Source organism: Brienomyrus brachyistius, chromosome 10, assembly GCF_023856365.1.
Source record: "Brienomyrus brachyistius isolate T26 chromosome 10, BBRACH_0.4, whole genome shotgun sequence".
NCBI lineage: Eukaryota > Metazoa > Chordata > Actinopteri > Osteoglossiformes > Mormyridae > Brienomyrus > Brienomyrus brachyistius.
In genome coordinates, this window is record NC_064542.1 from 20,742,227 (window position 1) to 20,803,174 (window position 60,948).

Genomic DNA, 60,948 nt, shown 5'->3' on the forward strand with positions numbered 1-60,948 from the left:
ATTTATGGTGTAACAGGAAAAGAACTAAGCTACACAGGGCTTCGGCCCCCCTGGACTGGAGTTGGGCACCCCTGGTTTACAGTGTTCATTTTGAGTCTTTTTATAAATGACAACATCCGGAAAAAATTAAAACGAATTCTTCCTTTATTTATTTATGTATTTATGTATTTATTTTTTACTTTAGGATAAGCGGTTTGGAAAATGGATGGATTTTTTACTTTATTTCACTTTAATTCGCTTGCAGTAACCCATCTGCTTCTGGAAGCTACCTGAGGCTAATGCTGTGTGCACAGAAAACATGACGGGAAAAAGAAAGTCATTCTCTCTCAATGACAAATATAGACTCATCAAAGCTTTTGATAAACCGCCAAAAATAAGCCACTGAGATGCAGCAGCGAAACTACAATAAGCGCTTTGAGACAATATAACGTTCTGAAAATGCACTGTTTAAGTAAAATTGAATTGAATATTATGTACAGTACTGTACTGTATAATAGTATTTGATCACAGTTCAGTAATTCACTTTGCGCAGTACTGTAATTTGAAACCTCTGTACTGTATTCTGAAAGAGTAAAAAAAAAAATTCTTTAAATAGCAATGCCGTCCATTTTATTACCTTACATTCATCTAATAAATATACATGTGTCAATTAGATGGTAATCGGTCTGAGAAAAAGAAGAAAAAAAATCAGTTATAATAATCATCCGCTTATAATAATCAATTTCACCCAGACAGACTTGATCACTATAAGAGGATTCCACTGTAATTGGGAAGAAAGTTTTCTTTACCTGCTTTAAAATGAAATAATAATAATAATAATAATAAGTGTTGTAGGAGTCTAAATGTAGAAAAAAATAACTGAAACCACATACTAATCCCACTCTCTTATAATCTGCTCATTTAATAAAAAAATAACCTAACTAAAGCTACTCTGGGCTGGTGGCAAAGTTGTGTTTAGCAGAGCAATGAGCAGCCCTATCTGCTCTATCCTCGTAATTGGTCTTGGAGCATGAGACTCGCTGCCTTGTTTGTTTCATGGGGCTAGACGGCATAGCTCTGTTCCCTCTGTGCCTGTCACCAGCAGGTACTGGCCTGGTTGTTTGGGTGGCTTGGGATTCATGGTTCTTGTTGGTCGCCATCTTGTTTTGTGCTTCTGGTTGGCTAGTTTCTGGTTTGGGGAATCATGAACCCCAAGTGGCCTGCATAGTGCAGCTCATATGCTGTTGGTTTCCTGTTTTAGAGGTTTTTATGTGCCTTGGGTCTTGTGTATTTGCCCCTTTTTAGGTTCCCTGGATTAGGTTCCCTGGAGCCATGGCACTGAAGTGGACCTAAAGTGTAGCCTAAAGTGTGTAACATATTTTGGGGAACTTTTCAAAATTTCTTCCGGTATTCAGAGTCATATTTAATCCAGTAAAGACCTGCTGTAAGCTTGGCTTCTTAATGAGCCTTTTCACTGTCCCTCCCCTCCCATCACACTGGTCCTTTCCATGGAAAGTTGCGCAAAAAAAAACACTTGACTTTATTCCAAAGTTCTGTTCATGGTGACTTAAGTTAGATTTTTTTATCCTGTTTCTCCAATGGGTTGCAGAGCCATCTGAAAAATGAGCTATTGTGATAAACCTGGTTCAGTGTTAGCTTATCAAACCTGAAAAGAATTGCTGAAAAGAATGAATAGTATGTGTTATTGGTGCGATCTAAAGGGTTGCTAAAATGAAACTTCAATGTTGGGTTTGGATCTTTTTCCCGATAGACAATCAGTAGGTGTAGTTTGACCTGCAAACTTGTCCAGTTGAAGTCTGAACTTAATCCTGCAAGTTAATGAATCGTCAGTGGTGTTATTTTACATGACTCTTGCCCTAATATCCTCTTTTTTAGCTACCCCTATTACCGGCTGCTAATGTATACCTCACCTGCATTCTTAGCTTCCACCAAACCAGTTTGGTTTCACAGCTAAGATTAAGACATTTAGAAACAATCGGTGACGATCCTTTGTCGCTGTTGTATTCTTTGTGGCATAGTTGGAGATTTCTAACTTGATTAATTCCGTTGTTCATGTGCTATTTCATTTATACCACGTATACTGTAATGTATACTCATTCGTAAACTTAACTCTATCGCCGCATTAAAACTCGTATATGGTAAGCTGAAATACAGCCTTGCAGCATACCTTAAGTTCACTGCAACCATATGACAACCATATGACAACATGTCAACATACCAACATTTTTTAGTAACACATTACTTGATGGGACACAAATACAAACAGAAATTATGAGCAAATCAAGAAGAATTATAGCCTACTTAAGATGAAAAAAATGTCATTCATTGATGAACAAATACGAGATCAGCATTTCCATTTGTGTTGTTCATTACTTGTTCCTTCAGTAGATCCTTGGTTGTTCCTTCAGTAGTTCACAAAGGCTTAGAGAAATATAGTAACCAATATAGTATCTGCTTGGGATGACAGATGCGTTACAATTAATTAGCGATGAACAAAAATGGGACCGGATTTTTACATGTGTTATTCATGAATTGTTTCTATATTACTTCATTCAGTGGTTCCTTCACCGAGGTAAACATTTATAGAATTAACAAATATAGTAAATATAGCACTTGCCTTAGGTAAACGATACAGTTATGACCACAGTAATGAGTGGCTAAAATGTCTCTGAGACTAATGTAAACTCAGCTTGACTAGGGCAAGTTCAGCATCTTACAGATACACTTCAAAAAGAAAAGAACTTCCTTCCTCACATATTTCCAAAAGAATGCTTTTGTCACATTCTTCCAGCTCACTGAAAAACAAAACGTCACCATTTCATGTTGTGATTCTGTATGAATGTGCCTACATGTAACATACACAACACATTCTACCCTTTGAGATGAGTTGGTCCACGGAAATATTCTGGCCTCGCCTCTTCATCTGTCAGACCGTGTACATGTGTAAGGGCACATATTATGGCCTAAATAAACACAAAATACTGACATTGGTTCAAAGTGAATTTTATGACATCCGAATAGCTCACCTCAGGGACTCATGATGAACTTCATAATGAATTTTATCTCCAGGGAAGGTTGGGCATGTATTGTCCAGGACTAAGTTATATGGGGTACAAACTATTTACTCATCATCCTCAAGGTACACAGGCATCTGGTTTGTGCGTCCAGGACACCATCTCTTGAGCCACACAGATGAAATTTGTCTCCCAATGATGTCCTAAAGTTGTAGAATCTTATTAAATGATTGATAGCATAAGATAAGGAGGCCAAAAAAATCATTACAAATAAAAAATCATGACCAACAAAACTATTAGACAACATACATGAGGATGAGTCTCTGCTCCTCTATGGGTAAGCATGTGGTGAAGCAGCACTTCACTGTCATGTACCCGGGAAGCCCTGGCAAGTTTGGCCTCCCTGCTGCTCTTCGGCCAATATTCTACATCTGCTGTGTGTTTCACGACAATGAAAGCATACTTCATTGATTAATACTGTGGTGTCAGGCGGACTGAGGCATCGTGGGAGCAGAGAGAGACACGGAGTCTCTCTTGCCGTGGAGAACACGCTCTTTATTAGCAGTCCTGAAAAGGACTACATCAGGCATCTGAACCACTGACGAGCGGGGAGCCCTTGACGGCTGGTGAACGGCTTGAGTCCGCTGTGCTGCCCGCACTTCTCAGTCGTCAATGTTGTCTTCGCCGAGGTTTTGACGGGCAAGCAGGAGCGTCTTCAGGGCACGCCTCGCAGGTCCGGTGCATCCCGGATGGAGCGGGCAGGGCCTCTTTTTCCCCGGGATCCCCTGCTTGTCTGCTGGACCTTCTCATGCCTGGTGGGGTGCTTTTCTGCTGCCTCAAGGTCTACTAAGCTGGAGCAGCTGGCTGTCCTTCATGGACAACTTACTCTGCAAAGAGCAAGGTTCCCCACAGACCATTTCCCCACAGAGATCAGTAAAGTATCTATTATTACTAAACAATTCACCCCAAACTGTACTTACCATTCTACTTTCCTGTGCCATTGTCTTGCTCGACATCACAGAAATCACAATTAAACAAAGGATATGAATCTCTTCCGCTTATGAGTGTAGTACTGTTTTTCAGTCCACCAGCAGACTTCTGTTCTGTCAGTAGATGTGCCTCACAGTGAATCCAGAGGTCCATCATTTCCAGCCCCACAGTGAACTTCCTGTCTGTCTGTGAATCTGTAGCCAGACTCTACTGGGGCCTTTATCAGGGACCCCATAGGACACTAATTGAAAGGTTTGATTTTAACTGTGAATTCTGGGAGCCAGTTCAGCATGGGAGCCAGTTGACCAAAGCTGCCATGTTCTTTTCAATACCTTTTCAGGAAAGGTATTTAAAAAAATGTTAACCCTGTTTTTAATACACATTAAAAGTATTTCAATATAAAAAGTATTAATTATGTCATACTATATTTAGTTTTGAAAATATATTGATAGACCATGAAAATTCTATATACTTCCCAGCTCTGTACAACTATAAAAGTTCTCGATGGGTGGGTGGCAAAGCCACGGGCAAGCAGACAATCCATAGCCATGCCCCTAAAAAGGATCGGTTTATTTGTTTTATGATAAACGTCTTTATTAAAGAATTTAATTGGCCTCTGCCTGGTACTGTAACAGCGTTACATAGTAATATGTAGCCAAGTCAGGCAACATAAAGTTATATATGAACGTAGTGTCAACAACAGTACTGTTTGTATGAGTGCATGTTAGTGACTGAAATGGAATTTAAATTAATAAAAATGGTAATACTTAATGGAGCACAAATAACATAGCAATATGCTATTACTTATATATTAATTAACCACAAATTAAGTTACATACTGATCTCATTTTAATTCATTATTAATGAATCATGATGCATGTTTTATCTCAAGCAGTTACTATATTTCTTACTATCTGTTTATTCCATAAACCGCTGTGAATTGCTGAAGGAACTAATGGATGAACAAGTAATGAATAACGCAACTGTAATAGTGATCTCATGTTTGTCCATCATTAATGAATTGTGACTCGGTTCATCTTAAGTTGCGACTATATTTGTCCATGATTTGTTCGTAATTTGTATTTCGGTAGTAACTAAGTTATAATTAAGCATTTGTGCCCCATCAAGCCAAGTGTTACCATACAAATAAAATGATGGCTTAATGTAGAAGTAGGATATCGGGCAAAATGGGTTTGTGTGTGTATGTGTGTGTGTGTGTGTATGTGTGTGTGTGTTTGTGTGCGTGTGTCTTTAATGAGATCGCTTGCTGGCGGTGATTGCTGCAAAAGGTGGTGTCACAAAATATTAAACAAAGTGTACCATCTTTTTTTGTCAGTGGCATTTTCATTTGTTTAATTATATAAATAACTGAGTCAATAATGAAAAGCAAAGTCTGATTTCTGTTTAATATGGAATGAACAATAACGGATGCCATTAAACTTTCTTTCAGAAAGTTTTTCAGAGATAGTTGTGTTTTTTTTGTGTGTTTTGTGTAAGGGTACCAACAAATTTGTCCACGTGTGTGTGTGTGTGTGTGTATTGACCATGGTTTCCATGGTGACCATGCTGAGATTTCTTGGAGTACTTTTGCCCTTTGCCCCGAATAATTTCCAATGCTGGCCTGAAGTGTACCTAATGTACCTAATGTACCTAATGTACCTAAAGTGTAGCCTAAAGTATAGCATGTTTTGGGGGACTTGTGAGATCTGGGGTGAGCTTCCCAAAGACTTAACGCTACGTCCTTCGTAAGTTGCAATGTTAAAAGACAGAACTTACGAACGACGTAGCGTTAAAAAGGCTTCGGGAAATTCACCGCTGGTCACTACACGCTAGCCTTCCTGATGAGCCTTTTTACTTCATGACCTTATCATTTCTCTTATACGGAAAACAGAATCACGGAATCAAGGCATGAAAATTATATTTCTGTATAAATGCAAAATGGCATTGGAAATTCCAGCTATTGTGTTGACATTTTAAACCTATGAATTTTTTTTTTCACATTTTCTGTTGTTTACATGGTGTAAAACCCCCATGCAGTGGGCATTGCCAGAGGCTTTTTAATATAAGGGACTCTACCGCATCCAAATCTAGCCAAATGAGTGTACGCATGTTGCATAGTTACCATAAGGCTCGTTTCCACTGCAGGATCTCTGGGCACTTTTACAGGAACAGTGTTTTGCATCTGCATTGTGGTGCAGGAACCAGTGATGCGGAGGCCAATTTACGAGGGCTGACAAAATGGCGAAAAATGCCGGAAAGACGCTGCGTGGCAAGAGGGTTTCGGGGACGAGGTGAAGAATCCAGATCCAAGAAGAAGTTTTCATAAGGCTCCTTAAAAGCTAATTTCTTTGGTTTGGCAGCTTATAAAAGCTTAAAATCCAAAACAGATCAAAATAAATCTGAAAAAAATGGAATTTAAAAAAAAAAAACTGAATTTGAGAAAAAAAAAAAAATAGATGTCACTGTACCCTTCCGTCATTACATCACACCGGTCCTTTCCATGGGGAATCTCAAAAAACACCAGGCTTCATCCCAAAGTCTTCTTCATAGAGACCTAATGTTGATGTGTTTCCTACTTCTGCGTTGGAGCCATCTGAAAAGTTGACTGTTTTGGTAAACCTGGGACGATCCAAATTCAGCTTATCAAAAAGATAAGAAAAGAATGAATGGTATGTGTTGTTGGCGGGATCTAAAGGGTCGCTAATGAAGCTGAGATGTTGGGTTTGGATCTCCGCTTCTCTTCTCCAATAGACAATCAGTAGATGTGGCGTGGCCTGCACACTTCACCAATGGAATGTCTGAACTTAACCCTAAAAGTCACTAAATTACCAGTGGTGTTATTCTGCATGACTCTTCTCTTACCCTCCTCTTTTTCAGTTACCCCTATAATTGGCAGCTTGTATACACCTCGCCTGCATTCTTTGCTTCCACCAAACCAGTTCGCTTTGGCAGCCACGACCTCACCCTTAGAAACAGCCAGTGATTAACTTATGTCGCCATAGCATTGTTTGTGTTACAACTGGAGAGTTCTTGATCAGTTCAATTAGGCTGACTTTTGCACGCCTGCAAAGGCAGTGAACTCACAGGTTTTCACTAGCGGTATGTCACTGATATCGATCAAAAAAAGCCACTTTCAAACCTGGTCAAAGTGTCCTACAGTATATCCTTAATCTTTCGGAGTGGGCTTTCTGCATGGCCGTGTTCCCAATAAAAACACTACAGGGGGCAGTACACAGTGAGGGAAAGGTTCTACATCTCCTGGAAATGGGCTTAGCAAAAGCAACATCATAAGGTATTATTTCATTCCGCTCCAAATATCTGCAAATACATTTAGGATAATCCAGATAGAACGTGTCCTTATGAGACCTTCCTTACTGTCTTCTAAATCAGAAGTGTTTCTTTGTTCACCTGGATTAAAAGCATTTCTTTCTGACCCAAATCCCCCTGTGATCCCATCAGTTCTCATACAGAGATCAAAGGCTCCATTATGGATATGTGGATGAAGTGATGATCATCCAACCCAAATGTGTCACAGAGAACGAGTTTTTTGATAACATTTTCCCAGCTCTCAGTACAACTTAGTTTTTTTAATTTTAATAATACTTCTCATACCACTCTTATATTACCTTGAGGTGTGGTCAAAGTCTATAGTCTTTTGCATGTTGATGATACTGCTTTGTGTTCAGTGTCCTTATCTTCCTGCCCAATGATAAAACAATAAATGTCCATAGATAATTTTAAAGACACCTGAGAAGAGACAGAATGATAAGACAATGATGAAGTGAAGTTCTTCTACTAACTGCCAACCTTCTCTGTCAAATAAGCGAGTTGTTCCTCATAATACCTGGACACCCATTTTGTTTGTGAAGGACAGACATCAGACTATCACTCCAGTATGTGTCTTCTGCCAACATACACAGCTCTGAGCAGCACATTCTGTACCTGTTGCCATCCATTGGCACAAGGGAAGCTCCTCACGAGACACGGGAACTGTGGACTACTTGGATAAAGGATGCGTGAAGATGAGCAAGGTCTTCACAGTCTCCTTGTCTGCCCTTCCAGCTTCCATCTTCAAGAATGCAAGATTATGTGCCCATGCTTTACTCGCTCGGCAAACTCAGAACTACACAATGTTGACTAAAGCAAAAAATGTACATAATATTTGTTATTTTTGCGTCTTTTGTTACGACGGGGCATGTTGAAGGCGGGGAAAGGAGGGACAATCCGTGTAGTGGCTCTCAAGAAAACAGGGCCTATTAACATAAAAAAAAAAACCCAAACACAAAGCTGTAACCCCCGAGGGGTCAATACAAATCAGGAAAAACAAGAACTAACTAAAAGAAACCAATGAAGTAACATCAAAAGGGAACTGAACAAAACAGGCAACAAGAACAGGAAATAAGCACAGCTACTGACACACATAGTGACACCTACAGGGAACAACAAGGAACAGGTGGGTGGATCACAATTAAACAGCACTAGAGACTAGGGAACATTAACACTAAGGCTTAACTAACTTAAATCTTATGATTGGGACAATGTGACTTGGCCCATCTCTGGCACTTAACCATCTCTCTATTTGACTCTCCCTGCCGGCCCCTGGAGGATGGACTCCCCCTTTGAGTCTGGTCCCTCCCAAGGTTTCTTCCTTCTAGGGAGTTTTTCCTTGCCACTGTTGCCTATGGCTTACTCACTGGGGGCTTTGGGTGAGGATGCTGTAAAGCGCTTTGAGACGATGTAATGTCGTGATACTGCGCTATACAAAAATAGATTTGTTTGTTTGTTGTTAACTAAAACAAGGAAAACTCTGCCTCAAACCCAACAACAAAAATGGAAACCTAGTTAATGGCTAACCACTTATTCCATTAAGCCACACAGTGTCCAGGAGAACAGGGAAACAATGGGCGCTACCAACAAATGGGATGGGCCAGTGAGAACTGCTTGCCAAACAGGGAGAAAACACATGGGATGGGGCCAGATGGACACCGACCCTGACAGCCTCGATGTAATATTACCTGGACTATTAGCAGGTAAAAACCTGAGGGCATGAGATCACGTGCTTTTAGGAATTCATAAAACTTTCAGAAATGCCACGAGTCAAGCACATATTTCACTCAAGCGCGATGCCTGAAATGCCTGAACTATTTTACAAACAAGTTCTGTACAAATAACTTCGACTGAAAGTAATGTCATTGTCCTCATAAAAGAGCTGTATTTCAGCTGAAATGTCATTAAAAACTACCCGAACGATCATTTAGATCCAATAGACTGAAATATCACAGTGGCATTCAGAAGCTAAGCCTGGGAATTGACAGAGTTTTACACATTTCTTCACATTATACCTTTATTGTGTTTTACTTTCATAAGAAACTGGTGAATCTCGGTGTTTCCAAGGCCGTGTGTGTCGCTTTACTTTGAATTCATGTTCATTTTTACTTCCGTTCCAGGGTAGAGTTTCGTATCAGAGAGTTCAGAATGGACATCTGCTTTGTGTTAAGGACTTAGGACCTGCCATCCATTACGACTAATTCATGACAGCAGATTGTGTCATTCAAATGATTTTACTCTTGTGAGGGTAACAGAGGATGGTACAAAGTTTCCACAAAGGAGTGATTACAGTCTCATTCACCCGACACTGAGGTGTAACCCTCCGAATATCTGAGACGATGAGATGAAGAATAAGTTGTTCCACGCTCAGAATTGCATGGCCAAACAAACTTTGCCAACCCTTGACAAAAGATACATTTAGGGGGCAACTGACTGGGAATTTTTTCTGGATGTGGTCACTGGATTGTCTGGGCCCCTCCTGTGCTTAGTGCTTTGTCTCCATGCACCTCTGCTTGCAGGTCATCCATCAAAATCAAGTGTCAAATTTTACCTTCCACATACAAACAAAGGGATGCTTATATGCTGGTAGCCTTGACTTCAAAAGTCTGGTAACCTACAGAGGTAACAGTGAGAAGCAGGACTTCGGATCTGTCTCTGTAACACCAAAGAAATAGCAGTAGTGGAGGGCAAATGATCAGCGAAGGCTGTGATTATGTGAGGGAGGTAAAACTACGTAAGCTCTACAGTCACCAGGGCTTTCATGTCCACGCAGAAGAGAATCACTCCCTGTCTGACTTGTTCCGGGGGCTGTTTTGGGTGATTCCAGACTCTTTGTCAATTGAAGGCAGATGTGAGAACAAAATAAAAGGAAGAAGCACAGATTCCACAGATCTGCACAGCTGGCCTCTTTGGGGTTCTGAGAAGTCCTCCCAGGGAGTAGTTAATTGGTACCTTGCCAATGAAGTTCACCTACGTTTCGCCGAGTTGGTTTAGTCTCCCTGAAGCCATCCTGTAGTCAGACCTTTACTTTTGTCTTGGCAGGAAGTTGTCAAATCTGAAGACGAGGCAAACAATACCCAGGGCACACCTTCTCGATTGCTTTCCCATCTTTGAGGAAACCTCCAGACAGCAGAAATGATGATCTTGTTTTATGAGCAGCCTCAACGTCGAACGGGACAGTAAGGCGCTTGGATTTTTCACACCGATAGAGTTGCACGTGCAAATAAATGGCCTCTTTCAATGAATTCGGCAACAGCTGTTTACGTAGCCCAGCTGGAAAGCATCAGCGGCACTGCTGGTTCTTGGTGCCATGTTTCCTTTCTGGGATTATTAGCTCAGCTGTCCTCACACGGCTGTCTGCCCCTGCGGTCGCAGTCACCTGATGTCTCCTCAGTCATGCTATGCTCTCCCATATGTCAATTTATTCTCTTTTCCTGATTCTTATCCATTTTGGGATTATGAGAAGTAAACTGGATTCAAGATGCCACAGAAGGCTGAATATTTAACAGTCATTTCATTTTAAAACTATTATTTCCAATACTGCCATTATAATTATCTTCTTGACAGGTGAAATTTTTGGACACATGACTCGTTCCATCCATTAAACTCATTAAAACATACATATCGTTATGCACCCTGTCAGGTCCACGCCGATCTCAGGATTCTCAAGATATTTCACATTGCATGGCATACATTTTTTGTGAGCCAAAATAGTACATGGCTAACCCTGTAGTCACTGTACTTCTGCGTCACTGGTGACCAGTTAGATTTTACTACGATTCTGGGCAGTGTGCTTGACACTCCTAGAAATTCTTCTCCATAACTGTTTGTATTATCTCAGAGACCTCAGTAACCAGAAGGGGAATCACAGCATCCCCACCTTACCCTCACCACCTGCCGGTTGCTGGGTATAACCTAACCCTAACCCTAACCCTAACCTAACCTAACCCTAACCCCTCTTTCTCAGACACAGCTGAATAAGATGTGCCAGACAGATGGGTGTGTCCAAGTTGCATGCCACTTCTCCCTTATTCCCCGTCTGCAAGCCGTGCTGGCTGACCAGCTGCGGATAACCTCACTCTGGCAGCCAGGAGGACATCCGTTCTGGGGCAGTTTGGAGTTCCGCACAGCCAGCACGCAGTGTTTCTGCATAGGTTTGTTTTCAGAGGGGATTTCCGGTCCATATGAGAGTCCAGTGTTCAAACCCCTTTATGTTAACACAAAGGAAGACAGCTTTGTGAGCACGGAGCCTCTTGCCATCTACAGAACACCATTAGAAAGTTCTACAATTCTGAAAACTGAATTCTGACATAAAAAATGCCTGTTAGTCAAACCCTAATGTCAGAGCTTGCTGTGGGCTAGGCTTAGGCTTATGGACCTGGATGCTTACCCTGAGACAGTCTGCTTCAAATTCCCTGCAGTTTTATTCTCAGTATTAAAATATTTAGTTGTGCAAAGGAGTAAAAATATGTAAGCGGCGATTCATAAGCACCACTTCAGACAGTTTAGAGCATAAACATCTCAATTCCAGCAGTGTCCCCTCCCCCCTCGCCCCCAACTGTGTCTTGCCAGCTTTCTGTATATCACCCCCCAGAGAAGCCTTCTGCAGATAAAGAGAAAAGCACATTGGCTAAGATTTCCCCACTATGGTCAGCTGTCTCTCTGCACCACCTGAAAGCAAGGCATGGAAATCTGTCTCTTCTGTTACCAATTCTATTTATACAGGCTAGAGTGGCTGAATTAAATGAGAAGCTTTAGCTACAAAACCCCCATTGATGCAGCATGTCTCTAAGAGGTAACAGGGTATCAGCAGGCAGGCTGGTAGATGGTACCTTCATTCAGGTAGATGAAAATCAATCTCTCACATGAAACAACATCCATCCATCCATCTCCTACCGCTTTTCTGGGTCGGGTCACGGGGGCAGCAGTCTAAGCAGAGAAACCCAGACTCCCGGCCACTTCGTCCAGCTCCTCTGGGGGAATCCAGAGGTTTTCCCAGGCCAGCCGAGAGACATAGTCTCTCCAGCATGTCCTGGGTCTTCCCCAGTGAGACATGCCCGGAACACCTCACCAGGGAGGCGTCCAGGAGGCATCCTAAGCAGATGCCCGAGAAACCTCACCTGGCTCCTCTCAATGTGGAGCAACGGCTCTACTCTGAGTCCTTCCTGAATGACCGAGCTCCTCACCCTATCTTTAAGGGAGAGCCCAGCCACCCTGCGGAGGAAACTCATTTCGGCCGCTTGCACTCGCGATCTCGTTCTTTCGGTCACTACCCATAGCTCATGACCATAGGTGAGGGTAGATCGACTGGTAAATGGAGAGCTTTGCCTTTTGGCTCAGCTCCTTCTTCACCATGACAGACCGATGCAGCGCCGGCTTCACTGCTGACGCCGCACTGATCCGCCTGTCGATCTCCCGCTCCATCCTTCCTTCACTCGATGAATCAACAGATAGCGGAAAAAAAATTCAATATGCATGACAGCAGGTTATTACTCTGTTATTTAAGTTAATTCTGATTTCCTGACAGAATCATATAGAAAGCCCCACTGATCGGAAAAATTTTACGTGTAAATGCTGTGGGCATTTCACATCTGGATGACTTGTTTCAGCCATTTTGGGTGCAACTGGCAGTAATGTTGCAGATTTGCAAGTTGCAGCAATTGTAATAGATTGCATTTTTCACTTAAATAATAATTTCTGCCATTGGAGACTACGGCAGTCCATGGAGCCCCTTGTTGGAATGTGATGAAATTTTGCAAGTTGACAGAGAACACTCTAAAGTATCAAGGTGTCAGATTTTAGGCCAATAAATGCATCACTGTAGTACCACTGACTGGCCAAGTTGTATGTTTCTGATAAAAAAAAGTTATCCAATGGATTTTCCTAGGGCAAACAAAATGGCCATTGTCATCTAATGATATTCCATGGTGAAGCTGCCAAACAGGAAATGAGCCCATATCTCAGGAACGGATTTCTGCGTCTACACCAAATTTGGTGAGATGACTCACGATCCTGCCCCTGAGGAAGTCCAGCAACAATTGCCCCATTTCACCACTTTGCGGCTCTATAATAAGGAAAATGTGTTTTTAGTCATTACTCTTCATGTCTGTGGTATAAAACCTGATTGTTTATATGAGTCAGGCCTTTTGTGATCCTGACATAATACATTATCATAACTTTCCTGCCAGTGGAGTCTATGGCAGCCCATAGAACTCCTCGTGGATTTTGATTAAATTTGCACTTACCTGGTGCAAAGCATACAGTTGTCAAATTTTGTGTCAATCCATCCACCTCAGTAGAGATTAAGATTAATCAGATCAAGATTAATTTTTTGCTCATAACTTTTGAACCACTTGTCCTGGGGTTTGATCTTTTTTTCTTTCTGAATCCTTGGGTCATCGATCTGAGTGCCACCCACTGCCGTTAAAATCTGCCATACTGGGCTTTCAAATTTTCGAAAAACCTGCTTTTGTGAACTAGTCATTGATGATACAATCAGCTAGAGAACTGAGGGAATTGGGCCATATATCAGCAATGCTTGCTTGGAATCACGCCAAACTTCATAGCTAGCAAAAGTATCTATCTATCTATCTATCTATATCTATCTATCTATCTATCTATCTATCTATCTATCTATCTATCTATCTATCTATCTATCTATCTATCTATCTATCTATCTATCTATCTATCTATCTATCTATCTATCTATCTATCTATCTCCAAGTTTCATGAAATTTGGCCACAATGGGAATTACAGAAATAATGGTTTAGATCATTTTAGGACCAATGTAGATGCCTCAGCTTATTTTCTTGTGTTCCTCTCTGACAGCTCTATCGTTTTTCGGCCATCTTGGTAATATTTTTTTTCATTCTCTTCCTATGGCAGGCCATATAAGCCCTTTGTGTAATTCGACACCCTCATAGAGCACAGTCCAGGTAATCCAGGCACCGAATTTGGGATCGATTCATAAATCCCTGTAGGCCAATTTTCAGAGTACATTTTTGCTTTTAACGTTTCAGCCATTTGTCCTGCTCTGCTTTTGCTCCTCATTTTGCCTGAATCCCTGGCTCAGATTCTGAATGTTCCAAAACGAAAAAGGAAAAGGTTTTTCAAAAAACCTACTTTTGCATATTAGTTCCAGACCATTTGGAATAAGCTGTCAAGAGAGGCCTCGGACTTACACTAAGTCACTAAGAGTTGTGATGGGTCATCTGATACAGCTCCCGTTATCAAATGAAATTTGATGGCAAAAGATGCCTAAACAGGAAGTGAGTTGGTGCTTTGTTGGAGTGATGTCACACCAGGAACACGTTGCTACTAGGAATACGGGCTATGCAGCAAGTTTATTGAAATTTGGCCACTCAGCAGGCTACACTGTTTTAGAAAACAATTAAATTCTCATTAATCTCCAGAGGGGTCTCCTCTGCATATTGTTTATTTATTTATTTTTTGTTTTACCACAGCCCAAACAAATTCGAATAACGTCAACTAGACAGGCTGATATGCCCATATGTGTGAGGGTAGGAGCGGGTGTCAGTGTGTCTTTTTGCCCTGTGATGGACTGGTGCCTTGTTCAGTGGCTGCTTGGTGGCCCTGTCACCTCCACTGGCAGCCATTTTTTCTTTATTTATTTACATTCAGATAAGCCTTTACTGTGACGCCCGCTCCGTCCGCTCCTCGTGTGTGCCACGCCCCCTAATTACCCACGTGTGATTCCCTGATTGTGCCCAGTCGTGTCTTGTTTCCTGCTGCCTTGTTCTGTGTATTTAAGTCCCTGTTTTGCATTAACCCCTTGTCTGTCATTGATGTTTGTACGCGTGAGCTGTTTCCCGGTCCCCGTCTTCCTAATTAAACTCCCGTGTACCCTGCTTACGCCTGCTTACGCCTGCTCTTTGCTTGCTCGCCTGCCAGCGCGTTCGCCCACTTCCTGGTCGATCGTGACATTTACAAATTCATCTTTGAGTAATTTTCTCCAGAGCCTGGCCACGAACCTATCTGAGGGGGAAGACATTGAGGTACAATCAACAAAAGGTATCCTGGCACCATTAACTTGTGACAAAGGGCAAAATCGAACAGCAGAATCAACAGCGGTTACAAAGCCTCGTTTGGCAAGTGCTGGCGGAACTAAATCTTACCCACAATCCCTTGGAACAAAGTACACTTTTAACAAGCTGCCTACAAGCTTATTTCATGAAGGGGAAAGTGAAACGCATCAATAAAACCACATAGTTTATACATCTAAAGTCTTCAAAAGAAGACTAATCAAGTAAGAGTGAAGAACATGGTACTGACACAAGCATTTCCTAGTCCTGTAGTACGAGGAACCGGTAGGAATCAGTTTGATGAGGTGGGAGTAGGGCTGACATTACTGCTGTAACACACATAACTGGGCTCAATGCAAATACTGAGTTAGAGTTTCAGTGCAATTTACTTGGAAAGAACTTGTTTTGTTTCCATCTCTCTCGCTCATGTTAAAAAAAATTATTAGAGTTCTCTAGTCAAGCAAGCTTTGTACTCAAGCGTGTCAGTCTTGTTTGCTTTGCATCAAATACGTCAGCTTAGGATGCAGATACATTAACCTTTTTTGGCAATGGTAATATTCTAAAAGGGTCATTCTATTTTAACTCGATACATGGCCCTTGTATCACTAGTTTTAATTTTGATGACTTTTGGCGTGTAATTTACACGCATCTTCCAGGGATCAGGAATGTTTTTGCTTATTATAAAAGCCCCTTTGTGAAATACTGCCTTTTCTACATGGGAAGCAAAATGTTCAAAGTCACATAACTCCTACACCCCGTTGAATAACAATGATTGTTTTTTGTTTGTTTCAAAGCAGGCAAAAAGTACTTTCTTCCCAATTAAGTAAAAAAAAATGTACCCCTCCCTCCAAATGCATTTTTGAAGGTCAAATATAATTGTACATTTTTTGGAGTTCTGATCTCCAGAAGGAGACCAAGGAACAACTCAATGCTGCAGATACAGGAGTAAACGTACGTATGTATTTCAAAAAAAAAAAAAACAAAAAACCTTGATGTCTTACTCTAAGCCCTTCTGTTTTATTCATGACCAAATGTAGCAAAAACAAATGCAGTTTGTGAGATGAACTTTGACCTTGAAAAAACAGACTTATGCAAAAGCTGAATTTGAGACCGTGGCCAGATTTGATATAATGAAAAATCCTTTCTGCACTTTCCAAGAAGCTATAGCCGTGTCACGCAGCTGTAATAATAATTACAAAAAACAACACGCATGTAAACATAGAATTTTTTTTGCCTCCCGTTACGTAGAGAAGATTATCTTTTAACAATAAACAAAATATCTTCTTAGCTCCAAAAAGTATGTGCAACTCACATGCCAATGGGGTTAAAATAACAAAACCACTACTGAAATACGTTTATTAACAGCCAGCTTCAAATTCCATAAAATTACCTATATAGCCTGCCTAAATTATGTGGCAATACACCAACAGCAAACACTGTTGCTCTTCCCCATGGCATTTTTCAATCAGTCTGCCGTGATGATTGCTATTTGCCCTGCCCCCCTGTACAATTCACCGCAAAATAAAGAGTACAATGTCCTTGGAGGAGGGGCATGAACATAACCTCAGATCCCAGGTCAGTTCCCTGGAGGACTGAAGATTCCAGCCCATAGGTGTGCAGTGAAGCTGAAAGACGGCACTCTGCTTGTGTTATTGACCCTCTCCAGGGTCTTTGTAACAACAGGCTGCTGCTGCTGGGATGCTGTGACATGTTGATCGGTTGAGTACAACATCCAGACTAACAACCCCACAAACTCTCCCGGTCTCACATAAAAAAAAAAAATGCAATATACAAGAAGTGCATTAAGGATTGACTGATACCCTCCTCATGATCTGCACCAGTGTTCTTCAGCTGAACCACTGTCGTCCTTTAGTGTGAATTCTGAAATTCGTGACAAGTTTAATAAACTGGAGACACACCTACATGCTTCAAAGGTAGGAATTAGGTGATAAACTTAATCGCTCGACGCCGCCCTTTTCATATTCCAGTGATAGTTCGTTGTAGCAATTAAAACCTACCATATATACTTTTACCGGGCAGCAATAAAAATCTTGCAAAATCTTGCAAAATATCCTTGAGTACCAGCCAAGGAAACTGCAGCTTGTTTCAAAAGGCGTGACATTTACGTTCCGGAGAATGTCGTCTCTCAGTCTGCTTCAATGCAATGACTTACATTAACAGAATGAAAATACAGTCATTAGCAGCAGCAGCAGGCTGCTTACCTGGGCGCTGCCTAGATACATAGAATCAGAAAAGAAATGCAGTAAACATACATGCACTGAGTCGTTATTCATACGTTCTAGAAACTCTGTGTTTGACTGTTAGCAAACACAACACAACTCTTGACTGCAAACAGTAAATGTATATGGGGGGGGGGGGGGGGGGGGGAATCCAGGCTGCAAAAGAGGAGTTTTTCCTGTGCCGGGGAGAGGAGAAAAATCCCTCCCCCCACCCCTGATAGCCGAGACTCCCCGAGACCTCCCACCTCTCACTGGAGCGCCAGTGCACCTCCAACTCCAAGGTTGGGGAGGGGTCCATCCCCCCCCCCCCCCACCCCGTTCCCTTGCTGTGGGCCTGACAGTGAGCTCAGTCAAAACGCCAGCTGTTTGGAGAGGGCGCCTCTACGGAAATCTGCCTCTACACGCAGAGGGACTCCGATTCCCCGCTGCAAAGCGGGTCCTTGGCAGACGGGAACCTCACAAGAGACCCAGATGAGTGGAACACAACATCGCTCTCTTTCCCATGGAGGGAAACCTACACCCCCAGACAGCAGACGTTGTCCAACCATTTCGTAATATCCTGCCAGTAAAAACCCACTTTTTTAAACAGTGAAACGCCTCAGAGTGGGATGAGAGTGGAGGATTATAAATTAGAATGATTACACGGACCAAAAAAATTTTTTTAAACACCTAAATAAACAACTGGGTACTGAAGATATTTCTCCATTGACCGTAGTTCCTAGGTTCTTCAATGTGGCAAACCTCTGACGTCACTGACCAGTGAGTGATGTGCAGTGGAGCTCCAGTGAATCAGAGGGAAAACTCAGCCTCGGTGGGCGGGGATTGGGCTCACATCCATTTCTTTATAAACAACAGACGTGCCCCTGGGGTTCTGGAAACACGTAGGAAATGACCCTCCGTGTCTCACTGGGCAGATCCCAGAAAGACAGAGAATGGGGGGTGGGTGGGACTGAAGCCTGGACAGCATATGTTAGACATCCCCACGTGGGGGGCTGAACAGAGTTTGGGTCCTGGGTGGTGGTGCTGGCAGTGACATGCTGTTGTTTCTGGCTGCATTTTCACTGGCACCTTTCCATGGGCGATTGCGTAGTTTAGCAAAAGCTGAGGTTTTGGTCTCCTTCAGAGGAGAGGAACGACACACAATGTGGCAACTCAGACACCAAGACAAGACAAGACTACAACATCTGGTCCACCTGGCCAAGTCAGACAGGATTTAAGAAAAAAAAAAGACAATGGCCGGGCAGAACCTGATTGTTAGGTAGAACTAACGTTCTATTGCAAGTTTAAAAAAAAGAAACTGCCAAATTTTTAAGACAAAGTTTTTTGCATGAAATCCTAAGTATCGCAAATATAAATTTTTATTCATGCGCATGCCAACAGCGAAAACGCGTAAATATTTTCCTCAGTCTTTTCCAAATCCTTTAACAAGTTTAAGCGACTCCGCAGGCATTACCATGCCTGTGCTCACGCATTGTGCGCGACACCCCACGCCCTGCTCTTTACACAACACACTCCGCACTGTACGCAAACCTGTTTGAAAATCAAAACGAACTCTTTTATGATCCATTTTCACTTTTCAATCGATCGTTCTTATAAAACCAACCATTCCGAAGCGCACGAAAAACGCAATTTGAGCGTTTTTTCCGATTTCACAAGACGGGCTGAGGCAGGAAATACCAACCCGAAAACAAACAATTGCTCTTGTTGACGTTCTTAGGCCATTACTTCTTTTTATCATTTACATACTATATCCCTCTACCACACAGCTAATCGTAGAAAATCTTCGGTAAAAGCTGGAGCAGTGGCACCCAAACTATGGTACGCGAGCTCCTCCTAGTGGTACGCGGAGGTTCTTGTAACATTTTACTTGACGGGCATAACTAATACAGGATTATATTATTACTTCTGTATTAACCCCAAACTAAGTTTAGTCACAGATCTCACGTTAATTCATAACTAATGAATCATTATTTAACTTTCATCTTAAGCAGTTACTGTATTTGTTACTATATCTGTTAGTTCTGTAAACCTTTGTAAACCACTGAAGGGACAAGTAATGAATAACCCAAGTGAAATACTGATCTCATGTTTGTTCATTAATGAATCGCGATGCATCTTTCAAAGAGCGACTATAATTGTTATGTTCATGATTTACTTTAGTAGTTGTCACGATCTAAGCCGGACGGAACGGCGATCGTGCGGGCAGGCGTGCAAAGATTAGGCAGGCAGGCAGAATACGGGGCAAACTAGGGTTTTAATTGGGTCTGGGAACGGGGAACACCAAACGGGCAGCAGGAAGCTTCAGACCACAACAAACTACAATGACGGACAGGGGAGACAAGCAAAACCAGGACTTAAATAGGACAGGACCAATCAAAATAAGCAGACACAGATGGAGACGACCAGGGAAGTACACGTGGGTAATCAGGGGGCGTGGCACACACGAGGAGCGGGCGGGCCGGGCATGACAGTATTAACTTGGTTATTACTATTTGTGTCTTGTCAAGTTTAGTGTTATGCAACTTATCAACTCGGAAAACAATAAGGGTAAGTGAGGTACAAAGTTTTAGAGCCACTGAACCAGAGTCATCCGGCCTACCTAACTTGCTGTCTGTCTTCTCACGTTTCGTGTCCCGAATCTGCCGGGTATTTCCCTTCTCGCTATTTATACTTACAAATTCAGAAAAGACAAGAACTGGGTGCGAATGGATACATGCTTGTTGTGGATACTCACACCTAAACAACGACAATTCGCATTTACAGCATTCATGGTGACACACTGGCTAAACAGCCATCCTGGAGATAAAAATCCTACCGGTGTCACACATCACTCACACATTTAAACCACTCGCTCTAAAGAGGTGGAATTCGCAACTAAAATATCTAGTTATATACACACTGCGATGATCTTCTATGAGGTAACTTCATAACAATTTGGCAACGGGGGTGGGACAAAACCTGTTGGAAATTTAACTGTTTAATATACGCAGCCACAATAATGTAGAACAACGTGTGTAAATGCAAAAATTAAGTCATGACTTTATTTTCCACAAAAAAAAAAACTCATCACCATGAGATCATTATTTCTGATGAAGGAAAAAAAAAACATTAGATCCAAAGATGCCAGAGCATATTCAATACAAAATATAAAATTAACATTTAATGCCTGTGCAACTCGCAATATACTCTTGAAGCTACTTGCGCCACAAAACTCTGAACATATATACATTAAACTAAGAGAATATCTTTTGACAGTTTTACAAAAGGATGAAATATCATACAAAACATTTAACGTAAGTAACAGCATCTTGACGTTAAAGGGAATCAAAGGACAACTTAGGTAGAAGGCAGTAATTGTCAGTTTACATTAGCTAACAGGTTAGCCAAACAAATAAAACATTACACACCCTACGTTCGTAAGGAAAACTCAACCAAAAGATCTCCATTATTAAACCGTAACGCTAAAACAGGAAAAGGCAAATGCTAATCATGCGTCACAATAGTGTTCCATGTTTTAATGCGTTGGCACAGACAAGTATGTCGTCTTTACAGTTTTTACACAGACCTGAGAGCGTTTTCTCCTCGCAATATCACATCACACAGCCACTCAAATCAACAAAAATGGCCAGGTGGTTGGGGGGGGGGTACATACAGCATAATATGCAATAAAAAAAATATATATACACACACAAAGAGACATTAAAAAGTGCCTCCAGCTATTGCATTTGTACGGCACTGATCTTTATTAATATGGAAGTGGGGAAAATCATATATATGATCTAAAGTTCAGTTCATTTAGTTTCCTGGACTTTGCAGTACCCAGTAATTGGCACCATAACAGGAGGATTGCGGGGGCCCAGGTTCGGCGCTCTCTCCAGCGGACGAAGAACAAGGCAGACCAGCTGAAACGAGGTCACATTCGAGTAGGAAGAAGGGGCCTTCAGAAGCCAGAGGGAGTGAGGGCATTTAAATCTCTGGGTTTGAGGTTGTGTGGTCGGGGCACCTGTCTCACTGCATCCAAGGTTGGGATCTCCAGTTTAGGGGCTTTGAGGCCGATGGAGTCCTCAACCATGCGGGTGACTTGGGTCTTCATCTCCTCGATGGGGATGGTGGTCCTCTCTCCCTGATAGACCTGCAGGTTGAGAGTCCCTGCAATAAAGCAGATGAGAAGCCGCTTAAACATGGGGGGGAAGATCAGTATTTAGTTTTGTCGTCCTCATGTGCGTCACACGTTGCGTAACGAAAGTAAAGCAAACAGCCTTCTCACCCGGATCAGTGGAGGACTTTTGCACTGTGGTGCGGGACGTGAAGAGCCCCCAACGCTCCACGCCTCCTCCACCCTCGTTGCCACCCATATCAACGCTGTTGACGGTGCTTCTAAACTCTGAATCACCAAGAAGCGCCACAGAGCTTTGGGAGAACCAGCTCCTAGGAGACAAAGGACGGAATGGCATCAACGTCTGAAATGAAACGATGCTGTGTCGTGTGAAGGGCAAAGTATGAGAACAGGAACCCTGTCTTTGCACACATCCCATCCTACTCTCATGAGTAACATAGATCACATAGAGTTATGAGTGTAGCTTTGGGTATCTGCACTGGGGCACATGATCGGGTGGGGCGGGTACAGTTAAGGATGAGCCTGTAGACTGGATACCATGTTGTATGATGCTGATGTCTGTACCTGTGATTCAGTCTGGGGGAGGCGTGGGGTGTCACACTGGGGGTGATGCTCGGGGTAACAGAGGGGGTGGATGGTGCCGACGTTCCCTGCCTGTCCTCCTTGGGGTCCCCACCAGGCACTTTCAGCTTCTGCAGGAACGAGACATCAAACGAATGCGATAACTCACCCTATGGGGGTCTTCTCAAAATACCAATAGGAGAAGTGGGAACTGGGCGGAGGCGGGGTTATTAAAATACTATCTGCAAACAGTTATGTAAGGTGACGACAAAACAGCACTTGAGTCAGCAAACAGAGAAAGCCAATAACCAGCACAGGATCTTCAACGCACTCGTTGCTTGTTCCCCTTCACAAAAAATTCTTAATAGCTCAAAGGGTTTACCAAAAAAAAAAAAAAAAACGCAATATACACTGAATGGTGAATCCAGCAGCTTCTGAAACAAAGAACCCATCCCCGATTCTCAAGCAGGATCTGGTTCGGCTGAATAAGTGACCAGGACGCGAATGCCACGAAGACCGACACCACGGCTCACGCACATGAAGAACTGCCATCATCAAACTGACACACACGTTCACATTCCACCGCACAAAAATAAAACCGAAATGGATTGCGAAATTTCATTTTCGCACACCATTCCCTCCAGGGCGTAAATGACTCGAGGCTGTGACAAATTACAGGACTATTCCACAGGTATTCTGTCTGCTGCTGTCCTTAATTATGAGTCAATCTTTTCATAATAATCTTTTATATATTAATATACTACCCACCGTAACGCAGCAGAAGTTGACAATAGAGCAAACTACGTTCACATTTTGCGTTCAAATGTGTAAATCAACCAATGTAGCGAATTGGAACATTAAACAGCAACTGATTTTACATCAGGGCCCACGGTTTGGATCCAGCTGCAGATCCGCCTCAGCTGCCTGCTTACGAAAGCCTCAATAAATCAGCTGTGCACGACCCCCCCCCCCCCCCAACAGCCGAAGAGGAAAACCCCAGCCCCTGGGGTACAGCAGCACGCGGATGCCGGCGGAACACCGATACGTCACCGGCGGACAGCGCGCGCAGCTCGCAGCGTGGATCGGACAGTCCTGCTGCTTCAGAACTCCTCAGAAAAAGGCTGTTCCGGCCCTGTGCATGTCAGCCGTCCACATATCTGGGAAGTCGCCCGATGGGTATGGAACCACTTCATCCTAAAGGTAGCGGTTCATATATAAAAGCGGAAGCGAAGGAGCTGCTCTTGGCGGCTTTCCAGCGCCTTTGGTGAACATAGTTTCCCCCAGAATTCCTTCTTGCCTATTGTACCTAAAGTCCAGTGCTTACAAATAGAAACGCATAATTCCTACAATCGGATTCATAATACCCTTTGTACATGCATGGTGTGTATAGCGTTCTAGGTTTCTTGCAAACAATTTCATGTTGTTTACTGCTAAAATATCGAGAAAAAAACAACCAGATTCCATGTTTTCCTTTATGAGGCTAGCTAGGCAGCTAGCTAGCTGGCTAGCTCATCTCACGATCGTGGTTCGATTTCAAGCTGAAGCCTTGATACAAATCCAGTAAAACATCCCCCAACAGCTAAGACAAAAACCCACTACAGTACCTTTTTATGAGAGCGCTTCCCTTGTTTTCGTGCCGAAAAGACATTCTGGTTTTGTCCATGACTTTCGCATAGAACCGTGGCACTAAAATGGCCTGTGAAACGCCAACCCCCAACGCGACTCCTGATTGGTCCGTTCGTCTCATAAAGGGGGCTCGTCTCATATTATGGAGGTGTGAAGTAGCCAATGACAGCGCGGGACAAAACGCACTTCCCGACCTGAACGTTACATAATTTGTTTACTTGCATGTTAAACTACTGCGTCTATTACATACCTGTTTTATCTTGTTGTGCGTCTGTTAAACACTTGTTTTCATCGTTGTTTTCAACGATTCAATGCCGAAAACAAGTTTGCGCTCCACACGTTCCACTAAATTATATTTGTATTACACACATTTATGGGTAAATTACCTAAATATATTCGTATTTATATATTTATTCTAATGCACAATAGGCAATAGCATAGTATTATATCATAATTGGTATAAATTGTGAACGTAAAAGTGCATTTAAAAACTGGTCGGTGGCACAGATCTGGCTTTGTGGGTGCAAAATTAATCATTGCTTGTATGCACAATACAAAGTTATATTAGAAGCTTCCAAGTCAGGAAATGCTGAAAGCAGAATGCAAATCAACTCAAATATCTTGCATATATTTATGAAATGAGGCCTTTCTCATGAATCTCATTTTACTCCAGACACAAGTAAAGGGATTCTTTAGTGTGACAGCACTATCTGATAATGACCTCAGTTCCCATCTATCATAGACCTATCTACCAGCCCCCCTGCACTCACGTTTGACGCGTCAGACATGCGGTGATAGCGCGTCTCATCCGCCATCAGGCCCTTGTGTGGCGTGTAGCTAGCATCCGTCAGCCCAGCATGCTGCTCAAACCTCTGGATGCTGTCTTGGGTGTGCTCTGTGGGTGGCCGAAACCAGACCCGTCATGCATGCCGATTCACGCAGGGATTTCCTTTAACTTCTGATATTAAATAACTCCTATCTTGTTTTTTTTTCTTCCTTAAACTGTAGCCAAAAGAGAGAATTCCTAATGAATTTTCCTGTTTACATACCTACAGAATAAATGCAAAATCAATTCTGCGCTCCACAAATTGTTATATAAGTCACGCTGATTTTTGTTTTATTCCTCAGTAAAAAAATAATTCTTCCTTATTTTATATCATTTCATGTTATAACCCATTTCCAGTTAAAATTACAGTTCATATACCAGATTTTCTCATCTTACTGGTCATAATGGAGCTTATGATGGAAGGTGAAGCTTTGGCCTTCACTGTGGGTATCCAAGGCTTTGCAGCGTTGGGATCCAAGGTATCGGTGTGACTCAGGAAATGATCTGGGTCAGGTTCCTAATCATGGAGAAAAAAAACACATTATTATTACTACTACTATGTATTAATAATATTAACATAAATAAGAATAATTGATGAAAGACAGAACGTTTTAATCTACGCAATATACCTCCACCAGACGGCGGAACCTTCTCTCTGGAATGACGGGCTTCTCCCAAAGGATGTTAACGATCATGTCTGATGGAGGGGATCCGATTGGTGCATCGAGGGCGTCGTCATAGCTGATGGCACGCCGGACAATTCTGATGGGGAGCCCCTCGGACATACCCGACTCCAAGGCTGGGAAGTGACAACGAACCAGGAGAAGCAGACAGAGAGAAATGCTCACACCTCTGATTAATTCCTGCATAATTCAAAGCAAAAAAGGATCATTGGCAAACGTGCTCTATTTCAATCCATAAATTTGTCACAGCAAGGCTTGGATTACATTGTGATAGGTGAATATTTAAAAATAGCACATCAGATGTATACAGCTGCAAAGACGAATGTAGTTACCAGGAACGTCCCCCCGTCTGGATGCCATAATGCTGGAAAACTAAGAAAAAACAAAACTGTTTCGTTCAGAAAAGAAAAAAAATTAATAAATAATGTGATAACAGAAATGCTTATGATGGTCCGTAACTTCCCTGCTCAGTAAAAGAAGTTATAAAACTGCTGATCATGCAAAACGTTTGAGAGGAAAGCCTCAAAAAAGGATCAATCAGGCAGAAAGAACAGGCCATACCCTAAGCTAAGTTTATTGGACGACAGCCCAGACAAACAACTGCAATCCCACAAGCATTAGGCAATCTGCATCAAACGGAATTAATCATTTATCTGAAACACGCGTATTTTTGAATATGCCTAATACTAAATATGGACATTCTTTAATGAACCGAGTTAGTAAGAAGTTGTTTACTACATATTTATTAAATGGATAGTTCCAGTCCCTCTTTCTCAAAGAAGGTCAGTGATTTTTTAATCCAGAATTTCGACGTTCACTATCGTTTTACAAGTTTTAAAGAAATATCTATTTATTATTATTATTATTATTATTTTATTATTATTATTATATTTAACGTGGTATTTGGAAGAAAACTAATTCACCGCTGTTATTTTACACCGCTGCTGCAGACATGGCTGTCGACTAAGCCTGGAAAAAGATTTTAAAAAAGGACTGCACGCGATAGATCACAGGAATCTCGATAGAGTTACGAGTTAGTAAATATAAAATAGCCAACATTTTAATTATGGTTATTAACAAAATACAGCATCGTTGTCGTTAATGCCTCATACGCGGTACATTTTGTCTTGACTTTGAGTTGTCTTTAAGCGTTAAGTTCATAACCCTGCATCTAGGTTAACAGTACTTCCGACTTCGTCTACTTGTTTCCCCAAACTTGCATTTGAAATTCACTTCAATTTTAGAATGGAAAACGTTATTGTTTTTACAATGGATCTGACTATTACATAATTGTCATAAGAATCAAAATTATCAAACTACAAGATTTTTTAGGATTAATTCAAGCACAAAACTGTTACCGCTTAAACGACATCGGAGTTTCGGCTCCCATTTAAACCGGGGGAATTGAAGTTTTGCAGGGTGTCTTGTTCAAATGATAGTTAAACTGACAGTATAGGAGCAACCTTTAAAACTCCAAGGCACGAACCGTCGGATAATCTAATAAATCCAACAGACTGTCACAAATTGGTTTAATTTCAGAACAGCATGTACATATTTCAGGGTCTTAGTACGTCTAATTAACCTTTTCACTTTTTGCATAAAGAAAATGACACCAAACTATCAGTATTCATGCCTGCTGACATTAATAACTTATTTCAGTGTAACGATAATGAAATCGCACAGTAAGAATAAATCTAATCCATTAACTATATTTCTTTAAGCCTGCAGAAGTAAACAAGCAATCGGTTAAAACCCCCCCAATGCTCACCTAGTGTCGTTTCCTTATCGAATTACTGAAAATCAAATCAGCTAATAGCAATGCATTTACTTTTGGGATGCACAACATCTGATGTGTCATTATCTTTTGTGGTGACTCTAACTTTCAGTAGAAGACGCCTGGTGGCCGGTGCTCCACTTTCTCGCGATACTTCCGGCACTTGTATAAAATTTAACTAAACTGCACAAAAATGCGCTTGAGATAGATTATTGATAGATTATTATTTTTCTTCTAAAATAAACTTCCAAGATGTCTCAAAGCACGTACAACAGAGTGCTTTCCCACGCATCTTTCAAATTACATAATGATCTTGGGTATAACGCTAAAAGCAGAGTAAATTACTTCAGTGAATGCGTCTGTGTGCGCATGCGTATGGCTACATTTCACTGGTTATTGTCATGCTAAAATATTATTCACTAAATAGGACCGCTGTATAGTTTGCTAATCGATGTGGATTTGGTTTCATATTATGTAGACTGTAAATCCCGTGAATATTAAAATGCCAGAAGACGTTAGGAACTATTCTTTTCATTGAATGGTGAATGTCTAGGTTATATGATATAAAGTCTCTCTAAACATTTTCTTTAGTCGTATATTAAGATGTACCAGTGGGTGGCACTTGCAAGCGAAGATGATTTTGAATGGCTTATCTGTCTCACGCCCCTAAAATGTTCGGTCATGAGGCAAACTGAAATGTCAGCCAAGTAACGTTGCAAATGGGCTGTTATTGACATGACATATGTGAAGTATATACGGAGTGGGACTGCAGACAACAGCTGGCAGAAAATCTGAGATGTCACTTCAGTATGACTTTAATACACTGTTAAAAATGGAAAGATTGATCTTAAAATAGTTTGCAGGATAATCAGCTGTTTTCCTTAGAGGGGAACTTGCGGATGTCCTGGATTGACACGCTGCGAACCTGTAATGGATTCAAGTCACAATGAGGTCAATGTCAGAATGATATACGGGCACAACATTGAATTATTTTCTCATTTTAAAGTGACACTGGCGAAGTTGTGTCATGCATTGAAAAGTTGCTCTGTTGACCTTTATAGTGTTAATCTGTATGTTAGAAGCGTGCTGGAAATCAAATGATCGAGGAAGCTGTAAATGAGAATTTTAGATAGCGTCCTCCACTGCGGTACTCATAAAGGGACAAGGTACTAATATTTCCCCCTAGGAACTCCGAACTTTATGGGCTCCGTATTTCCCAGCCGATCGAGGTTTTTTCTATTTTTTCATACCAAGTACCATAAACTGTCGGTAGGGGGCTCCCGCTCACTGTAGGCGACAGGTGGATTTCCTCGGGGTGGTTTAATTCCATCCAGAAGAATTAGTATTTAGAATATAACCCGAATTAACACAGGTTAAGTTCTACGTATTTATTCCTGGACATTTTACGTACATAATACCGTTGGCTGCTTGTTCATAATACCTTTGCAAAAATCTTCTTTCACATGAAACCAGTTCCTTGTGTTTTCTGTCGTAATTATTTTATTGTACAGTCAATTTAGTAACAGATTTATAATCATATTGTGAGTGGTCTGCCGTAAGAATGAGTGGTGTACTCTTATGCTAATGTAGGGTACCTTTTATGTCTGTATTACCGGTAAAATATAAATATAATAATATCCATCGATTTCCATTAGCTGCTCGGCAAAGACAGAAGGGATTCACTCGCCTACGCAACAAAGGGAAGGTAATCAAAGCAATATATCAGTTTGTCTGAATTGTAAATGGGGATTATTTTCCTCACGTAAATCTGACACAAACACTACCCTCCTGTACAGAAACACGCAGCTGTGGCCCATTCTAGTTAAAAACGTGAAACGCTAGTAAATAAAAGACAGCTGTGAATAATGTAAACAAAACAACGTGAAATTGTCACTTCCACGGACGGCGATCTCGCCATTTGGCTGAAACGGCACCATTTGTGCCGTTAGTACGATCATTCCCAGCATATATCCCAGTTGCAATCCGCGATGACAGACAGTGTGTTGGTGTGTTGTGTATTACCCTGGTCTGTGGGACCCCCTCCAAATCCTATCGTGAAACCTCCACCAGAAGTTGCGTGGGTGGTTTTCCTCCGCTCCCACTGGAAAGATAGCACACGGAGATGTTCATCTGCACGCTTTTATTCGAGAATGAGCAACACCTGTAAAAAATCCATCAGTTCGAAAGTAATTCACCCCATGCTGAAACATGAGTGCTTCATTTGCCATGAACCAGTGAAAGTCCACAATTACTGCTTGACCAAGAACACAGAACCAGCAGTGGTGTTCACTGGTCCTACTGGAGCCCTGCCTCACCCAAATCCTCAGCTGACAGATAGCAGAAGGGGAGGTGCAGGGCTGGTGTCTGTGTTTCCCGCTGGGGGCGTGTAAGTGCGCGCGGCCAGCAGGCAGCATAGGTGCAATATAAATCTGCCCTGAGGGTGGCGCCAATATTCAGTCCACAGTGTTTAGGGCCATCTGGCATATGGGGTCATGCGGGACCCCAAAGTCCAGGCCTGATTGTTAACCCCAGTCCAGCCCTGAAAAAATGCAGACGGTTTCCATCCACCAGCCGTAACGCTACTCAGTAGCTCATAGGTATAAAATATGAGCATGTTGTATATCAAATTACTGGTCATTTTCACTCCATCGGTAACTAACAGTCTGCAGGAGGTGTGCAAGTAGGCATCTCATTGTATTAAGGGTATATGAAAAAACATATGATTTGAAACATCCAGTCCTGTATTCCAGTAAAACTGAAAATTGTCTCTGGGGAATAAATCAGCTAAAGTGGATGGAAATGAAAGTTCTTTTGGTTTAGTCTCCATTGATCGGAGCCCCCGTGGTCCTCAGGAATGCCGGAATCACCCGGAATCACCCGTGACAGTTTTCACGAAACCAAGGCTATAATATGACATTGCAAAAAAATAGATCTTTGTTTTTTTTGTGTTTATTAATTGAATATAGTTAAATAATAATAAATGAGTATGTTATACAATGTAAAAACTGAATGCAGTTTGCCATATAGTGCTATACTACATAGAAAATATATATTAAGAAAATACCAGCAATAGAAAAATATATTTTGCATTATGCAGAATACAGCCATCTTCCACAACCACTTATACAGTACAGGGTTGTGATTAGTAACAATACGAACACATCAATAGACAACGATGTTTATACCATTAATTATTTAAATGACACATGTGGATACATTCTGTATGAGTATCAGTAGGACTGGGTGGTTCCTGTATCTGGGGGCGGGGAGATCGTGTCCAGCTTCGGTGTCCAATCAGATGCCGGCTGGGGGGGGGGGTCACCTTCCTCCACATCAGGGCATCATCTTCCTGGGTTGGTTGAGAGATATCAGGGTCACATGACCTGGGAGGGCTAGGTCTCACACCGCATCAGCGGTGAAACCCGAAAGTCACGCATTCGGATACATCTGCTGCTGTAGCGTAAACAGGAAGCTCTGCTCTCGGACTCGTGCGAAGGACCTCAGTGTGTTCCTTCGTGTACTTAACTAACCAGCTTTAGTGTAAGTCATCCCAGATGATATCAACACCTGCTGATCTAGATTATGTAGCCCTATTTTAAATTAGTTGGTTTTATATTCAAAACATGACTGCAACTTTGGCTAAAAAAATGAAGAGAGCTGATTATTGAGCAATGTACATAACCAATACCCAGTATTCAAATATGAGCAATCCTTTGTGTTTCTGAGCTCAGGCAAATTCCTAAAGAGTCACAATATCTGAGTGATGCAGCTTACTGTTGCTGTCTATCGTGAAAACCCAGTGTTTTCCCAGTGGGGATCATTGCATGAACTTACGATTGCAGTTTTTTAATCATTCGGCGGATTTTCTGGGCTTCGGGATTCAGGCAGTACTGGTTCCCGTTCTTCAGGTTGATACTGGAAACACAATAGTGGGTTCATCAGTATTAGCACAAAAATGACAACTATGCTACTGTTCACCAAGCCAGATCATTTGAGTACATTAACAAGAGGAATAATGTTCCAAGCAAGTCAATGCACTAGCAGTTCGGTAAAAGCCAAGATGCTGATTCAGGTGTTGATTAAACCATCTAACTAAATGGGAACAGAATTGGGAATTAAATCTGCGTAAGAATGCAGGTGTTAATACTCACATGATTTCCAGCTTCTCGCAAAAGTTTGATGGGGGAAAAATCTCCAAGTTCTTGATGTTCCGAGGATTGACCCCGAGATTGTCACGAGTGCTCTGGCACAGGCACGTCGAGCGCCCCCCCACAATGTCTGAGGAGCAACAAGGAAGACACAGCTAAATGGGGAGGGTAATAGTTCACAGAAAAACCTTTAAACGCACAAAAGAAAAAAATGATGGAAGAACTGAAAGTTGGAGCGTCAGAGAAGGACGGCACTCACTATGTGAGAAGGCGATGCAGGCCAGGACTGAGAGAAGCAGGAGGACTCTGAAGATCATGGTGAAGGTTCTCTGTGCTGCTGGTGACAACGGTGGTGACCAAGGTGGTGAGCTGACACTGCTGCTGCCTTGGCTTGCAGAAGAGCTTTTATACGGTACTCTGTGGGTATGATGTCACATACTTCTGACAGTAGAAGAGGAAATGGAACCGTGACCGTTCTCTCCACTCAATCGAAATGTGGTGGTTTCCCAAAATTCATTTCTCTCCATCAGGCAAAAGAAACCCAAAGAAAAGTCTTAATTACTGCAGCTTTGTGTGGATTATTCCTTGAGATGAAAGGCACAGTGATAACGGAATCAGACGTTTGGCACTGGGTTGCGCTTTCCTGGAAATGAAAAAATGAAAATTAAACAAACTATTTGCTCAGAAACAACTGCAACTTGATAGTGGTGAAGGAGTCTAGTGAAGGGCCAATCATTGTATGGCTGTCAAAAGCAGAGTGACAATCTGCAGGAAGGGTGTAGACCACAGAAGACCTTGATGGCTAAACCCCCCAGATGTATTACTAGGTGAACCTATCTGGGGGTCAGGGGATTTTTTTCAGCATGCTTGAATTTCTTGTAAATGTTCTTGCTTCTGTTCATGCTTGTTATAGTCTTATAAAAATGCATCTCTTTCAATATGTGAAACCAAACTAATACTATAGTCGTCTACCTACAGTACAGTGCATACCCAGTCACTGAAATTCACTAATCCATTTACATTAAAACAGTGTTCCTCAATCAAGTTCTCAGATGCACCCAGATGGTCCATGTCTTTGCTCCCTCCCAGCTCCCAGCAGGAAAATGAGGACAGTCTAGGCAAAGCTGGGCTCTACAGGATGGTGCCAAGATGGAATTCACCACCAGCCCCTGGGTTTTTTCGCGAGGGTGGCAGGGAAGTAGAATCACTGCAAATAAAGTTATATTACAAATAAAGTTAGAATCACCGCCCTCTGTTACGAAACTGAAAATGTATATGTGAATGACCCAAATAACACAGCTAAAGCTAAAATACAAAATACAAACATCCTGGACTTGCCAAGTCAGATCCCTGACCTCAGTACAGTTGAAAACTGATGCCACTATTCCAGGAGTCCCCAGAACACTGACCACTGACCTTGAAAATCTGGCTGATCCCCAGATTCAGCATGGGGAATGGGTATTATCAAATCTAGGTTTGCCATGCTGCTGAATATCTACGCTGAGAGAAATAATTCAAGAAAAGCATGCTTCCAGGACGTATTAACACACACACAAACACACACACACACACACACACACACACACACACACACACACATATATATTGTTTTTCATTTATTTTCTGAAAACTTGAATTGTTTGCTTTTCTTGCAAATTGTGTGGTACAAGATAAAGAGGTGGAGGATGATATTTTAAAGGGTTTATATGCACTGTGTCCATCTATGTAGTTTGTGTGTATCGGTCTTGTTGAACAAAGGATCTGCCATCATATTGAATCTATAATGGATATTGCTCTGCCACTGTGGCACTAGAAAGGAGGAATATGTCGGCCTATTAAAGGCAATTGACCATACGTGACTTTGCATTTCATACCAGCCTCTATAATACATTGCAGTTCCATGTGCCGCCACGTGTTGGTGCTATAACACTTCACATTTTTCCACACGTGTTGGTCAAATTTTTCATATTTTGTTTTTTAATTATGGCAACTATCGGCACCACGAAGCGTCCACTGTAAGGGAGATAATGAACATAGCTGGCCTCGTTGCGGTGTGGTTTTACTTCATATAAGTGGCTTATATATAGTTTATAAGTCATATTATTCACTGAACTCCTATCAGCTAGTAATTCCCATTGATTGTTTAGGTTACAAACATCATCATTCATTGTTTTTCTTTCTGTGAAAACACTGGTAAAATTGAATCAGAACCTAAGTAAAACCTGATATTTTAATATTTTGTTTCCAAAAAGGGAAGTATCCCTTAAAGGGAAGTAATTCCTTAAATTTAAATTGTAATTACTTAAATTTCATATTTTTTCCTGAAGCAAACAAAATCTTAATGAAATATCTCCATTCACCTTGAAAAATTAAGCCATGAAGCTTGAAGGAACGATTACAGGTACTGGGCTCTGTGATGAAAAATTCACCCTTTTCCACATTTAAATTTACTGTTTAAACGTGTGACATGATCATTTTGCCATTATTGAAATTATTAAACATTCCATTAAAATTGCTGAGTTGTTGAGTGAGACAAATTACCTGAAATGCTCAGATTTACTTAAAATGTTTTATTTATAAAATTTTTTATTGTGTGACATTCTCAGCTGCCATTTAAGAAGAGTTTACATACAGTTGTTGATTCAATGACATGGTTACCATCTACGTATACATGTATTCCGCTCAAAGTACGACACAACTAAGAATATGAAGGCAACTACTATTAAGGCAACATAAAGTAAAAAAATAGAGAAATATGTAAAAAAAGAAAAAAGATAATAATCTAAAAGTGCATTGAAATAGCGATTCATAGCTGGTGAAGTTTTGTCTTGAATACAGTTGAATAGTTTAAAAGGCTGTTTGGATGCAGATCCAGGAATGAACACACAGAACGCACCGGCAGAGACAGCTAGCCTACGGTTCAGGAGTGCTGGTCCCTCTGAGCTGGGCCTTCCTGTTTGGAAAGGGAGCAGAGTGAAGGGCTCGTCAGATGATAAAAGCCACGCAATCAAGTTAAGGAGACCGTGGCCCAAGACACACTTACATGCTCTTCAGGTTGGTGATCATATCTTGCACCTTCTGCAGGCGTGGATCCAAACAGTACTGCAGCCCATTCTTCAGGCTAACCCTGCAGGCGTACAGGACAGGAGGACAGTGTAAGATGCCACAGCGCGTTACCCTCATCAAACACACAGGAAGCCTTTAAATCTGCTGATGACTGTCTAATTAGACAATTAAGACCACAAACATTCATGTTTTACTTACACAACCTCCATGCTGTCACAGGTGTTGGATGGGGGGTAAATCTGAATGTCCAGGATGTTTTTGGGGGGTCCAGTCTTGTCCCGGACACGACGGCAGAGGCAACGTGCCCCGCCAAACCCTGCAACTTAAGAGATTCAGTTTTCAGCCTATAATGACAATAATAATAATAATAATAATAATAATAAATAAATAAATAAATAAAAACGCTGCATTGCAGATTAACACACAAACATCTCTGGTCAGTAATTTGTAACTAATGAATCATGAAAAACCTACTCTGGGCGAGAGCCACGCTGAGCAGGACAGAGAATAGCAGGAGAGTTCTGGCTTGCATGGTGAAGCTCTGGGCTGCAAGGCGTCTGAAAAGAGAGTCGAGGTCGTGTGGCTGCAGACACTCTGGTGAGAGTGAGAAAGAGCGTTTCTGCTCTAACTTATATAGCGCCTTCTGAAGCCAATACCCAGGGGAAAATTCCCCTATGTGTTTGTTTGTTATATATTGCTGCACTTTTCTTATAAAATATGGATGTTTGGAAACACTCTACTAGCAGAGGGCAGAAATAACGTAGCAGTACACTTAATTCATTAATTAACAGGTAATTAAGTGTTAGTTATGTGCCAATCCCATGTCCGTTTATCATTAATTACTCATAGTGTATTACATGCAGGAACTACATTAGTTCATGATTTCTTTTTGTGTAGTAAGTCAGTTCCTAAGGTATTTGTAGCCCCTCAAGAAAATGTGTTACCTGAGCATTTTGCATGTATATCACACACACATTTGTCTAGCACAGAATTTGATATATATATATATATAGGTATATATAGGTATATATAGTGGATATAAAAAGTGTACACACCACACACCCCTGTTAAAATGCCACGTTTTTGTGATGTAAATGAGAAATGACACCATTGTATTTCAAAATGTTTCCCACCTTTAATGTGACCTTTAATAGTATAATTCAAGTGAAAAACAAACAGACTTTGTTTTTTTGTTGTGGGGGAAAAAAAAAAAAAAAAAAATATATATATATATATATATATATAAAACCTACAATAAGCTGGTTGCATAAGTGTGCACACCCTTAAACTAATTCTTTGTTGACGCACCTTTTGAATCAGTTACAGCGTTCTGTCTTTCTGGATACACACCTGCCAACAATTAAAGTGACTCTGATTTAACCCCAAATAAAGTTCAGTTGTGTTAGTCGGATTTTCCTGACATTTACTCAGTTGCATCCTACGGCAAAAGCCATGGTCCGCAGAGAGCTTACAAAGCATCAAATAGATCTAGTTGCTGAAACGTATCAGTCAGGAAAAGGGTACAAAACATTTCCATGGCCCTAGACAGTCATCAAGACGTGGAGAAAATATGGGACTTTACCAGGAACTGGACGTCCCTCCAAAACTGGTGAAAAAACAAAACAAAAACTGGTCAGGGAGGCTCCTAAGAGGCCTACAGCAACACCAAAGGAGCTACAGGAATTTCTGGAAAGTACTGGTTGTATACTACATATGACCAGAATCTTCGTATTCTCCATATGTCTGAACTATGGGGAAGAGAAAAACATCCAGGCCCAGCTAAATTTTGCAAAATGTCTCTAAAAAGCATGTGGGAAAATGTGTTATGGTCTGATGAAACAAAAGGTATGTTTGGCACAAAAACAACACTGTGCATCACCAAAAGAACACCATACCCACGGTGAAGCATGGCGGGGGGCGGCATCATGCCCGCGGTGAAGCATGGCGGGGGGGGCGGCATCATGCCCACGGTGAAGCATGGCGGGGGGGGTGGCATCATGCCCACGGTGAAGCATGGCGGGGGGGGCGGCATCATGCCCGCGGTGAAGCATGCCGGGGGGGCGGCATCATGCCCACGGTGAAGCATGCCGGGGGGGCGGCATCATGCCCACGGTGAAGCATGGCGGGGGGGGTGGCATCATGCCCGCGGTGAAGCATGGCGGGGGGGCGGCATCATGCCCGCGGTGAAGCATGGCGGGGGGCGGCATCATGCCCACGGTGAAGCATGGCGGGGGGGGTGGCATCATGCCCACGGTGAAGCATGGCGGGGGGGGCGGCATCATGCCCACGGTGAAGCATGGCGGGGGGGGTGGCATCATGCCCGCGGTGAAGCATGGCGGGGGGGCGGCATCATGCCCACGGTGAAGCATGGCGGGGGGGTGGCATCATGCCCGCGGTGAAGCATGGCGGGGGGGCGGCATCATGCCCACGGTGAAGCATGGCGGGGGGGGTGGCATCATACCCTTGGTGAAGCATGGCGGGGGGGGCGGCATCATACCCTTGGTGAAGCATGGCGGGGGGGTGGCAACATACCCTTGGTGAAGCATGGCGGGGGGGGCGGCATCATACCCTTGGTGAAGCATGGTGGGGGGCGGCATCATACCCTTGGTGAAGCATGGCGGGGGGTGGCAACATACCCTTGGTGAAGCATGGCGGGGGGGGCGGCATCATACCCTTGGTGAAGCATGGCGGGGGGTGGCAACATACCCTTGGTGAAGCATGGCGGGGGGGGCGGCATCATACCCTTGGTGAAGCATGGCGGGGGGCGGCATCATACCCTTGGTGAAGCATGGTGGGGGGCGGCATCATACCCTTGGTGAAGCATGGCGGGGGGCGGCAACATACCCTTGGTGAAGCATGGCGGGGGGCGGCATCATACCCTTGGTGAAGCATGGCGGGGGGCGGCATCATACCCTTGGTGAAGCATGGCGGGGGGCGGCATCATACCCTTGGTGAAGCATGGCGGGGGGGGCGGCATCATACCCTTGGTGAAGCATGGCGGGGGGTGGCATCATGCCCGCGGCGAAGCATGGCGGGGGGCGGCATCATACCCGCGGCGAAGTATGGCGGGGGGCGGCATCATGCCCGCGGTGAAGCATGACGGGGGGCGGCATCATACCCTTGGTGAAGCATGGCGGGGGGCGGCAACATACCCTTGGTGAAGCATGGCGGGGGGGGGCGGCATCATACCCTTGGTGAAGCATGGCGGGGGGCGGCATCATACCCTTGGTGAAGCATGGCGGGGGGTGGCATCATACCCTTGGTGAAGCATGGCGGGGGGCGGCATCATACCCTTGGTGAAGCATGGCGGGGGGGGCGGCATCATACCCTTGGTGAAGCATGGCGGGGGGGGCGGCATCATACCCTTGGTGAAGCATGGCGGGGGGGTGGCATCATGCCCGCGGCGAAGCATGGCGGGGGGCGGCATCATACCCGCGGCGAAGTATGGCGGGGGGCGGCATCATGCCCGCGGTGAAGCATGACGGGGGGGCGGCATCATACTCACGGTGAAGCATGCTGGGGGGCGGGATCATTTGAGGTTGTTTTCCTTCTTTTCTTCTGGAACGGGGGATATAGTCAAGGTGGGGGAATTATGAACAGTTCCAAATACCAGTCAATTTTGGCCCATAACCTTTAGGTGTCTGCTAGAAACCTGAAGATGTAGAGGATTTTCACCATTCTGCATGAGAGTGACCCCAAGCAAACATCCACATCAACAATAGAATGTCTTCACCGGAAGCAAACTGAAGTTTTGAAATGGCCCAGTCGGAGCCCAGATCTAAATCCAATTGAAAGTCTGTGGGGTGACCTGAAGAGGGCTGTGCACAGGAGATGCCCTCGCAATCTGACAGGTTTGGAGCACTTTTTCACGGAAGAGTAGGCAAATATCGGCAAGTCAAGATGCGCTATGCTGATTGACCCCCACCCAAAAAGACGGAATGCTGTAACTAATTGAAAAGGTGCTTCAACAAAGTATTACTTTAAGGGTGTACACACTTATGCAATCAGTTTATTGTACTTAAAAAATGTTTTAATTACCCTAAACAGGTTTTGTTAGTTCTTCAGTTGAAATGTACAAGTTATAGGTCACAGTAAAGGTTGGGAAAGTTGATCAGAGTCTAATTTTTTACACACAAAAACCAGGCCTTTTAACAGGAGTGTGCATAGTGCATGCACACATTAGGGTTTGCTGTGAGGCTATGTCGGGGTGGGTGGGTGGGTGGGGGGGTTGAATCTTTCAATGAAAATTACAAATCAGACTGAAATGTCTCTAATGTGCTAATAATCCAACATACTTTGCATATACTTCCTATATTGCGGTGAACGATTCTTATCTTGGCTTTCTGAAGGTTGTGTTACCGAAGCAGGAGTTTTTGCCACAACGGTAGCCAATGCGATGCACGTTACAGGAGACTAGATCTTATCTGACATCCATCTTGCCGAACAGAAACAGAAAATGGAGATCTCTGTACAGCCCTCTGCTGAGTCAAGGCGCCCAAAGACTAATTCATTTTGAAAGGTATAAACCCAGAGACTGTGGAGGTTTCTCTGTCTTTTGTAATCAGTCATGAAAAATACGAGTCAGACTGTGCATCACACACATAGATGCAGTGCAGTCGGCCTGAGATGGGATTGTGTGTCTGTGTGTATGTACGCATGGCGCCGAAGCCGTAGGCGTTGGGGGCCAATTTCAAAACTGCTGTGGGGACTGTTGGACTTTCCCTAAAGTCTAGCTATCCGCTGTGCACTTCACTTTCCCGTGGCCCTGGGCTCTGAAAGCCCAGTCTGTGGTTAACACCTCGAAACTCTGAGGGAGAAGAAGATGTATGTGCAGTGGAAAGTAAAACTGACCTTCGTGTCAGTTTCTTAAAAGACCCGACAATCGTGCACCTAAACATAGAGGTGCGATGCTAGAAATTTTCTAGCATACTAGGGACACCTAGGAGGGGATACCAGTACATCACAGGGAGTGAGGCAGGGGGCATCCTGGACAGGATACCAGTCCAGCACAGGGCATGAGGTGGGGGGCACCCTGGACGGGATGACAATGTCAAAATATTCCTCTTATTACAAAGATTTATCTTTTACTACTTTCTGAAAAAACTGCCTATTGCATATTAATACATATATAGAGATATGCAATGAATGCATAATTAGCGTGGATCTGAATTAATTAATAATAGCTCAAGTACCACCGGACATCTGACTGTAATCTATGACGTTTTTTTAAATTTGCAACAGTCTAAATTTACACTGAACCCCACTAACAGGAAATAAACCAACTGTTTAAAAATAATGCATCACCAAACGAAACATGAACGCATTAAAAGTCAACGTGGACCTGCCGTAATGGGTATTTTGCGTAATTAAGCAAAAAAGAAAAGCATGATGTGTAATGTGTAACAGTGACTGGAAAGAACAGTAACCTCACTGGAAAAGAGTAGAGCAACTTCGAAAGTCAGGCAGGAAACAGCAACGCTGGAAACTTGCCGGCTTAGTATAATTCTATCATTTGCAGTGATCCCTGACACCGGCATGTAAACACGGTCTTAAAATACAGCATGCAAAAGCAAGATTTTATGGATTATTATGATGGTTTATCTTGTAAGTACTGAATTTCATCCATCCATCAATCTTCTAACCTCTTATCCTGGGCAGTGATAATACAAAAATGTCAGTTGTGGCAATCCGGTCACAGAAATCAGTCTAAAGATACTGATATTTTCTTGCAATTCATCGACATAAATAAAATGGAAAATGATAAGATTTACTAAGTTCATACACTGCACCTGAAAGGTATACATTTTAAGATTTGAGTTTTTATTAATAGTTCACTGACTGTTCATGGACCTATTTCTTATTAATTGCAGACCCATAAGGGATGATAACCTGTCTACAGAAGGGAATCATATATTTTAACATTTCTGAAACAGATATTTTACTACTTACAGAGCAGCCAGATATGAATAAATATCACTGTCTTATTGTGTGAAAACATACACTTTGATTCCTTATAAAAAACTGAACATTGTATTTCGCATTGTGAAATTCAAGAATGGGAACTAGAGGGCAAGCGAAAGACTTTATAAAACTTAGGGTTTGTTCTGGGTCCGGCTGAGAGCTTAGCGCTCTTACAGTAGCAGTCTGTTAGCTCAAAGACGGAATTTCTAACCTCCACGGAGGAAGTCAGGCCTGCAGCCTCCGTCAGAAGGAAATCGGCCTAGAATGCATTTTAAATATACGTCTTTCAAGACTTGAAGAGTTTTCAGTGTTAGTTTACTACATTCAATTTTATTTACTTGCTATTTACCTGAACTCAGAACAAGCAAAATCTCGTCGTTTCCTGTGGTTTCCGCCAAACTGGCATGGTGGCCACCAGTCAAAGCCGATGGGAGCTGGGCACATGGCATCTGAACAGAAGTGGGGCATTCAGAGATTCAGATTCTTTTACTAAAATCGATTAAATAATTTTTTTTCCCCTCATAAATCTACACTCAATACTACATAATGACAAAGTGAAAACAGAATTTTTGTATTAAAATTAATTAAATGTATTATAATTAGGAAATTGAAACATCACATTGGTGTAAGTCTTCGGACCCTTGGTTGTGACACTTGAAATTTAACTCAGGTGCCATTTTCCTCTGATCATCTTTGGAATGCTTCTACGCCTTGTTTACAGTAGCTAGCTATGGAAAATTTAATTTGTTGAACATTTGTTGTCGAATGCCATGATTTGGAAAGACACACGACTGTCTTCATAACGGTTTCACAGTTGACGATGTATATCAGAGCAAAGCCAAGTCATGAGGGCATGTTCTTCAGAGCTGAGAAAGAAGACGGTGTTGATGTGCGTATCTGGGGAAGGCTACCTTTTTGCAACTTTGGGGGATCCCGAGATTCTTAAATGAAAGAAGTTTGGAACAACCAAGAGCTTTTCTAGAGCTACTTGGTCGAACTGAGCAGTCGGGGGAGAAGAGCCCCCCGGGGATTGGCTGAGCTCCGAACTGGGTAGAAGGTTTATATTCCAAATGTACAATGGGTCTCATTCACCAATATCCTACTAAGTTTCTTCTTACATGCCTTCTTGAGGAAGGCCCTAAGAACCTCCTAAGGAAAGTCTATTCATGACATGTTCCTACACCGAAGTACTGTTTGCAAGTGCTGTTATAATGATGAATCTCATAAATTGTAAATTGAAAGCACATCCCAGTTGTTGCTAATTAGCATAAGTAAGCGGCCCACCGATACCTATAAAAGGGCAGGAGACTGTAGGGCCGAGTGCAAGGGTGGAGAAAGGGGGGCGCAAGAGTTTGGGTCGGGATCTTGTTAATTGATTTACTAGCATTGGTAAAGGAAATATCCATCCATCCATTTTCCAAACCACTTATCCTACTGGGTCGCGGGGGGTCCGGAGCCTCTCCCGGAAGCAATGGGCATGAGGCAGGAAACAACACAGGATGGGGGGCCAGCCCATCGCTGAGTGTAGGAAATATTTCTTTTTAAATTACTATATGTATTATGGGGATGGGGGCCCTCCATGCAAACTCAAATAAAAAAGACAAAGCAAAGCAATGCAGGAGTGGCTTAGTGCTCGGACAGAGCCGGACAGGAACCCAAACAAACATCTCTAGAGAGATTCGAAAATAGCTGCCCACTGGCAGGGCTCGAGAGGATCTGCAGAGAAATCCATCATGAAATCCCCATATCGAGGTACGCAAAACTTGCTGTGTCATACCCAAGAGGGCTCAAGGCTGTAATCACTGCAAAATTTGCCACAGCTAAGTAATGAGTAAACCACAGATTTAGGTATCGGCGACATGGCCAGCTGCCCAAAGTAGCATCTTGCGGGGGGCGGCATGGGGGTGACCACACACGAAAAAAAAAATCTGAATGGTGACATTTGCATGACTGGTTTTCCGTCACTCGTTTGTAAGTAAATTATGTCATTTTCCTATGTAGGTCAATAAACCTTGTTGTGGGCACAGTGATTGTAGTTTGTAACCTAGGCAGGCTGCTACAAAGACGAATGACATAGGGAGGCGGGCGGACCGGGCGGACCTCAGGTCACTCCACTGGAATCCCGAGACAGGGGGAATCTATCAAATAGTGCACCTTTAACTTTGTGCAGTTCTACTGCAATTAGTAAAATCAGTCACACTATGAAATGCTACAGATAAACCACAATTCATTGATAATAATGTAAGTATATAGTTAGACCGACATACTGTGGGATAGCGTGTGTCTCTGTGGGCTAATCCCGTGTGTTTGTGATCACAAGGTTTCCGGTTCAAACCCAGCCTCTGCCAGTCCATGAGCCAAGATCCTTAACCCCCGGCTCCCTGGGGGCCCCAACAGGCCAACTTACACTACAAAACGCAAGTTGAATTTCCCCACAGGTATCAATAAAGTGTTGATTATTGTTGTTACTGTATTTTTTCAGTTTTGTGCAAAGTCAGACAAAGCATCACGTCACCAAGGTGAATTAGTCCAGTTCTTACTCTTGGCTGACAGCGATGGGGATGGACAATGCATTGATGCTCGAGTGCCAAATTAACACAGTTGAATATGAGAAGGTCTGAGCCATCAGGTGCTCAGTTCAGGAGAAAGATACGGAGAGGAGAATCATGCTAAACTTATGCAGCTCTGTCATATCTTCAAGAGTGTAATATCACGCGAGTAATGAAACAGGCTGGGGTAAGACTAGATTATACTAGTATGACTGTGAGCCAATAGGGTAATAGTGTGATAATGCAATTCTCCTTTAAATCTCTTAAATTATAAACCTCAATTTGCTTCTATAAGTTTTTATTATTTCTTCGTGATGTTTATGAATGTCATTTTGCATATATTTTTATATCTACATATTTAAAAATGTTACCGATATTTATATAGTTCCAAATGTCTTAATAAAAATGACAGTTAGTGTTCAATGGTGTTTTTTTTGCTGGTGGGGAGGGATGGTGGATGGAAGACAATTTTTCTTAGAGCGGGGCGGTGATGGGGTGCAGGGGGTTGGCCAGGGTGCCAGACAAGCTAGAACCTGCACTGGAGTTAAGGGTCTGAATACTTATGCCAGTGTGTTGTTTCCGTATTTTAGTTTAACAAATTTGTTAAATCCTGCTTTTGCTTTGTAATTGTGTAATATTGAATGTAGATTGATGAGACTGATTTTATAATTGCCGCAAAACAATATTAAATTAGGTGCAGGGGTCTGAATGTCTATCTTGTTTTCCAGTAGCTTCTGTCGTGCACTGTCCTCAGGTGCCTCATCGCACCTCACATGACAAACTCCTCAAATGTAAACATATATATTTTAATTCTCATTCTAATTCTGAAACCTAGAGGCGACTTTTGCAGAAAGTCCCAGCTGGGGAGCTCCGCTAAAGAGCATGTAAAGTAATGAAGACGGACAGCTGGCTGGGCCTGGGAAGTCTCCCACGCAGCAACAGATGCACAAAGAAACCTTCAATAAACAAACTTCATTTACCGTTTGCACAAGAACAGGTACAGGGGAATGCTTCTCATCACTGAGCCCGCCTTGCTCTCCATAGCTCGGGGCGGGTTGGGGGCTTGGCTAATGCACAGTGCCCCTGGAGCTGGGAGGTAAGGGCCTTGCTGAAGGGCCCACAGATATGTGATAGCTTTGCTGAGACTTGTGCAAAATCACATTATCTGAAAGTCTGGGACTGGTTAAATTGGCTCACTGGGTGACCTGCAGCCGAATCTGTGTGTCAAATTGCATAAAAGAAACTTAAGTTGTGACTTTTTTCTCCCAGATTTCCCCTAGCTGATGTAATGATGTAACCCTGGCTGAGAGGGCATTTACAGGAAACTCATAACGAGAGCAAGAACCTTGTTGAGATTTCTATTCAAACATGAATCTTCACTTCCCCTTCCCCAAGGATATCTGTCCCTCTGCTTGTTGATAATACAGTAATAGGGACTTTTATAGGAGCAAAACATTCCCTTTTCAGATGACAGAAAACATGATTTAAAAGTTTACAATTAAGCAAACATTCTCATGTGAGCAGTTCTGAATTGTTTAAGAATATATGTGACAGTGTCCTTCAGTGACAACACCCCTGTGTGACTGCATCCCTGAATGACAGTGCCCCTGAGTGACAGCACCACGAGTAACAGCACCCGTGAGTGACTGCGGACCTTAGTGACAGCATCCCTGAACGACAGCGCAAGTGAGTGATGGTGACCTTGAATGACAGAGCCCTTGAGTGACTGTGCCCCTGAGTGACTGTGCCCCTGAGTGACAGCGCCCCTGATTGACTGTGGCCCTGACTGACAGCGCCCCTGTGTGACAATGACCCTGGGCTGGACGTCAGTCCACTGGAAAGCATGCACAGGAAATTCAGAGACACCAGTTCATCTTACTACATATTTATTGGACTGTGGGAGGAAACATGAGGGAACTTCATATGCACAAAGCAAAGGGAGGGATTCAAACTCACCCATGGAAAAATGAGGCCATTGTGCCATGCTACATAAGGATTACCCATCAGCATGACATAAGAGGATTACATGAGCAGAAAGTGCTCTAAGTTGAGGTGGGGTTTCTGGATGGAGAGCCAGCACCCTTCTGAGGTCAGAGAGAAAGCACAGCTTTCAAATACAATCCCTTCCCCTCTCTCTTCCCCACTTTCTCCTCATGACCTCACCAAGACCTTATGACGGACTGGCTGATTTTATTAGCAACATGATATGTGCGATTGGGGTTCCTGCACACAGAGCTTTTTCACTGGCATACAGGAACCAGGCCATACCGGACCGGTACCGCTAAGAGACACTCGTCACAGCGCAGCTCCAGCTTGCTTTGGTATTCCGCCACAGAAGAGTCGGCTCAGGAAAGGCGCTGCGGAGTTTGACGAGTGACAGTGAAGTGAAACCTAAGCGATGCTTTATTGTTCACATGGGGTATATTGTGGTTTTCTATATGCTAATTTCTGCTAGCATGTCTGTGAGAATCGCCATGTTATGTTCTCATAAATCGCTACAGGAATTAATATTCACTCGCGTAAATTTGCATTACCAATCCATTCTGTTCAGCTGTTCTATAGTACCTTTTAAGTTGGAAGCTGGAAAGTTTCAAGATCCGAGTTTCCAGGAATGCATCAATGCATCATGTGAAGAAATACACCCAATTAAAAATTTTGTCTTTTTCATCATATTTGGCTAGACAAATACTAAATCTTCATTTCAACATTACTGATAGAGAAATATCATAACATTGAAAAAGTCACACTTCAGATTTAAATTTAGTATCCACTTATACAATTAAAATAAACAGAAATTATAATTTACTATAAAAAGCAAGTACACCCCTACATTCATTGCTATACGCATAAATACTGGGGTCAGGTGCTTCATATCTGACTCAAACGATTTGATTATCGTTAGACAGCATCTTTGTCGTAATTGGTATTGTTCGGTCATAGCCATCGAAGTACATGGCACCATCATGCCAAGATTAAGAGAACAGCATGGGGTCCTCAGAAGACAAGTGGTTGATGCTTATGAGTCTGAGAAGGGATATATTGCCATTTCCAAACTGTTCGAAAAATACATTCTACTGTTTATAAAACAATAAGCAAAGAGAGAATGTTTCAGACCACTGTCAGTTCGACCAGGCTGGGCCACACCAAATACAACATGCATCAGGAAGTCTCAAAGACCTCAAGGGAGTCATTAAGAGGTCTACAGGCAGGTCTTGCCACAGTTCATGTGAACGTCAACCATAAGAAAGAGAGAGCACAGATTTGGCCTACATGGGACGTCAGCAATGAAGACACCTCTGCAGTTAAAAAGGAACGTGAATGCAAGTAAACAACAGAATAAGGGATGGGGTCTGACATGGAGCAGCGAGCCCTTCTGGGACACAGATGACTCGAACGTGGACTTGTTTGTGCATAATTCCAGATGTCGTATTTGTCAAAAAAAAAGCAGAGAAAAAGAACCTCATACCACCCGTGAAGCTGGGTACCGGGAGGGTATTGGTTTGGAGCCACTTTGCTGACTTAGCGTCAGGCCAACTTGTCAACATAGTATCTGCAACAAACTCAACAGGCTTGAGGAGAATCATAACCGGATCTTTTATCATGATAATGACCCCAACATAGTGGTTCAAAACAATGTAATGTAATGAAGTCAAATGAATCCAGTTGAATCCTGCATGGAGGGAATCTGTTAAAGGGGGCAATGCCAGGTACCAAATGTAAGGATGCAGTTACTTTATCACCACAGAGAAAAGTTTCATTTCTGTTTAGCTTTGTTAAATAAATGACTTCAAAATGAAAATTTCATCAATTTTGTTAGATCACCTTTATCAAAAATCTTCAAAAGAAGATTAAATGTTTTTTTTTTTTTTTGTTCAAAACTTGTTGAATAGGACATCATATTTCAAGGGGTGTGAAGAAAATCTTCGGATAATCTTCTTAAAATATATAAAATGTTTTAAAAACGAGACTCGCTGGAGAAATTAGCGTCTATTTTTGTAAGATGTGTCCAGGCGCCCGGCGCGCCATCATAACAGTGTACCGCTGATAGCGCTACAGAGAATTCTGAACTGGGCCTGCTCCCCCCCAAATGACAGTGTCACTGCTTCTGTTTCTTGGCTCCCCAGGGGCCTGTGACCGGTCACATGTACCTACAGCATGGGTGGGGGCCCCTGGGAGGTCAGAGTGGCCGGAACGTGCTGAGACAGCGAAGGGGAACCTTGTCTGTCGTAGACGGTTGTAGAGGCTCCAGCGTGGCTCTCGATCGTTTCCTGTACCACACGTCTGCTGGGGGCTGGGAGTGGGGGTGGGGGGAGGAGTATTGTGGCATTTTAGCATGCAACCCCCACATGCCCCCCCTCCCTGCAAACACATCCGCCAAGCTAGTGGGTTTCAGTTCAGTGTGTCAGTGGTGCAAAATAGCATCACCGCGTTTTACTTCCATGCTGCAATGACACACACACACACACACACATACACACACACACACTCACTGTCCTCTGGGTCTGTTCGATTGAAATTTCAAACCTGCGTGGCCTTATGACTCAGTAGTTTAGGGGCAGACCCGTTAACCACAATAAACCACTCTTTTACCAAATATGCGTCTACAAAGCCAGGTAATAAGTTCTTGCAAGACATATATTCAAAGGGAGAAGTATAATCTGATATATATTAACCTACCTTATAGTTCAAAAATGTCCAAAGATTTCTTCTGTTATTTTGAGAAAGTGGCGCCTAGAGGACTGAAAACAAATTTAAGTTTATAAATTTAAAGATGTTTAGAAGAGTGACATATAATTAATCCCAATGGGGAAATTTTCTTATCGCCTCTGTGAGACACGTATAGAGCTAATATCAAGCTTGGGGCTCACAGTACAGCATGAGCCAGTTTGCAGTGCCCCTGGACCTGGGGGTTAGGGGCCTTGCCCACAGGCCCACAGACATGCGAGTATTCGACTGAGGCCGGGTCTTAAACCAACAACCTACTGATCACCCATAAAGAGGCTTAGCCCGCTGAGCCGCAGATGTAATAAACCATAATGAGAAACATTTTCTTCAGCAAACCAGCCAGACATATAAAAAAGAAAGTTCGAAACATTAATCCAGTGACAAAGAAAAAACCTGTAAAATAGTACAAAAACCTTTAAGTGTATTTTAAGTATTCTGTACATAGGTTAAAAAAATCACTATTAATAAAAATAGCCTGGGGAAGCAGGTACTGTATCATAGCAACTAAGGGAACAGACTCACAAAGCAACTACAATGAGCAGGCGCTGTGTGAGAGGTGCATGCCTGTCAGTGTGCTGTGGCTGCTGGAGCAGGATGTGGTGTTTCCAGTCGCTTAGAAACTGTCACCCTGGAATTTTCGTGTACGGTAATGTCTGGAGTTTACAGAGAATGGTGCAATAAAACAAAGTGTCCAGTCAGAGGCAGGTCTGTTGCTAATGAGAGAGGTAAGAGGAGGATGTCAAGCCTGTTCAAAAGGTCGCAGATGCAAAAACAACAGCGCAGGACCACAGCAGTGGGCAAAAAGGCATCTCTGAATACCTGAGTGCCTTTCAACCCCTGAAATACAGTTCTGGGCTAAAAGGGGCCCCAACCTACTGCGACATAAGGTTACATAATTAAGTGACCCTGAGTGTATAGTGTCCATGATTGTGCTGAGCCTAATGCCTTTAACATGTGGGAGCGATCAAAAACAAAGGCAATCTTTTTGTTTTTAATAAATAATTGAATAAGTCAAGGGTGAGTTCTTCCGATGACTTCGCCGATGATTTTCTTAGAAACTCACCTCCAGAAGTTCTAACCGATCATTTCTTAACACTTTTTTTTTTCTTCTCGTGGCAGACAGTGAGTAGGTTAACACCAGCCGAGGGTGATTTCACACATTGGTTCAAATGCTACGACAGCTACCGATGTTGCTATTTTCGGCATTTGTGTGGAATGAGGAAAAAACGTAATGGCCTGACATTTTGCCCCCTCCCGCCGCAAAAAAAAAAAAAAAATATATATATCATTCTTGGAAACTGTTATGCAATAAGAAACATGCTTCCTCTCTTTATCGCCCCCCCCCCCCCCCCCCCCCCCAGGTTAGGTAAAGGAAGTGTGTGTGACCCTGCCGAATATCTGCAGATCATGTGTGAAACGGTGTCAGATATTCAGGGACTTAAAGTGGAGCCTGAATGTGTGACCTGGGGCCTGTACTATCAGCAGGGTTACAGGCTTATCAGGGTAACTTGTCCATTTAAGGTAGTCTGGACGAAATATAAGTGAACGAATATGAAGTCTGTTTAAACTGCGGTACCTTCAATCTGAAAGTTACCCCGATAAGCCAGTAATCCCGCTTCGTAGTACAGGCCACCGGGCGAGGCGCACCATGCGTAGACCCAGCAACACCTCTGTGTTTTACAGTCCAGTCAGGAATGCACTGAAACCACGTGAGATGCTAAAGGATTTTTGGAATGGTATATTGACTAGACCTGTGGCTCACACACAAACTGTGGTACAGATACCCCCAGTGCAACTCTGAGTGCCTCCAGGTGGTTCATGAGAAGACTGTGGTAATTTGTTATTGTGATTCAGATCACTGTCATTATTTCACCCATGTGGTACTTGCCTACTTTAGTTTGACCCAAAGTGGACTAGACTATAAAGAATGTAATGGTTGGTGTTAGTTTTGACTATTATGTAATGGTGTAGACTGGACTGGCACTAGTACACACTGGAGCAGAACAAAAGACACTGCTGTGGATTATAAAGACATTGGTATAGACTGGTTTAGAACAAAACACACTGGTGTAAACTAGATTGGAAAATAGACAGGGGTAAAGACTGTAATATCAATTTTGTTTGCTGATAGCTTTTCAGTTCCGAAGCACATAAATGTGCACACCTCAGCACAGAAGCGGCGGAACAGCCCATTGTTGATCTACGAGATGTTCAGGCAGATAGGGCAGAAAACCACTCTCTGTGTGGAGATGCAACCACAGATTAGCACGGCAGATGAATCTCTGAACCCGTTTTCTGAGAAGATGCCGATTCACAGACATAGCTGGTGTTGGGTTTGAGGTTGGATTAAAAAAAAAGATGACTTGTTTATTTTATTCATACCTGTAGCTGGGTGGTCTACAGGAGAAGCGTAGAGGTACATGTGCAGGGACTTCATCCAGCAGTCAGATTAAACATGCATGCTCTCCTCATTCAGGCCCTCATTCTGCGTTTAGCAACATTAAGGTATCTTTGTGACTTTCCCTTAAACCACATCTGTTCCCTTACCTGCTTTAATAACATCGCGTGAGACTGTGGAAGACAGGTCAAGAGTGTATCTTATTGAAAGTGTGGGATCCACACGTGTCAGAGGGAGATCGTGCCTGTCTACAGGCTGCGACTCTGAGATGGTAGTTGGGTAAAACTTTACTTGAGTAACTTAATAACTCAGTTGCCACTGAAGTAGAAATCATGAACAAATGACGAACAAACAGAATCAGTACATATTTAGCGCTTGGTTTCTGATTAATTAATTCATTATGTAAGAATGTACTACTACATTGTTTCTGCCCCCTCCCTCAAGTAAAGTGTTACTCAAATTTGTACTACATAAGATATAAAAAAACGAATAGGAGGAGGAATATTTTAGACAGGTGCGCCCCCCCCCCTCCAGAAGTCAGAGAGAGGAAGATCTAACCAGCCCCACCATCCTCTCTGAGCTGCGCCTCCTCTACCCGGCAATGCTTTACCAGAGGCAGTTTCTGCACCTCCTCCCCCGCTGACAGGAGACCGCAGAGTCGTGCCGTCCTCCGCTGTCTGCATCTGTGGTCAATCGGTGGAAAAACAGCCGTAGCTTATCCCCTTTGCCGGCTGCTGTCAGTGGTGAGCATTACTGATGCACACATACATAGATGTACTGTAGTTATCACATTTATCATATACCAGGCATAAATGATTTATTTATGCAGTGCATGCACAATCCATTCGCAGAACAATGGAATTGGAGCAATGGACTATTTCAAACAACGGGTGATTAGAACCAATTTAAAAAAATGAATGCATAATGGACACAGCACAGAGTGCGTGGAGCCCCGTCACACACAGTGGATTTAATGCATCAGGTGGTCAAAATATACCCGACCGTCCACATGATGCAATAGAAAACGGGATTAACTGGACCAGGCAACCTTTTTCCATTGTTCCAAGCTCCAGTTCTGATGCTCGCTAACCCATTTTAGGTTCCTTTGACGGTAGAGGTGGCTACCATAGGCACACTGACTGGTCTGCAGCTATGTAGCACCATACGCAACAGGGCTCATGACACATTACTGCTGCGACCATCATCACAATGATCTACCATTTGTGCCACGGTATCCGCTTCTGTATCAGACAGGATAGCCGTCGTTCACGTCGAGTTCTGACCTCGCAACATCCTGTTGGAGGTTCCTGGTTTTTTCCCTTTTCAGATCACTCTCGGTAGGCTCTCACCACGGCTGATAGTGAGCCCCCCCGCAAATCTGACCAGTCTGCGTGTGGTATTGGCCGGATTTTGGAGGGTTACAATTCTAATTTATGTTCATGGCCATAATGATTTGGCTCTTGTCAAAGTCACTCAGATCTACACTCCTGCCCATTACGTCTGCATTCGACATGCCAAATATGATCCTGAATGTTAGTTTACCATCTAATACATCCCAGACTTTCACATGCACTGTTTTTACTAGATAGTCGACATTTTTCACTTCATATGTGGGTGCTCATGTTATGACTCATCGATGAGAATGCATGGTACAGTCGACCCTTTCGCATTGTGGGCGATGGGGGCGCAGGCCCCCGCGATCTGGAAAAAGTGTGTAAAATTTTTTGGTCTCCTTGGAAGAGCAAAGAGATCATGCGAGTGGCACAAAGTGACGCGGAAAGATACAAGAAACGCAAGATACAAAGATCCCTGCGAGATCACTGCGAGATCACTGCGAGATCCCTGTGAGGTATCACATCAGAGGCTGCTGTACACACGCTTGGCATACTTTAAACCAGGGCTGTACACATATTTCATGCATGCATGAGTTACTAAACGTTTTTTTGTGTCATCCCCTGGCCGTCTTGTGTTGTCTGTGGTTTTCACAAAACTCCCAAGAACTCCCTAAAACTTCCCTTTTAATTTCGTATGTCAGCCCCGCGATATATCGAAACTATGATGGGGAAAGTCACGATGCAGGAGGGACAACTAAATATTAAATACCAAAATACAAAACATCAGGAAGCAGGAGTTTCTGGAGTCATGCACACTGCCTTCCTCTGTATGATCCATTGTTCGTATATCATCCATCCATCCATCCATCCATCCATCCATCCATCCTCCAACTGCTTATCTAGGACAAGGTCATGGGTGGGGGGTAGGAGCGTACCTTTGTCAGTAATAAACAAACAAACAAAAAATGCAGCTTTGGTTTGATATTCTTGCTGTCCTTATGCTCCGGGTTATTCTGGGCTTTAATTGATACGAATGACATCACTGCCATTTTGTCCATGTGCACTTTTGTTTAAAAGGTACTAAAATAGGCCTAAGAGACAGGAAGTGAGAGCTGACTGCTTTCCTAGGCAGATTGACTTTGTGATGGGAGATGTTTCACGCTGCCTCTCGCCCGAGAGAGGAGCTTTCACGTCTTCCTACCCCAGCATCTCACACTAAATTAAGTCACATAGGGTAGTAAAAGCAAATTTGGTTAAGGTGTAAATATTTCACTCGCAATCGGCCCTTTATGGGTCAATATATACAGCAATATAGAGGTGAAAAGAGTCATGAAATAAAAAGGTTTTATATTACAGTGGAAGTAAGCAGTGTGTTCCTCACCCTGGGTGTCAATTTCAGAGAGGAAGGGGTTGGGGGGGGGGTGGGGGGGGTTGTGTGGTAATTTACCCGCACACACAGCTCGAATGCATACACAGAAAAACATACACGCACACACACACATGCACAAATACACAGAAACATGTATATGCCGTTTAGCCTCATATGCTTAAAAAAATACCCGTTGTCATCGACTGTGACTTACGACCGACTGACATTACGACTGTTCCACGGCCGCAAATATGTGGTCGCGACTGGCAGCGTGAGTGTTGTCCAGTGTGAGTGGATGACAGCTTCCTCCTGCCCCACTGCTGGCAGCGATAGCCTCCCCGTGAGAAAATGGTGATAAAACGGTTTAAAAAAACACTAAACAATATGACTTAAATATGATATAATTATGCATTTATTCACATGATGATTTTTGCGTATAAAATAAAGTGCCACCTTATGACCAAACTGACTGCTCAGTCAGAACTGATCGCGGTCCTACGTACGTCGACGACGACCTGTAATAGATTCAACTGGATTAAGAGAAGTTTCATCCCTAATAAGCTAGTATTGCACTCCTTACGTCAACATAAATATCGTCATGGACACACTGCTCCTTCCTGTGTCTCCTCTGTAACTGCCAGCTCTGTCGAAATCCTCGACAGGGGTCTCTTTTCACTCATTTATTCTTCTGGAAACAACAGGCCTCTTCCAACGGATCGGATCCGACGCCTCTAGAAATTATGTGTTGCACATCGGGGATGCAGCATGGCTTCTGTTTATATTATCGGTGTTAATCTTAGTTTTCTGTAATCTACCGAACATGTTCTCAACAAGTTGTCAGATTTCATGCACCTTTATCTGTTTACTGCCCTCTTGTGGCTCGTCCCACATATTAGCCATGGAAGCTGTGTTCTAGTAATATTGCGGAAAATTGCATTAAACGGTTTATTTAAATAGATAGGCGTTATTCGTTATTGTGCATTTGTTTGTTCAGAGGTGTTTACCCCATGTATGTTATCCCACACACAGTAAATATTATAGTCACACACACACACAGGTTTGTAATTATATCTTTGTGGGGACTCTCCATTCATTTCTATGGGGAAAACTCTAATCACAATAAGATAACCTTAACCCCTACCCAGGCCTAACCTTAACCATACGTAACCAAACAAAATACGAGACCTGGTCCCTAAAATGTATTATAAACCTAATCCACACACACACACACACACACACACACACACACACACACACACACACACACCTATAACTAAAAGAACTACTTGTGCTTTTAGTCTTTGCCTGTCTGTCTCTCCAACATCACAACCTGTGCTCTGACCTCTCTGCTGATTAAGATCTCATTTGCTAGCCTCCCGGGAAACATGTAGCAGTTGCTATAGCAACGAGAAAACCCACATATCGTCTGAGTGGGTGAATATGAGGACTGAAGCAGTTCAGTGTCCATCCGGAACAGCCACACTATCTCTGCCTCGTACCTTGCAGCCTCTTGTCCCATCGCCACAGACAGGGATAGACGGAGCCCAAGTTTACAATAAATTTCAAGGCCAGTGGTATCAGTGGACGACTCAAACTGGGCCTAGGGGAACAAGAGTCAAGCGGCTTCTGCGGCCAGGGCTCCCAATTTCACAAGGCCCTTACTGGCTTATGTCAAAGATTCTTTGGCACAGATACGCCTGTGTTATTTATTGCTCCATTGGGAAGTGGATGGAGCGTATGGTCTGGGATGCAGGGTATGGAAGAAAGCCAAGCCAATGTCTGTCTAGAGAGGAAATGAGGCTTAAGAAGCCAAGGTCACAAGCACCAAGCGATACCGTATGCAAATGCAACATAAAAAAAAAATCCACTTTATTCATGATTTACTGACCAACAGTGTACAGAGGTACAAAAACAAACGAGCGCGTCATACCGCCGCAAGATCCGTTACACCCGCACGCTCCTTCGGAGTATGATTTTCGTCTGGTTGTACATGGAGGATACAGACGTCCTGCACAGCGCTGTAGGACTGAAGTTTGGAGCTGTACCTTCAGTGGCTGCCCGTCCTTGAAACAAAACTTAGGACACGGCCAAGGGCGCACCTTCAGAACCGAACGGCACCATTAACCGGCTGAAATACCCTTGATAGAACAAGGACAGAAGCCTGTGAAACATATTGCTGGAATTAGGTACAAATCACGGTTCATTTTGTGCTCCGCTAAAGTATGTAGATTGAAATAATAAGGAAACGTAAAGTTGTAATTCTTGTCTGGGATCTGTGGCTATGGGTTAGAAGCTTAGAGACAAGGGGGGTTTTCTTCGTTTTGTTCATGTTTTGTTGTCCAGATGGCCTATTTTTAAGCTTGACACCTTAAATGCAGTGATAACTTTTTTAAGCCTCATAAAAATTGAGGAGAGAAATGACATATAAATATACTATACTGGCTTAAACTGCTCAAAAGACCCTGTAAAATTACTAAATTAGTACTGTATTAATCTGGTCCTGAGGGAGCAGTTTATTTGGTTAAATAAATAAATGTAATTAATCTGAAACAACTAAATTATAATAAATTCATAAATAATTTATATTTTCTGGTGTCTAAAATAAGTGCCATATTCTGATCAAATGCCCTTTAAGTGTGTGTGGTTGTGCAATGTGAAAGTACGTCACTGTATGCACTATTTAAAAGAGGCCAAATGTTTGGAGAGCACAGAGGGGAGACCTTCAGGACACATCTACATCTCGGCAATGGCAGGCAGCATGCATGATCGGATGCGGGTCTCCCTCCAGGCGCTCCGGCAGTCTGCAATCCAATGGGAGATGACGGAATGCTTCTCCCCGGATTTGCCGCCGTTTTCCCTCTGCCTGCCAAGGTCGCTGCCTCTCTCTGCATGGATCCCACCGGACGGCCGTCTGCTGTCGTCGGTCCTGCTCATTGTTGGTGGGCCAGGCTCTGCCTGAGAACAGGCAGAGCTGGTGGTGTCCCGCAGGCTGAACTCAGGACAGCTGTTCTTGCGTAGGGCGGGGGGCGAAGAGCACAGGCGAGGAAAGCTGTGGGCTCGGACTCGGCAACAGGGAACCGCCGGGGCTCTGTTCTCCTGAGGAGGAGGGAGTGACATAGCCTTGGCATCCTGCAGAAGGTCGGTGGCCAGGATGGGGTTGCTTTGGTGCCCATATAAGTACTCAAGGGGATCAGGGCTGACATGATGGTTCCCGACTGGGGTGTTTGAGAAAGCCAGAGCACTCCCTCTATTTCCATGAATGTGGCGGCGAGCGGTCGGGGAGGGGGGCCGAGACGGAGCTGGAGGGGAAACGTGGGACAGCCTCAGGCCAGACCTGAATGAGTCAAGAGAGCCAAGGGCCAGGATTTCCCGGTCGGGCTCGCGCAAAGGAAAGGCAGGCCGTGCCAGCTGGCAGATGGACTGCAGGTAGGCCTCAGAGGAGAGCGCCTCCGCATGGACGGTGAGGCAACTGTTAGTCTGGTTCATGTCCTGCAGCAGCTCCTCGTAGCCCTCCCTAATGGTGGGCAGACGCTTCTTAGCCATCAGTCTGGACCGGGGACGCATGTCTGCGGAGGGAGACGAGATGTCAGGATTGCTTGCTAAGCACAGTAACTTGATATTATAATGTCAGCAATAACCATCAATACGCAGTGCTAAGTGTCCGTGTGGCTGGAATTTCATAGCATAGCATTTAACCAGAGCTCTTATGTAACTCTAGCCTTGTTTACGCTGACGGTGAAATGGACAGCAAAGGAGCACGAAATGAACCACGGATGGCGTCAGTGTCCAGCAGAAGGGCAAACAGCAGCTTCAGTAGGGAGCAGTCGGCAGTCTGCTGGGGGCATCATCCTTAACAATAACAGCATTCTGCATGCGAGGACTTTGCAGGAACTGAATCTGGAGCCCGGGCATGACTGGTCGGCTCTCCCTCAACACCACGCTGCCCACAAAGGCCAAAACCTTCCGCAAAAGAATGCAAGCCGGCACCTCAGAATCGTGACCAGAGGAAGCTAGCAGCATCTCTTGCGGGGGCTGAGGTGCGTGGGGTTTGACATTCTCAGAGGTGGCCAAGATGGGCAGCCCACAACAGCCTCCCACGCGCCCATTATTCAAAAAGCACAACAGCCACAGTTTCACTCCGCAAAGCCCTCTCCCAACTCCCAGTCAGATGCGAGTGCTCAAATCAAATCGAGTGGCTCTTCAACTAGGTCAAGGTTACGTCAAGAACCACAGAAAATGTCTGATTACTCCGATTGCATCCCTCCATCTTTAAGTGCCATTTCCAAAACACCATGGACTGTCAGCGGTAGCGGACACCTTGCTGGACTCAGAAATACATGTCTTTCAACTGCTGTTGATAGAAACATCTATCCATCTGCTTGCTCTATGTAAACAGCTACTGACCCAGCCACACAGCCCCGCCCACTCACATGTGTCTCCATGGCAACGTACTCCCTGACCTCATTCTTACTGTTTACATCTCCTGTTTCCCTCAGCCTCAGGACCACCATCCGAACACACCGATTGCGATCAAGTTAAAAAATAAATAAACAAAAAAACAGAGGAAGCTCTCAGATAGTTTTCCTCATCTTTCCCAGGGATCTGACCATGCGGCAGATGAACAGACACACATGAAGACAACAGCCCTCTTAAGAAACAAGCAAGTAAACATTCTCATAACTTGCATATCAGTGGCCGTCTAACAGTTACTCTTACATAACGAAGACAGCAGGAGCCCAGCCGGGCTGCCCAGTGCAGCCGAGCCTCCTTCACTGTAGATGTAGACTGTGCACCTCCCAGACTGAAGAGCTGCCCTTTCTTGCTGCCTTACCTGCCCTCTCCAAAGAGGAGGTTGCTGAGAAAATCTGCCGCATCCGAAGGCAATGTGTCCTGCAAGACCGCTTGTCTACCAGACCCCTGGATCTGCCCTACCCCCCCACACACACACACCAGTTTTGGTGGCAGTCTCACCTGAGATGAGAGAGTGTGCACGCGTGCGAGTAGCAGCCGTGCGTCTGCCTGGAGTCGCTGCTTCTCCCTAACAGTCGCTGTCTCCGTTTGTCCCAGGCGACGCCAGTGAGCGCCCTCCTCGGTGCCAGCCCCCTCACCGCAGCTACAGAAAAATGATTCCTCCTCGCTCTCGCTCCAGCTCTCCCTCACTCCCTCGCTCCCTCCCCCTCCTCCTCCTCCTCCTGTTGCTAAAAATAGCAGCGACTTTCACTTCCCGTCTCTTAGAGCTGCCGTTTGCAGAGAAGGCTGGCACTGATGGAAAGAAGAGGAGCTGGGGAGGCAGCCGCAGCGGAGGGCGGGGGCGAAAAGAAAGGCAGAAAAAAAAGACAAAGATCACAAGCGCTGGAAGGAATGCCGTTTGGTCCCCTAGATCCCTGTGCTTTGTGTCTGAGAGCTCAGCATCTGATCAGCACCCGTCTAACGTGTCATTCCAGCCTTGCGTCGCTTGGGAAACTCACATTCCTTAACAGCTCACTACACCCAGACACGGTTTTACGAAGAAAATTTAAGGGTCGTTCAGTAATGGGATCACAGGTGTGGAGCAGGAAGGCGGAGCTTAGTGGCCAGTGAGCTCTCTGTGTCATAAGCGATGCCACGTCCTCCGTCCTGATGCATCTACTCAAAAAAAAAAAAAAGTCAGTAAGCTGGCCGATGAAATAAACTGTGAGCCTTTCATTGCATGCAGACCTTGTGTTGTGGTCAGCCTCAGGTCAGTTTGGGTCCATTCATTTCAGTTCAACTGCCATTTCATCTGACACACGTACAACATGGAGCAGAATGCAAAGTAGAGCATGGCGTACAGAGTGAAGCAGCGCAGAATGGGGAGCAGAGTAATATGTGAAGTAGGGTGTGAAGTAGAACGCAAAGTGGAGCGAATTATGAAGGTGAGCAGAGTGAGGGATTCTGGGTAGTGAATCGCACAGTGAGGCTTTCTGGCTTTGAAGACTGCAAGATAAAGGCCAGCAGTGCACTCCCTGTCTATAAAGATCTATAAACACATTATAATGCATTCATAAAGCATCATAAACATAGCTATACATATTTATAAAAAGGTATAACACATTATAGATATCTTTATTATGCATCATGCATGCTTTCTGAAGCCGTTATCTATAATTCACCATAGATACTTTCAAAATGAAGTACAAAGCATCCTTAATTCTTATACCGGCCATTATAATGCATTATAAAGGTACCTATAGTGCATTATAGATGAGAGCTTCACTGGAGCATATGAAGTATGATAATGAACACTATAATGCCTTGTGACTGTCGACAGGAGATGCCGTTATGTTTTATTAATTCTTATACTGACTATTATAATGCATTATGAAGGTATCTGCAGTGCTTTATATGTGACAGGTTTAAGTAAAGCCTTAGACTCTTCTGTGTGTGAACAGTTATCAAAGAAGGGGAGGTGTGTGTGGGGGGCAAGTGGAGAAGATGAAGTAAGAGGAGATATATCAGGATGGAGGGATCAGACAGTGGCAGCATGAGGTCAGCGCATGACTAGGCCAGCTAGTAAGAACACTGTTTGGGATCCCCTGAGGCACGTCAAGGCTTTAGGGCCAGTGAATGGATGTACACAGCAGACGGAGTGAATCTTTCTCAATGCTGAGGTCAGAACCATTCAGGAATGTAAGCATTTGAGGGTGACTTTGTAGCCTGACAATGCATCATGTATTATGTTATTATGAAACACGGCCTGCGCACTGTAGTGCCCTACAGAAGGCGGCAGTGGTGTGTCTATGGCCTTTGCACCCTGCGTCTCCATGTGCTGACACTCACGTCCTCAATTAACGTCAATGTGACGATGACGTCCTTGTTGACGCTCCACTCCATCAGTAGATTCCAGAAGATTAGACGGTGGTTGATCTTCATGTGGGTGAAAACCGCATCAAAAATCTGTTGGCTGCTCCTCAGAAGGTGTTAGAATCCATAGGTGGTGGGACTTACAGTTAGTCTGTCCTTCTTCCCCACCCCCCTCCCCCTGGCCTGGCAGTGCAGGGGCTTTCTGGCAGTCCCTTTGTGCCCGAGGACCAGTGGGGTCTTGAGTTGCCCCATTGCAGGCTGTGTCCTGGCCAAATGATCTGGTACCAATGGATCAGAACGTCAGAACTGGCTGGATCCTCTCTCACAATACAGTAATGATGGACATCTGCAGTCATTAGGGTTACCATCTAATCCAATTCAGAAAGTATACTTCGAGTTACAAACTAACTCCCGGAGTTAAAAACTGAAAGGCTCTTGTGTTTTGCTAAATAGTCCAGTTCTTCTTGTGCTCTGACTGGTTTGTTTTGTTGATTTAGAGACTCATCCAGCTGTTTCACATTAACATGAGTGACACGTGCATGATTACAGGAGACTGACCAATCAGCACGCAGCAATAACTCAGTGCTTAAGTGAAAGCCAGGTCCTTTTGATTGAAATAGTAGTTCACAAATCCTGTGGTAGCTAAAAGTCTCCTCCCTGACATGGGTTAAGTGATAACTCTAACAGTCATTCATGCCTCTTTCTGCTTTTCTCAGTTTTACCTCACAAAAAAATCACACTATTGCTTTAGGTCCGTAGATGATTTTTTTCCTTCTATTCATTTACGTTCATTAACAGTCATCGTTGCCATCCATCTGTACTCCCCATAGCAAAATACTTCAAGGGATGTGAATCAGTTATTTCTATAACGTAGAATTGCCATCTCCAACCGCCTCTGCCAGTCCTATGAGATGGAGTGGACCCAGAATGAATAACAGTCTTTAGCAGAGGCCATAAACTATTCAGACCTACAACTGCATTCAATAAACCTTAATATATTAAACACTAGGGGTGGCACGGTGGTGCAGTGGTTACCTGGGACCCGGGTTCGAGTCTCCGCCTGGGTCACATGTGTGTGGAGTTTGCATGTTCTCCCCATGTCGTCGTGGGGTTTCCTCCGGGTACTCCGGTTTCCCCCCACAGTCCAAAAACATGCTGAGGCTAATTGGAGTTGCTAAATTGCCCGTAGGTGTGCATGTGTGAGTGAATGGTGTGTGAGTGTGCCCTGCGATGGGCTGGTCCCCCATCCTGGGTTGTTCCCTGCCTCGTGCCCATTCCTTCCAGGATAGGCTCTGGACCCCCCGCGACTCAGTAGGATAAGTGGTTTGGAAAATGGATGGATGGATATTAAACACTAATAAACACAAGAATGCAA

At 43.5% G+C, this 60,948-nt stretch overlaps 4 protein-coding genes and 1 long non-coding RNA gene across 10 annotated transcripts; 1 reads left to right on the forward strand and 4 right to left on the reverse strand.

The window, feature by feature from the left end:
- Nucleotides 1-20,627: 20,627 nt before the first annotated feature.
- Nucleotides 20,628-27,319, reverse strand: LOC125750312 (putative monooxygenase p33MONOX). 3 transcript variants are annotated; one of them, XM_049027915.1, is made up of 8 exons: nucleotides 27,196-27,319; nucleotides 25,760-25,799; nucleotides 25,374-25,543; nucleotides 25,141-25,261; nucleotides 24,689-24,813; nucleotides 22,296-22,423; nucleotides 21,882-22,042; nucleotides 20,628-21,763 (listed from the first exon to the last, which is right to left on the reverse strand). In XM_049027915.1, exons 2-8 carry the CDS (start codon nucleotides 25,785-25,787, stop codon nucleotides 21,555-21,557), a joined length of 942 nt encoding a protein of 313 aa, XP_048883872.1. In that variant the 5' UTR covers nucleotides 25,788-25,799; nucleotides 27,196-27,319; the 3' UTR covers nucleotides 20,628-21,554. The 3 variants fall into 3 exon arrangements, with proteins under 3 accessions (XP_048883872.1, XP_048883873.1, XP_048883871.1); XM_049027916.1 differs by having other exon boundaries at nucleotides 25,760-25,815; nucleotides 27,196-27,279; XM_049027914.1 differs by lacking the exons at nucleotides 25,760-25,799; nucleotides 27,196-27,319 and having other exon boundaries at nucleotides 25,374-25,613.
- On the forward strand, nucleotides 23,285-25,820 carry LOC125750316 (uncharacterized). The gene is made up of 2 exons (XR_007400316.1): nucleotides 23,285-23,492; nucleotides 25,383-25,820. It is a non-coding gene; the product is annotated as an uncharacterized LOC125750316 (long non-coding RNA).
- Nucleotides 27,320-30,134: 2,815 nt separating the features above from the next.
- Nucleotides 30,135-31,759, reverse strand: LOC125750315 (C-X-C motif chemokine 10-like). The gene is made up of 4 exons (XM_049027923.1): nucleotides 31,609-31,759; nucleotides 31,353-31,479; nucleotides 31,036-31,116; nucleotides 30,135-30,550 (listed from the first exon to the last, which is right to left on the reverse strand). Exons 1-4 carry the CDS (start codon nucleotides 31,664-31,666, stop codon nucleotides 30,535-30,537), a joined length of 282 nt encoding a protein of 93 aa, XP_048883880.1. The 5' UTR covers nucleotides 31,667-31,759; the 3' UTR covers nucleotides 30,135-30,534.
- A 2,145-nt stretch (nucleotides 31,760-33,904) lies between these two features.
- On the reverse strand, nucleotides 33,905-35,044 carry LOC125750314 (C-X-C motif chemokine 6-like). Of its 2 annotated transcripts, none has more exons than XM_049027921.1 (4): nucleotides 34,890-35,044; nucleotides 34,614-34,737; nucleotides 34,393-34,476; nucleotides 33,905-34,302 (listed from the first exon to the last, which is right to left on the reverse strand). In XM_049027921.1, the coding sequence occupies exons 1-4, from the start codon at nucleotides 34,945-34,947 to the stop codon at nucleotides 34,263-34,265; spliced, it is 306 nt and encodes a 101-aa protein (XP_048883878.1). In that variant the 5' UTR covers nucleotides 34,948-35,044; the 3' UTR covers nucleotides 33,905-34,262. The 2 variants fall into 2 exon arrangements, with proteins under 2 accessions (XP_048883878.1, XP_048883879.1); XM_049027922.1 differs by having other exon boundaries at nucleotides 34,614-34,731; nucleotides 34,890-35,039.
- Nucleotides 35,045-54,603: 19,559 nt separating this feature from the next.
- Nucleotides 54,604-59,824, reverse strand: LOC125750313 (uncharacterized). Of its 3 annotated transcripts, none has more exons than XM_049027920.1 (2): nucleotides 59,550-59,824; nucleotides 54,604-56,317 (listed from the first exon to the last, which is right to left on the reverse strand). In XM_049027920.1, exon 2 carries the CDS (start codon nucleotides 56,313-56,315, stop codon nucleotides 55,485-55,487), a length of 831 nt encoding a protein of 276 aa, XP_048883877.1. In that variant the 5' UTR covers nucleotides 56,316-56,317; nucleotides 59,550-59,824; the 3' UTR covers nucleotides 54,604-55,484. The 3 variants fall into 3 exon arrangements, with proteins under 3 accessions (XP_048883877.1, XP_048883876.1, XP_048883875.1); XM_049027919.1 differs by lacking the exon at nucleotides 59,550-59,824 and adding an exon at nucleotides 57,723-57,917; XM_049027918.1 differs by lacking the exon at nucleotides 59,550-59,824 and adding an exon at nucleotides 57,583-57,707.
- Nucleotides 59,825-60,948: the final 1,124 nt, after the last annotated feature.

Excerpts from the sequence above, each read along its gene's own strand:
- LOC125750314 (XM_049027921.1), bottom strand. The coding sequence starts at position 34,947 with ATGCAAGCCAGAACTCTCCTGCTATTCTCTGTCCTGCTCAGCGTGGCT. Across the intron at positions 34,738-34,889 it reads CAGCGTGGCTCTCGCCCAGA|TTGCAGGGTTTGGCGGGGCA; the intron begins GTAGGTTTTTCA and ends GAATCTCTTAAG. Across the intron at positions 34,303-34,392 it reads ATCACCAACCTGAAGAGCAT|GAAGGCCCAGCTCAGAGGGA; the intron begins GTAAGTGTGTCT and ends CTTTCCAAACAG.
- LOC125750315 (XM_049027923.1), bottom strand. The coding sequence starts at position 31,666 with ATGATCTTCAGAGTCCTCCTGCTTCTCTCAGTCCTGGCCTGCATCGCC. Across the intron at positions 31,480-31,608 it reads CTGCATCGCCTTCTCACATA|ACATTGTGGGGGGGCGCTCG; the intron begins GTGAGTGCCGTC and ends GTTGCTCCTCAG. Across the intron at positions 31,117-31,352 it reads TGCGAGAAGCTGGAAATCAT|TATCAACCTGAAGAACGGGA; the intron begins GTGAGTATTAAC and ends TTGTGTTTCCAG.
- LOC125750313 (XM_049027918.1), bottom strand. The coding sequence starts at position 57,625 with ATGCGGCAGATTTTCTCAGCAACCTCCTCTTTGGAGAGGGCAG. Across the intron at positions 56,318-57,582 it reads CTCCTCTTTGGAGAGGGCAG|ACATGCGTCCCCGGTCCAGA; the intron begins GTAAGGCAGCAA and ends CTCCCTCCGCAG.
- LOC125750312 (XM_049027914.1), bottom strand. The coding sequence starts at position 25,613 with ATGCAGGAATTAATCAGAGGTGTGAGCATTTCTCTCTGTCTGCTTCTC. Across the intron at positions 25,262-25,373 it reads GGTTCCGCCGTCTGGTGGAG|GAACCTGACCCAGATCATTT; the intron begins GTATATTGCGTA and ends CTCCATGATTAG. Across the intron at positions 22,043-22,295 it reads TCCCCCAGACTGAATCACAG|GAGCTGGTTCTCCCAAAGCT; the intron begins GTACAGACATCA and ends TTTGTCTCCTAG.